Source organism: Arachis hypogaea, chromosome 1 (genome assembly GCF_003086295.3).
Source record: "Arachis hypogaea cultivar Tifrunner chromosome 1, arahy.Tifrunner.gnm2.J5K5, whole genome shotgun sequence".
Lineage (NCBI taxonomy): Eukaryota > Viridiplantae > Streptophyta > Magnoliopsida > Fabales > Fabaceae > Arachis > Arachis hypogaea.
Window position 1 is genome coordinate 98,302,945 of NC_092036.1, and position 69,183 is coordinate 98,372,127.

General features: G+C 35.5%; 10 protein-coding genes and 1 long non-coding RNA gene across 13 annotated transcripts; 6 read left to right on the forward strand and 5 right to left on the reverse strand.

Annotated features, from left to right (window-relative positions):
- The first annotated feature begins 3,538 nt into the window (after positions 1-3,538).
- On the forward strand, positions 3,539-5,619 carry LOC112701281 (uncharacterized). The gene is made up of 2 exons (XM_025752062.3): positions 3,539-4,490; positions 4,998-5,619. The coding sequence occupies exon 1, from the start codon at positions 3,673-3,675 to the stop codon at positions 4,291-4,293; it is 621 nt and encodes a 206-aa protein (XP_025607847.1). The 5' UTR covers positions 3,539-3,672; the 3' UTR covers positions 4,294-4,490; positions 4,998-5,619.
- Positions 5,620-8,719: 3,100 nt separating this feature from the next.
- Positions 8,720-11,103, reverse strand: LOC140174493 (uncharacterized). Its single transcript, XR_011864039.1, has 3 exons — positions 9,736-11,103; positions 9,229-9,647; positions 8,720-9,157 (listed from the first exon to the last, which is right to left on the reverse strand). It is a non-coding gene; the product is annotated as an uncharacterized lncRNA (long non-coding RNA).
- A 5,201-nt stretch (positions 11,104-16,304) lies between these two features.
- On the forward strand, positions 16,305-18,886 carry LOC112701293 (protein NUCLEAR FUSION DEFECTIVE 4). The gene is made up of 3 exons (XM_025752072.3): positions 16,305-16,937; positions 17,123-18,024; positions 18,112-18,886. The coding sequence occupies exons 1-3, from the start codon at positions 16,614-16,616 to the stop codon at positions 18,602-18,604; spliced, it is 1,719 nt and encodes a 572-aa protein (XP_025607857.1). The 5' UTR covers positions 16,305-16,613; the 3' UTR covers positions 18,605-18,886.
- Positions 18,887-18,990: 104 nt separating this feature from the next.
- Positions 18,991-20,911, reverse strand: LOC112701300 (uncharacterized). Its single transcript, XM_025752078.3, has one exon. It carries the CDS (start codon positions 20,077-20,079, stop codon positions 19,195-19,197), a length of 885 nt encoding a protein of 294 aa, XP_025607863.1. The 5' UTR covers positions 20,080-20,911; the 3' UTR covers positions 18,991-19,194.
- Positions 20,766-23,681, forward strand: LOC112701310 (calcium uptake protein, mitochondrial). Its single transcript, XM_025752088.3, has 7 exons — positions 20,766-21,699; positions 21,792-21,859; positions 21,944-22,167; positions 22,284-22,367; positions 22,510-22,717; positions 22,844-23,140; positions 23,231-23,681. The coding sequence occupies exons 1-7, from the start codon at positions 21,414-21,416 to the stop codon at positions 23,435-23,437; spliced, it is 1,374 nt and encodes a 457-aa protein (XP_025607873.1). The 5' UTR covers positions 20,766-21,413; the 3' UTR covers positions 23,438-23,681.
- A 110-nt stretch (positions 23,682-23,791) lies between these two features.
- On the reverse strand, positions 23,792-25,462 carry LOC112701319 (protein ALP1-like). Its single transcript, XM_025752096.3, has one exon. The coding sequence runs from the start codon at positions 25,345-25,347 to the stop codon at positions 24,058-24,060; it is 1,290 nt and encodes a 429-aa protein (XP_025607881.1). The 5' UTR covers positions 25,348-25,462; the 3' UTR covers positions 23,792-24,057.
- Positions 25,463-27,099: 1,637 nt separating this feature from the next.
- LOC112701326 (uncharacterized) lies at positions 27,100-30,360 on the forward strand. The gene is made up of 11 exons (XM_025752102.3): positions 27,100-27,523; positions 27,827-27,949; positions 28,021-28,117; positions 28,204-28,239; positions 28,409-28,596; positions 28,681-28,783; positions 28,879-29,060; positions 29,178-29,255; positions 29,327-29,429; positions 29,508-29,601; positions 29,689-30,360. Exons 1-11 carry the CDS (start codon positions 27,219-27,221, stop codon positions 30,066-30,068), a joined length of 1,689 nt encoding a protein of 562 aa, XP_025607887.1. The 5' UTR covers positions 27,100-27,218; the 3' UTR covers positions 30,069-30,360.
- Positions 30,361-32,310: 1,950 nt separating this feature from the next.
- On the forward strand, positions 32,311-36,278 carry LOC112701333 (protein PHOX1). Of its 2 annotated transcripts, XM_029287654.2 has the most exons (4): positions 32,392-32,670; positions 32,968-35,106; positions 35,208-35,448; positions 35,916-36,278. In XM_029287654.2, exons 2-3 carry the CDS (start codon positions 33,057-33,059, stop codon positions 35,354-35,356), a joined length of 2,199 nt encoding a protein of 732 aa, XP_029143487.1. In that variant the 5' UTR covers positions 32,392-32,670; positions 32,968-33,056; the 3' UTR covers positions 35,357-35,448; positions 35,916-36,278. The 2 variants fall into 2 exon arrangements, with proteins under 2 accessions (XP_072055745.1, XP_029143487.1); XM_072199644.1 differs by having other exon boundaries at positions 32,311-35,106.
- A 304-nt stretch (positions 36,279-36,582) lies between these two features.
- Positions 36,583-43,485, reverse strand: LOC112701344 (uncharacterized). Of its 2 annotated transcripts, XM_025752116.3 has the most exons (16): positions 43,092-43,485; positions 42,220-42,511; positions 41,994-42,122; positions 41,686-41,893; positions 41,461-41,607; positions 40,764-40,838; positions 40,334-40,405; positions 39,977-40,048; positions 39,649-39,720; positions 39,454-39,525; positions 39,144-39,215; positions 38,995-39,066; positions 38,324-38,467; positions 37,881-37,952; positions 37,171-37,317; positions 36,583-37,089 (listed from the first exon to the last, which is right to left on the reverse strand). In XM_025752116.3, the coding sequence occupies exons 2-16, from the start codon at positions 42,415-42,417 to the stop codon at positions 36,905-36,907; spliced, it is 1,737 nt and encodes a 578-aa protein (XP_025607901.1). In that variant the 5' UTR covers positions 42,418-42,511; positions 43,092-43,485; the 3' UTR covers positions 36,583-36,904. The 2 variants fall into 2 exon arrangements, with proteins under 2 accessions (XP_025607901.1, XP_025607906.1); XM_025752121.3 differs by lacking the exon at positions 40,334-40,405.
- Positions 43,486-47,624: 4,139 nt separating this feature from the next.
- LOC140183754 (uncharacterized) lies at positions 47,625-48,170 on the forward strand. Its single transcript, XM_072232681.1, has 2 exons — positions 47,625-47,764; positions 47,846-48,170. Exons 1-2 carry the CDS (start codon positions 47,625-47,627, stop codon positions 48,168-48,170), a joined length of 465 nt encoding a protein of 154 aa, XP_072088782.1.
- Positions 48,171-57,209: 9,039 nt separating this feature from the next.
- Positions 57,210-63,149, reverse strand: LOC112701363 (protein S-acyltransferase 24). The gene is made up of 13 exons (XM_025752133.3): positions 62,492-63,149; positions 62,018-62,158; positions 61,098-61,210; positions 60,418-60,497; positions 60,157-60,320; positions 59,750-59,888; positions 59,550-59,649; positions 59,234-59,291; positions 58,944-59,021; positions 58,724-58,822; positions 58,144-58,222; positions 57,900-58,048; positions 57,210-57,778 (listed from the first exon to the last, which is right to left on the reverse strand). The coding sequence occupies exons 1-13, from the start codon at positions 62,750-62,752 to the stop codon at positions 57,323-57,325; spliced, it is 1,917 nt and encodes a 638-aa protein (XP_025607918.1). The 5' UTR covers positions 62,753-63,149; the 3' UTR covers positions 57,210-57,322.
- Positions 63,150-69,183: the final 6,034 nt, after the last annotated feature.

Here is a 69,183-nt window from a genome sequence, read left to right on the forward strand (position 1 = left end):
ATAAGGAGATTATTTCGAGATATTAATAACCAAAAATAAAGCACCTTAAATTTTAACAGAACACATGGCTCTTCATCAAATCTTATTTTCTGTTCCTATGATTGAAACATAAGATATGCTACGAAAAATATTTACGATCATGGAAAAAGGAAAGTGGCTTCAATCATATCTGATATCAGATTTCATTTTTCTATTATTCAATGGACTAATGTATTCAATTATTGAATGATAGCAGAATAATTTTAGACGTTGTAGTATATATCCTTTGTAGCACAACAAATTAAATATCAACTTCGCTTTCACATAGCTTAGACTCACAAATTAAAGCACCAAGAATAATGGCAATCTTTCATACACATTCTTATACGATCTATGATAGAGATCTAAATTACTATTACTAGGGTGGTTTTACATTATTCAAAATGGGGAGACATTTCACATGATGCTCCTATGTTACATTACATGATGGTTGGAAGCTTACACGTGATGGGAATTGAATTCTGAAAAAATTCGTCTGTGCCTCATCATCATGTGGGTTTAATTAACTTTAAATTAATTAATTAATTAATTCGTGATTAGCAACAAGACTAGCTAGGGTGAAGCAAACTAATAAGATCTCCAATTTTGTCCCCCTTATACAAAAAGCCAAAACATATCGAATATATGTGGTTTTGGTTTTGGTGGGCACGATGCGCCAATAGTTTTTCAATAGATTCAGAGAACCTTGGAATAACTATATAGCATCAATTGGCCTGACACCTCATCACTTACTTTGGCAGGCAATAATTGCAATACGTAATTAATTTGTGTAATTTACATGATACTTAGACGTAATTTAGAATTTAATTAGAGAAAGTCTAAGTAGCCACCATTATGAACTGAAACTTAGGCCTGAGAAGTGGTGAGTCATCCAGTGATCACATACATTCACAATACAGTCACACTGCCGTGGGCACTGCGTGTCATTCTTGTTTTCTAGTCCATTTAACTTTTTAATTATTTTTCCTCTCTCAGAAATGAGAATCTTCCAAATGGAATGGTGGGCACAACATTATAAACATGGAAGGAAACTTTCGGTCGTACGATCATATTATCATGCAACTTGATGTTAATCCATCCAATGTGTGCAATTCAACGTTTTGCAAACTGCTTTTCATCTTGACTTATTATTTTATTTAAATAAGAGCCATCCATGACCCCATGTGTTCACTTTATCAAATCCATCTCCTTTTTAAGTGGAGGAGGTTGGTTGGTCTTTGCCTAAGAACTGTCCTAATAACTCCTAATCCCTAATCACTTTTACTTTATTTATTATAATATAAAAGCGACGATTTAAATTTATTTCTTTCAATATCATAATTCATTTTTTCGGAAAAAAAGGTCATAATTTGTACATATTGCCACAATTGAGCAAAATGGAAGGTAGTTTGAGTTAGCTTATGTTGTATGTAGTTGATTTTTTAACTGTGAAAAGGAACTGCTGAACAATTATAAAAAGTTCGGGTCCATTTAAGAAAAGTTAAAACGAAAGCAAATCAGTTTTGAGCAGATGATTATTCTGAGATAGAACGAAAAAATTTGAATTCAATTAAGTCAATTTATATCACTTTAAAATAATTAAAAATTATAAAAATAAAACTTTTGTGTTGAACAACAAAAAATATTAATCAAGTCTGACAACGAATTTTTCAATAAGCCTTATAAAAAGATCTGAGAACGCTGAATATTGATTTAAACAACGAATTACACTACATACCATTGGTATTAATATTGACATGTTTAGAAAATAAAAGATATAAAATAATGTATTTGTACTTTTTCTTTAATAAATTTAAAATAATATACACAAAAAGACATAAATATATACAAAGATATAATTGTTTTAAACTTATTTAGTAACTAAATACAGAATATAGTACATATATATGAATTCAAAAGAACAATATTATCCGCATACAAATTACCACCACTTCATATCATCATCATCTCTCAATTCCAGTTATTACCATTGGCAATTCTTAATTTAATCACAAATTCAATCAAACAAATTAATAAACAACACAAATCATTAATAAACATAATAAAAATCATTCATACTTTTGCCAATAATTATCGTGAAATGACATGTTAAGGTTAGGGGTGGCAACAGGGTGGATAGGGCAGGTTTTTGTTCTACCGATCCCGTCCCGCCAAATAAAAATCCGCATCGAATTCGTTCCGCCTTTACCGCAAATAGTAAAATATTAAACCCTAACTTATCCCTGCGGATACCCGTTCCGCCTCTATCCACCCCTATAATTATTAAATCTAATGAATAAAATAAAATTTTAAAAATTATATAACCATTATTTACATACATAATATTAATTAAAATAAAAATTTAAATATAATATAATATTATTAATCACTTTACAAATTATTTTATATATATTATATATATCGGAGCGGATAAAGGCAAATTTAACCTAAACTCGACTCCTCCCCACTCTGCTCAAAAATTCGTTCCGTTAAAATTCGTTTCGGTATGGGAGTGGATAATTATTCGCGCCGAACGAATAGGAGCGGGATAGATACCCGCAAGTTCGGATAGTGTTGTCACCTAGTTAAGGTGAGTAAGAGTAAGTAGTAACTATTTTTTGACAATAGACATGGGTAATGGGTTTGTTCTGGAAAAAGTGGGAGCGGATTAAGTGACGGGTATACGTGGCGGATAGAGGATATTGTGGTAGGGCACTGAAATATGAAATTGCAAAAGGTGTCAGTGGATTTGAAATAGTCCTAATATTATTATGGGCAGCCCACAGCTTTGTGGAAGTGAAAGCCGTTGGATCAGAAATTCAGACGGCTCATTCTCCTCAGGTTAACTAACTCAACGCCCTCTCCTCTTTGGTTAAGGTTAACCCTCCCCCAATTTAACTTTTTTTCTTTTCCCTTTTGCATCCCGCTCCTTCCATTTCTTCCTCTATTAATTTATTAATATCTAAAAACTACTTATTAAAAATTGATTAAATATTGCGTGGAAGAAAACCCATCGTCTCATCATTTTCATTTTGGAAACCGAACAAAACTTCCAAAATAAGCCGTGTTTAACGATTAACAAAAGAAGCAGCCACACGGAAATCCCCACAAAACAAGAAATAATCTAGCCTCTAGGGACCCGCATGTAATAACTATGAGTAAATATCCAAACCAGAAAAAAATAATCTCGGAAAATCTTACTCTCATGCTTAATTTGTTAAAATTTGTCCGTAAATAATTTTTAAAATTTAAAATATTATAATAATATTAATATAAAAATTAAATTTAAATATCAATTAATATATAAAGTTAAATTTAGTTTTTTTTTTATTTTCATAAATAAAAGTTATTTTTAAAAATACAAAATTACGAATACAAACACATTTTTTTTATCTACCAAATATAAAATAACCAGCTTTTATTTTTTTATTTTTTTATTTTAACAAACTAAATCGTATTCATTATCATTTCCAGCGCTCTCCAATCCAAATTTCCTATAAATACATAGCTCGAGTAAAGCTAGGTTTGCCCAACTAGCGAGTCGAACCCGCTTTTTAGAGAAAGGGAAAAAAAAAAAAAAAAAACCTCTTCTCACTTCTCTCTTTCTTCTTGTTTCTCTCTCGTTCTAGCTGCTTCTTCTGCAAAACAGAAAAAATGGCGGTAACTTCTAGAAAACCAAGAGCACCAGTGCTCCGATCTCTCTCACCATCTCCTAGATTTTGCAACAATAATTCCCACTCTCCATCACCTTCTTATTCTTCCTCTGGTTTCGCTTCTTCCAGTTCCAGTTTCACCTCTCGCTCCACCACCTTCTTTCACCGTGCCACTTCTCCGACACGTGTCAACTTATGCGGTCCCTCCTCCGCGTCGGCCTCGTCCGTTCGGTTCTCCCTTGACCGGTCGATTTCTCCGAACCGTTCCATCTCGGTGGCGCCTCGAACCGGTGCTCCGACGACCGTGAAGAGGCAGGGCCAGCAGAAGCGGACCTGCATGTGTTCTCCCACTACGCACCCTGGCTCCTTCCGGTGCAGCCTCCACAAAGGATTCTCCGCCTCATCGCATGCCGCGGCGGCGCCGTACTCGCCGAACCGTCTCAACGCGCGTAGATCCGCCATGACGAACTCGCTCGTTAGGATTCGAGGCGTGGAAGGAGATCTCGTGAAGCGAGCTCTCTCGGCGCTTATTAGACCTTCATCGCATCAGCAGCGGAGGAGAGGCGACTTCCACCCGAGGCCTAGCAGGCTCTCCGTCATGTCCAAGGCCGATGAGGAGTGAGAGGTGCTTTGATCCTCCGAAAATTTTGGCTGTGGAGCCTTCTGGTTTCTGAAAGGTGAAGTCATCGATTTATCGATAACTGCCATGGACGTCGGATGGACGGTCGCAGGAGGTAGCGGATTCCGGTGAAATGGCTCGGTCACGTTTCCGAATTCCAATCAAGCAGTAGTGATGTGTATATACATAATGTAGAACATGTATGAATCAGTGGTAGCCATTGATGGCGATTATTTGAGCTGCTTTGACCTGATTTCGTGAAAAATCAAAACAATTTTTCATTAAAATAAAACTAACAACTATGTCCTAACTGAACTTTCTAATTGAATCCAGTCAAAACCTTGACTGATGTGAAATTATTGTTAGGCGTCGTTTTATTCTCCGTTCAATTGCTCATCTTAGCCGTACTCATTAATTATCCTCCATTTTCCCCTGCTATTTTCAATTTTCTACGTTGCGTAATGTCTGTCAAACTTTTCTTCATGTGTTCTTTCCGTTATACTCCGTCGTTCGTTTTTCGTGTGTATTATTTCCCTTTATCTGCATTTGGTTTGCCTGTGAGTCTCTGAGGATCGATGCGTTTTCTGTTTATATCTTCTTTCTTATGTCATGTATATGTTGGTTGGGTTTTCGTATTTATAAATTTGATTTATTATTTTGTTTCCTGCTGATGTATTTATTTATATTGATTTGTGTTCGTTTTGCAGTGAATATAACTGATTTGATGAGATGGATATGCATAAGGATGAGGATGTAGAAGTTGACGGTGACGCATTTTCTATAGGAGCAGCCGATCAGGATGAGATGATGATTAATGAATGGCGGTTTTGAATACGAGTATATGATATACTCTATTAGTCATGGGACAAAAAAGGAAAAGGAAAAAAAAATTAAATCAACAAAACGAAAGATAACATTTAAATACCCTAAATTGATCACTGATTCCATGGATAGATCGCTCCATGAAAATCTATGGATGCTTAAACTATCGGTTACACCTTAATTTCAGAGACGGAGAAGACGATGTTTTAAAATGAAATTTCTCATGAGTGGAAGAAAAAAAAAAGGTTTTTAATTGGAATTTGAGAAAGAAAAAAAAAAAAGTCTCCCATCCTCCACCACAATCTCTCCGGCAAATCCAGGACCAGCCACTGCCTCCTTCTGCAAAGCCATCAGATGGAAGGACAGGAGTGAAAATATTATTGATTGTTATGGATTTGTTCTGAAATTGGAGGGATTAAACGGATATAATATAATAATATATTTATGTATAAAATATATGATTTTTTTAATATTTATTATTACAAATGAGTGAAGCTTTGAAAATCATATAAATTTGATTAATAGTTATTTTTTTTTATATTTCATCGGTTTATTGTCAAATTATTTTAGACTAAGGGCTTGTTTAGGTGAGCTTTTAAGAAAAGATCTTTTTTCGAGTTATTTTTTTAAAAGATCTTATAGAGAAGTAAAAGTAATTTTATGTTTAGATATTTTATGTAAAAAGGTCTTTTATCTATTAATTATGTTTGGGTATAACAATATAAAAATATTTTTTTATTTATTTATTACATGAGAAATATTTTTTTTAAGAAAAAATATCTTTTAAAAAAAAGATGTAAATTACAACTTCTCAAAAAAGATCTTTTTTTATTTTACTAGTGTTTTTACTTTTACTATTAGAAATTTGTTAAACACATTAAAAAATTAAAAAAAAAAAATTTTAATAAAATAATGATACCCAAACATGCCTTAATCAGATCAAACTGACCTATTCAATTTTGAAATCTATGATTACAACACAATTAACCACATTATTAGTTGTGGACTTGTGGTCTTGTTTCAAATTTCAAATGTGTCTCTCCTAATCGATCTAAGCTAGGTAGAATAACGATTCAAATTCTCTAAACATCGAGTATTTTGGGATTTTAATTATATGTCTAATTATGAAAATAGTGGTAAAATTTGAAAAGATCGATACTAACACGTATTTTAAATATTAATTATTGTTTTATACGCAATCAATTTCAAAATGTATATGCAATTGGATATCCAGTAGCATTCCAATTAATTAAGCAGTTAGTATAGTGTATGGAAATAAAATAGAAAAATATATATGAGCAAGTAAAAGTCATCGGGCTTAGTCTATGGGGATAAATTGGAACAAACTATGAATGAGATATGTATAAAGAGAGGAGTTAGGGGAAATTATTATTGGCCCTTATGGCATCCAAGGGTCATGATAACTGATAAGTCAATCAGTTAATTAGGAATTGACAAAGAGTCAATGATGCCACTTTCCTACGCCATACCATCATATTGCAGTTGCAATGCAAGCCTCTGGGTGATGGCCCCCCAAATTTTCATATACATTCAGTTTATTAGTCTTCTAATTTTTTATGAAATTTTATTTTGTATTTAGTTTATTTTTTCTTTTGTCCCTTACGAAATTAAACGACCTAGTTCCGCCCTCATAAAGGGTGTTATACAAAAATATACACAATTGCTCTTTAAATAATCTCGATTCTCCATAAAGTTAAAAAGAAAAGGGGAAATGAAAAGAAGAAAAGCAATTAAACATACAGTAGCTAGGAAAATAGAGCAACGAAATGGGTCCTCCAAGTCATTATATATCCATAGTGCTAGCTTGGTCGCACTATAATCTTAGCCTTTGAAAAAAAAACTATATGTACGTAAGCTGATCAAATTAAAGGAGTGATATATAGAGGATAAGCAGATAAGGTTGGTGAGCTTGCGAATGTGACGTTTCACACTTGCATTACAAGGATATCATAATACCACTAAATTTAAACTTAAGGCACTTTAATCCCTAATATCTATATTATGTGCAATGTATATGTGTCCTCATTATATATGCTATGCTTCCTCTATAAGCATCATTGACTTATTTGAACCTAATCTCTTAATTATTAAGAGTTAGGAGTATAATATATATAACGTTAACTAAGATGCCATGTTTTAAAAACTAATATTAAGAAATAATCGTAGACAATAAAAAATATCAAGAAGACATATTTATTGTAGTACTAATAATGCTAGGTAGTAACAGACTAGTAGTAGACTTATTTTAGATGAACTTAATCATATATATGGGCGCCGCCTTTTTAGATTAAGAAAACGTAGAAAATAGAAACTGGGATCTAAACATTAATTTTGTTATAGCAAATTAAATGTATGCGAGTTCAGTTTGGGATGGAGCCATTTCAATTAAAGTTTCAATTTCATTTTCAATTATACAATACTCCAAGAAGGCAAGAACGAAGAATCAGATGACTTTTATAGGAACCTGACTAGGTGACCTTCTTATTTGGCCATTTTCATCACAGAACAAACAAATTTGATAGGTCCCCCTCACCCATCTCAGCTAAAAATACAATTATAACCTCAAAAGCTATGCTAATTACGTTATGGTATATAGGTATCAAATTAAACATTGTATATATACTAAGATGTGTATAACAATATTAATAATGTTATATATACAATTACATATGGGAGATGTTCATTGTGTATGTAATGATATTATTGGTGTTAAAATAAAATTAAAGAAGGCTTAATTAATTAGTACCGGGAATCTTAATTCTTGAATAATATATGTAGAGGTAGCATGTGTTTGATATGAAATTGAATCCAAAAGGATTAAAAATTTTGGGATGATCAGTGATCAGGGGGTAAAGGTGGTTGGGGTGGTCCTATATATATATGGTGCTTGTGGATAGGTGGGGTCCTTGTGGAGTTTCGTGTGACAAGACCATGTGACTAGGTACATAACTCATGGGGTGCTTCTTGTTTGGATATGACGATGTTTGTGTCTTTCTGCTGTTTGCACACGATTAAATTAAATAATGGATAAGGGTAAATAGGATCCGTTTTGTTCTTTATGCTAGTATGTTGCATGTTGCATGAAGTGGTGTCAGCAATTAAAGGAACTCGCCCCTTTAATTTTGTCCATTAGAGGAGGATCTGTTTTTTGTGAATTATTGGGACCAAGAAGGTTTTGGAGATTTAACTTGGATTATGATTAACAAGAAGCTTATGTGTATGTGTAAGAATGTTTTCATGCACAATAGGCATGTTCAGTTTAGAACAACTTTTTCTGTACCTTGATATAGTGTTGGTTCCTAACGTTACTCATTATATATTATGTTCGCTTTTAACAAAATACATATTGAGTTAGGTGACTATTTGTATGAAAATGTTTGATTATAAAGATAATAGTAAAAAATAATTAGATAGTTCGACACTTAATTAAACAGACTATTGTTAGTAGTTATTGAATCAGTTAACGATTTTTTTATCAAACAAACTAAAATGCCGTTGGGATGTGTGATTTGTGAACTTTTCTTTTTTTTTTTTTCTGGGACACGTTGTGAACTTGCATGGGAATGAAGAACTCAAGAACAACCAATGGGAATGAAAATAGATTGTAACTTCTCTTATTTTTGGGTTAACAGTGGATTAAAACTTTGGGGATCAGAATATGAGCAAAGGCCCAAAGAGAAGATGGACTTGAACCAGGTGTTTAAACCCAACATATATTCAAACCATTACTTTGAAGGCCCAATATATGGTCATTGTTGGAGTTATATGACTTAAAGTCCTAAAACAAATGGGCCGGTGGCCCCAATATTTACGGAAAAAAAAGTCTTAAAACAATTCCATGATCAATGCTACGTGTATTGTTTTCTCGCCAGGAGTGATTTCTCAGAATAGTAAGTTCTTCTACAGAAGGGAGTTATTAACACTGACACTCACATTTACACCATTAAATATCACCAACAGCAATCGTCAAATTTCTGCCACAACACAATCGTACATCAAACATTGCACGCCAGAAGCAAGGAACCTACAAACAAGAGAAAACATCAGGAAATGGTAAAATTTGGCATGGACTCTATAGAAGGGAAAGTAATCAACCTCAGCAAACCAGGAGTGTAAGGATTTAGAGCTGGTTGTGTCAATATTGTGGAAAAAGTTATTTCGGACAAAGAAATCAGCTTCAGAGCTTGCAAGAATGCACTGATGGGGATATGGGGCAACCCTCAAGGAGTAGCAGTTACTGAGATAGGGTTAAAGAAGATGTTGTTCAACTTCAAAGATAGAAAGAAAGGGTTACAGATACTCCAAAACAGTCCATAGAATGTGAGAGGTAATTTGATAAACTTTAGACTGTGGACTGAGGGTGAATCAATTTTCGAAGTTGATCATGATATATGGAGTTTTGGATACAAGTTCACGGCTTGCCACTGGATTACATCCATAAAGAAGCAGCAATTCAAATTGGGAACATGCTAGGAGTTCTTGCTGAAGCTGAAGATCCAAAGGTGGAAGAAGTTCTGCAGTGATATTTTCTAAGGATCAGAGTGGGGATCAATATAACAAAGCAACTTCCAACGGAATTTTGGTTAGCCAGAGAATCGTTACCAGATTTGTGGGTTCATTTCAGATACGAGAGACTGTCGGACTGTTATTGCTTTAATTGTGGTATCATTGGAAATGAAAAAAAAGTTGCACAAATTCAACAGCAATGGCTTCTTGGGATCCGACAAAATCGCGTTATTCAGCAAGACTGGGAGTTCATCAGGGCCGAACTAATGCATCCATGGCTGTTGGTAGCTCAAAACAAGAAGGATGGAAGGAGAAAGAGGTTGAGGAAGAAGCGCGTGGATGGCAGAGCAAGGAAAAAGAGAGTGAGGGAAAATAAAATACTAAGGAGAGTATGATCAGAGCTGAACAGGTTTTGCAGCAGGAATTTAGGAAAGTAGATTTCTTGAAAAACCAAACTGGGAGAATGCTTGGGGAGGAGCAGGTACAAGTACTGCAAAATATCCCAGATTTTCAAGGAAGAAACGATAACACAAGAATATTAGGAATAATCCATCTAAATAATGCTGTAGAGAGGAAGATGAGAGAGATTGTAAACAAGGGCCAAGTGGAGAGGCAAGCCCAAGTTGAAGAGATGAGAGAAAAATGTCAGGAGAATAGAAGATTTGGGCTTAATATGGTGGAGAAGCCCATTAAAAAAACAAATGAAGTTCAAAAAGGAAAAGAGTGTGAAAAAAGCCCTCTTAACCTTTTAAGGGTTAAACCAACAGAAAACAACATTAGAAGGGCTGGGCTGATGGTACAAGCATCTTTAGAGGAGGTAAACAGCTATACGGTGCAAGAAAAAGAGAATGGCGGAATAGAGAACAGAATGGAGGTCACCATAAGAGAAGAGTTGAAGAGGTTCTCAGCAGCATACATGAAAAAACACATTAGGAAGGAGTATATTATTCAAAGGGAAGGAGCATCATGACAACGCTGGAGACTATCAGAATCGAGGAGGAGGAAAATGGGAATATAGAGAGAAAAATAAAAATCTAGCTTTTGGTAGAAAGGAAAAGGAGGTGGGAAAATCAAATAACGAGGAAGGGGTAGAGTACTTTGTGGAGCTAGCTGCTGATGAGGATGAAGAGAATGAAGTTATAAAAGAGGGTTTTGGAGAAACAACAGGATGAGAACTCCAACTTGCACACAAAATAGAAACTGATTTGAGGCTGAAAAGAAAGAGGAAAGATAAATAAATTCTTATGATATCTAATATTGAGTGGAAAGAAGACAGGCTGAAAGAGGAAGTTCAGGACTTTAAGAGATCAAGAATGGCAGATGGTGAAGACTCTGTGAAGGCTAATGCATTAGCTTAATTGCAATGGAAGGGATTCAGAAAGTGAATAAAGAGGACTAGGAAATGAAGACCAACAAGGTGGGAGGCAATGGAGCTAGCAAAGAGAAGGAAGAGAACTTGGTTATGATGACAGCAGAATGGGAACGAGATAAATGTATCATGGCTGAGGAGGCGGGCCTATACATGCCCCAACCTCAGCCATGATCATACTTAGTTGGAATTGTCGTGGAGTGGCGGCATCCACGACAATTTCTGAACTTTTAAATTTATGTAAACAGAAAAAATCGTCTATTGTTTTTTTTTATGGAAACTAGAGCTAAGGATATTAAGATAAAAAGGATTAGAAGAAGGTTACATTTTGATAAATACTTTTGTGTAGAACTTCGAGGTTTGTCCGGTGGTCTATGTATTTTGTGGAAAGTTAATGTGAATATTAATGTTTATTCTTGGTGTGACAATTATATTAAAACTAAAATTAGTGATAGCAAAGGCAATGGCTGGAGGTGTAACTTTTTGTATGGTAATCCTATTTTTAGGAATAGAAAGAGGCCGTGGAAAATGCTAACTGAGAGTAATATTATTCCAGAGGAACCACAAGCCTATTTAGGTGATTTCAATGATATTCTTACACAAGAAAAAAGATTGGACTGCACCTTAAACCTAAGGCTCAGGTGGAAGAGTTTAAAAATTTTGTTAACACTAACCGTTTAATGGACCTTGATCTAAAGGGGAATAAATTCACATGGTTTAGTAATCCTAGAGGTGGTTTTATAACTAGAAAAATATTGGATAGAGCGCTGGTCAATTAGAGATGGAGGAAAATGTTTCAACATGCCACTTTAGAAGCCCTCCCAGCTATTAGCTCTGACCACTGCCCTTTAGTTCTTAATCTTAATCCGGTTTAAAAAGTTAACAAGTGTTTTAGATATGAAGCATTTTGGGACGACTACGAGGAATGTAAAGAAGTTATTCAAAAAGGATGGAATAGGATAAGTGCACAAAGATATAACTGGACTAGTTTTACTCAAAAAATTAAGCATTATAAAGAGAATTTAAAAAGATGGAGTAGAAAGACATTTGCGAGGGCATATTTGAAAATAGGCAAGTTAAAGGAGAGGCTAAAGGAGCTTCAAAACTCCGAGTTCACAGAAGATCAGCAACATAGCATAGCATAGATTAGGGATAAGATTAGTAAACTGTGGATGCAAGAAGAAAAATATTGGGGCGCAAGATCTAGACTTAAATGGCTTAAGTGGGACGACAAAAACACATCTTTCTTTCACGCCACAACTATTCAAAGAAGAGATAGGAATAAAATTGATAGAATTAAGAATGATGAAGGGCACAATGGATTCAAGGAGAAACTGAGATTTTGAGTTTAGTAGAAGAATACTTTTCAAGATTATTCAAAGCCTCTGATAAGGTGAACATGGAAGAGTGCATCAAGAAAATTCTTAAAAGAGTAACAGATGAGATTAATAAATGCCTTATGGAAGATATAAGTTATGAGGAGATTAAAAAAGTTGTTTTCAGTATGGGTGATACGAAAGCACCAGGTTCGGATGGCCTCAATGGTAGGTTTTATCAAAAGCATTGGGATATTATTAAGAGGGATGTTTGTGAAGTGGCGAGGAATTTTTTTGTTGGTAGAGTCATGTCGGATGATATTAGTGAAACCACCCTTATTTTAATCCCTATAATTAAGAATCCTGAAAACCTAAACCATCTTAGACATATTAGTTGTTGTAACTTTATTTATAATTATATCCCGGATTTTAGTGTCAAGATTGAGAGGTTTTTTTAGGGAATATTGTATCTCCAATACAAAGTGCTTTTGTAGGGAGAAGACTTATTCAGGATAATATTATTATAGTACAAGAAGCTTTTCATAAAATAGATAGGAAAGAAAAAAATGCTGTTGATATGCTAGCCATTAAATTAGATATGAATAAAGCTTACAATAGACTTGAATGGAGCTTTTTGGAAGAGGTTCTCAAAGCTTTTGGTTTTGAAGTGAAATGGATTAAGTTGGTAATGAGTTGTGTGAGGAGTGCAAACTATAGGATTAAAATTAATAAAAATTTACCAAAAAAGATAGTTCCACAAAGAGGTTTAAGACAGGGAGATCCTTTATCTCCCTATCTGTTTATTATCGCTGTAGAAGTGTTTACTATTTTGATGAATGAGGCCCAGAACAAGAATATTATCTCAGGAATAAAATTAGCTTCTAATGCTCCTTCATTAACGCATTTACTTTTTGCAGATGACTGTATTATTTTTGCAGAGGCTAATGAAGAGGAGGTATATGGTGCGAAATTTACAACCATAAACTAACTGGCAAGTGCACCGGATCGTACTAAGTAATACCTCAGGTGAGTGAGGATCGATCCCACGAGAATTGATGGACTAAGCAACAATGGTTGATTAATTTACTTAGTTAGACAAGCAGAAAAGAGTGTTTTGGTATTCAAAAGCATTAACAGTAAATTCAGAATATCAGAAAGCAAGCAGTAAATAAGTTGAGAAAACAATATGAAGAAGGCAATTAAGGCTTCAGAGTTATCTATTTTTCGGATTGACTTTTTTTATTAATTTATTTTAATCATGCAAGATTTAATTCATGGCAAACTATATGTGACTAGACCCTAATTTCTTAGATCTTTCTAGTCTCCTCTAAAATTCATCAATCGCCAATTCCTTGGTCAATTAATTCCAATTAGAGGGTGAAGTTTAATTCTAGTTATTATGCCACAAAAATCCTAATTACCCAAATATAAGAGGATTATATGTCACGTATCCCGTTAAGTCCAGATAATTAGAATTTAGGAGAAATTATTTTCTAGCTGTTGTTCAAGTAAAGAGCTTTTCCAAGTTATACAAGAACTCAATTAGAAAGAGGGTCATACTTCCATTCTACCCAAATTCATAAGATAAAGAATGAAAACAATTCTTGAAATATAAATCAAAACATGAATTAAAATAGAAAAATAATAGTATCAATTCATACAATAGACAGAGCTCCTAACCTTAACAGTTGAGGTCTAGTTGCTCATGATTCAGAGAGAAAATAAGGATTCAGGTAAACTGTGAATTGTGAATAATGCAGAATTTTCTTTTGAAATAGAATAATATTATTTTTATATCTAATCCTAATTAATTTAAAATATAATTTCTAAAACTAAATAATATCTTTTCCTATTTTAAAATTTAAATTTAAATCAGAATTAATTGAATAATTCGTGCCTTGTAATGTGGGGACCACTTGACTTCATTGGATCCGCGCCTAACTTGGCAGAGAGCTGCGTCTTACTTGATTGCCAAAATGGGGCCTAGAAATCGCCCCCAGCATTTTCTGTGTTTTCTGCACGTGGCGCATGTCACGCGTACGCGTCGATGGTCTTCTTTGCGTGTCACGCGTACGCGTCAGGTACGCGCATGCGTCGCTGCACAAATCTCCAAATCACGCGCACGCGTCAGGTACGCGCACGCGTTGCTCCTCGCTGATCATCTCCTTTAATTCTTGTGCTCGTTCCATTTGTGCAAGCTTCCTCTCCATCAAATCCAGCCAAATGCAACCTAAAAAAAAAAAAACAATTCCATGATCAATCCATTTGGTCGAGTGATTGGTTTACTATCCGTTTAAGTAAGTATTAAGGATTCGAATTTTATTTTATACATATAATAATTTATTAGCAATCGACAAATTCTTCGATTTGTGACGGATTAGTCTTTAACCTATTAAGATAGACGATACCGTGAAAAAAAAATTTCATGACCAAAAAAATACAACTTAAACAATTTGTTAAAAGTTGACTATTTTCATAAAGTTAGTAGCAAATTCCATATAATATTGATGACTGAATTCCAAACTAAAGTATTTAGCGTATTATTGCAAGTTGCTTGGAACCGTGACATGTCACATTAGAGATTAGTGTTTGTCGGAGCGGTGGAGTGTTATTTTCTGTCATTTAATTTAAGGTGGACACACACACTTGACACTTGGTATACGGATCTTGCTTTTATGGATTTCATGTTTATGAAGATTTCTCCTTTTTTCGTTCTTCAATCAATTCCTTCCCAAACTACTGAAACAACCCTATCTCCCATTCATTCATTTATTTACTTTTACACTCCTAAATTCAATAACACTGCTACTCCAATTAACTAAAATGATTTTTTCTCAATTTATTTCTTATCCACATACCATTTCAAAAATATATGAATAAAAGCACTAATATAATGAGTAAAAAATATAAAAAACTATTACTACAACAAATATTATTATATTATAATAGAAAAATCTAAAATCTTATAAGAAAAAATTTCGAGTAATAATTCTTTGATGTAAGACTATTTTTGAAGTATCGGTCTATGAAACTCAATTTATATGTAATAATTTGTAGTCCGATAGTAAAAAATTGAATAGTTGAAGAACAAGTTAATTAGTTAGAAAAAGTTCAATTGTTCCTTGTACATAGAATAACAATGGCATGGTGATACTACTGGAAGAGTCGTCTCTTTCTTAAATTGTTGAACAAAAATTAAAAGTGGAGCCGTGGAGGTTTTTCATTTTTCATATTCAATGATACGCAAAGCATCCATGTCTCATGTTTTCAGCAAATAAGAACACATTGAAAAGTATCTACCGAAACCGCAATCGTTTTCACCATTATTTTCAACACATGACATTTAACATAGAATGTGTTGCCTCAATCCCAGTTTTTTTTCCCAACAAATCAACTTTGAAATATAATTAAAAAACGACGTTTAGAGGTAACAATGTTCTCCGAAAGCGAGATATTTTTTGGTACCCAAACGTGTTTGTGATACTTATTATTTGCTGAAAATGTGGCTCTCATATCTATTCTATGGTTTTCAAGTAATGAGGCTAATTTTTTTTGTTATGGAAGTAGAAGTGATGATATTTTTTAATATTATAATTTTTGGTATTTTTTTAAAATTGTGAAAAGTATACAAATTGGAGGGTCTGATTTTTTTACCTAAAATCTTTTAATTTTTTTAACACAAATCAGATAGTCCGATTTGTGTATCTCTCACAAATCGGACGATCTGATTTATGTACTTCTAGAAATTGGACACGGTTTGATTTCTGTACCTCTAATAAATCGAACGGTCCGATTTCTACTTTTCTAATTAAACAATTCCATATTTAAATATAAGTGTATAACACCCCAACAATCCACATTTTAAAAAAAATACTACTACCACTCCAATATTAAAAGTAAAAAGTTCAAGTAATGAATTGGCCGAATGTTAAATTGAGGGAAGCATTTATATGAAAGAAAAAATGTACTAGTATTATAATGGTAAAACATATTTAATACGTATTTTAAGAGCATGCAAAAATTGAAAGCAATTTAATTAGCTAACTCTTGTCTTTTTTATTGATTGCAAGAAAAGTTGGATTTTGTGGCGGAGTCTGGAATGGAATAATAATAAAGAGAAGAACTAAGACTAAGTTGCACGTTGTGGCGGAGTGAGAGTCACATAAAGTAATAAAATTACTATTACATAACCCTCCCTCGGTCCCTTACTCCACACAACCAAACCAAACTAAAAACTCTTTTCTGTTGTGTTGTGTTGTGTGTGTTTCCTCGTTTGTCTGTGTCGCACAATGGTGAGCTTGAAAGGGGGAACAAGGCCACCATGGGTGGGGCTGGGAGCTTCCGTGTGGGTTCAGGTGGCATCGGGAAATGGTTACACTTTCCCGCTCTATTCCCATTCTTTGAAGTCAGTCATGGGCTTCAACCAGCAGCAACTCACACTCCTCGGTGTTGCCAACGACATCGGCGAGAATGTTGGTATTCTTCCTGGCCTTGCTTCCAACAACTTCCCTCCATGGCTTCTCCTCTTCATCGGTGCTCTCTTCTCCTTCATTGGCTACGGCCTTCTCTGGCTCCCCCTCAGCCACACCCTCCCTTCTCTTCCCTACGCCTTGGTAACTCTCTCTCTCTCTCTTTCTCACATTTTTTTTGTTAGGTAGCAAGGCACCGGTCACACCGAATATTCCTTAGTATCTTAAATGGAGATTCTTGATTTCATTATTAACATGTAATCTTAGATTAATTCAATCTGTTGATCTAGGTCTTTATTATTATTATTGTTCTATTGCATGTGTTGCAGCTATGGTTTTCCCTGGTTGTTGCAACCAACAGTTGTGCGTGGTTAACCACCGGGATTCTTGTAACCAACATGAGGAATTTCCCTATCAGCAGAGGCACGGTGGCCGGAATCCTCAAAGGTTACGGCGGCCTCAGCGCCGCCGTCTTTACTCAAATCTACGGCATAGTTCTTCACAATTCATCCTCCAATTTCCTCTTGTTCCTTGCAATTGGTATTCCTGCTGTGTGCTTCAGCATGATGTTTCTTGTTAGGCCTTGCACTCCACTTTCCACTGAAGATTCCAAAGAGAAAGGGCATTTTCTGTTCATCCAAGCTTCAAGTGTGGTCTTGGGTTTATACATTCTTGCCACAAACATATTTGGTGACATTCTCACCTTGAGTGGTGCACTTTCCTACCTCTTGGTGGCTCTCATGATTCTACTCCTCATGGCTCCACTTGCTATCCCTATCAAGATGACACTCTGTCCCAAAACAGGATCCACCCGATCACAAACACCTAATGCCTCCTCGGAACGTTTGCCCCAAGAAGGAGCCAAAGAAGACAACACCGAGCCGCTGCTGGCGTCTTCCTCGGCCAGTGGGCTCGGAAGCTTCTACGACACGGATCCCTCGGCCGAGGTAGCAATGCTTCTGGCCGTGGGCGAGGGAGCCGTGAAGAAGAAGAGAAGGCCTAAAAGAGGGGAAGATTTTAAGTTCACAGAGGCAATAGTAAAGGCTGATTTCTGGCTACTATTTTTCATTTACTTTGTTGGTGTTGGAACTGGGGTCACTGTAATCAACAATCTAGCACAAATTGGCATTGCACAAGGTGAGGATGATACCACTATCTTGTTGTCCCTTTTCAGCTTTTTCAACTTTGTTGGTCGCCTTGGTGGAGGAGTCCTTTCAGAACATTTTGTCAAGTGAGTGCAAATGTGGAATTGACTATTTTTTTCTTTTCTTATTAATGATGTGACGATACATAATTGAATATATCTGTGGTGGTGCAGAACGAAAACAATTCCGCGCACGGTTTGGATGACATGCACTCAGGTAATGATGATGATCCTATACATCCTGTTTGCATATGCTATCAATGGGGCCCTATACCCTGCCATTGCACTTCTTGGAATCTGCTATGGAGTGCAATTCACAGTGGTGATTCCAACTGTGTCTGAGCTTTTTGGTTTGGAGCACTTTGGGATGTTGAGCAACTTCATATTCATGGGGAATCCACTTGGTGCATTCCTCTTCTCAGCACTTCTAGCAGGTACTGTGTATGACAATGAGGCTACAAGGCAACAAAGCATGGGAATCATTCCTTCAAGTGCTTCTTGCTTGGGCCCTGATTGCTTTAAGATCACATTCCTCACACTTTCTGCTGTTTGTGCTGTTGGTGCCTTTGCTGGTACCATCTTGGCTGTAAGAATTAAGCCTGTTTACCAAATGCTTTATGCTGGTGGTTCTTTCAAGTTGCCACAAACTTCTTCTTCACTTCACTAATTCAAAAAGCAGAGAAACAAAGATAGACCTGTTTCCTGCTTCCGGGACATCATCATTGATTTACTTAGTACACAAACTACTTTTTGCTTCAACAAGTGTGGCCCTACTTCATCACTACTGTATTTTGTTATTATAAAGTTTAGATGAATTTCGGTGTATCACCTATAAAATGCTTGTTTTAGCATGCATGTTAGGTGGAATTTGACAAAGTTAAAATTGATGATCTTTATATGTACTCTTAGGTGTGAATGGAATTAATCTATTATTAGATGCGTTGAACGATGGACTATTGAGAATCGAGATCTGAAACTTTTACTTTTACTTTGTAATATGGCATCATAATGGAATCGTACTAGGTTGTCAGACCTTGAGAGAAAGTGAACAAGTTTTTGAAGCATTCTCATTAATAATTAATTAAAGGAATTAAATGGATGTATATAAACAAGTGGTTTGAGAACCACCAAGAGAATAGATACAAGAAAATCACGACACTTAATATGATATAATTACTATATGATATAATTAGAATAATAATAAAATCAAAAGGTGTTGCGGTCACTCACCAAAGTAAAAAACAACAAAAAAATAAATCAAGTTGGTTTCAGATCTTGAAACAGTGTAGGCCAGAGAGTATGATCATCAACATCATCATCAACGTCAAAGTCAAAATCAAGCTTGTCACCGGGACTGAAGCCCAATGGGCTCTCATCGGGCTCAACGAGCCTACTTGCATCGGAGTTTCTAAGTATTGGCATTCTTGGGCTTCTATTCTCAGCCATGAGCCTTGCATCAAGAGGTCCAGACAATCTTGGGCCTCTTGTGAGCCTGCTATCCAGCACAGGCCTAATCGCAGACGAAGATCTCAAAGGGCTTCTATTAGTGTACACCATCATCCGGTCGTGCATCCTTCCATCCAATGGTCCAGATAGCTTGATGGCCTTGTTAGCAGGCGCCACTTTCTCATGCATTCTTCCATCCAACGGCCCTGATAGCGCTATGGTTTTGCTTCGGTAAATCGGAGGCACCGGCAGTGCTGCCTTTTCCTTCTCTTCCTTCTCCTCAATGGCTTGTTTCCTCATCACCATACCTTTCCATTTCCCTTGGTGCTGCCAATTCGGCTCTATTTGCGGCGGTGGTTGAGGCATGTTCTTGAGGTTGACATCGTGGCCGTGAATCACAAGCTTGTTCATGCACTTCCTGAGGCATCTCTTGAGGACGGCGGAGAGCTTCTTGTTGGGACGGAGCGGCGGCGGCGGCGGCGGCGGTGGTGGTGGGAGGTCTTGTTGTTGTTTGTTAACTAGCTTGAGAATCTCGAGCCTGTGCTTGGCAATGGAGATTCCCATGCTCTGGAGGAGCTCGTGGTTGAAGTGAGTGGCGTCTTCCAATTGGAGCTCGTTGCGGGCGAAAGTGAGGCCATAGTCGTAGATGAGAGAAGGATGAAGGGTTGTTCTTGAAAGCCAGGAGAACCAGTCCATGGATATGATGTATGTGATGGATATTTTGATGAGTATTTATTTATGTTGGTTTATGAGACCACTATACACTTAATTGGTTTGCTTCATAATTTTAATGCAATTTGGATGGTAGTTGAGAGTGAGAGCGACAAGAGTGTACAATTTATTAGGCCATTATCATAACGTAAGGAGATATAGGCTTACGGTCACGGGCATAGATACTGCTATGACTATCAGTAATGTAATGAGAATATTACTGCACATTTTTATAACCAACATGGTAGTTATGACGCACACAGCTCAAGAGGGGAATAATTAAAAACAAACTAACGCAGACCTAGCTAGGGGGTGTGGCAATTTGCCTAAATTTGTAGTGCAAAAGCGAAGAGGACGAGAATGAGGAAAGTGGTTAGTGGGCACGGAATGCGATAAGATGCTCCTATCCTGCTCTCTCTGCTCTTCCTCCCACTTGGAAGGGATTAGAATTGGAATTGGTCAGCAATGCATTGTGGAAAATGTGGGCGGGTCTTTATGGTAATAAAGGATACAGTTAGATTAAGAAAATGGCATGGCTAAAGGGGCCCAATAAAATGGAGTAGTTAATGCAAATCAATTTGGTAACCTACTACCCATGATCTAAGCAGAACTTTAATGTACCACTTACCTACTCCCTTCATTTATACAATGGTAGCATTGTCTCAACTCATAAGATGAGAACATGAATAGAACAAAATATGCAACATATATAGCATGGAACATTTTTACATTCTCACGTAAAAATATTTTATAGCGTGTGTCAAAGAAGAGAGAGTATTGTGGGAAAGGGGCAGTGAACGAAGTAAGTGTGAACTGGTAGGGGCAGGTTACTACTTACTACTACCCTAATTCAAAACAATTGATATTATATGTTTCACATCAAAATTCGGCTGCACATGCTGTGGTCCATTCATCACCATCCATGTCATTGTCACTAATTCACATCATTTGGAGACACTACCCTGCAATTTGCAATTTACTTCAGCTTATTGTCGTTACTCGTTAGAGTAGTGACAGCTGTAGTTAGTTGTAAGTTTCTGTTGGAGATTAACTAACTTATCTCTGATTTCACCGGTGCTAAAGTTAGACCCAATAAAGAACTGACTATAATTAGCCAGAAAAATAAGTTAAGTCTAAAGGGCAAAAAAATAATCATGTTGAAGAAATGATAACCACTAACCAACTTTGGCAGTTGCAACGGAACACAACGGCCACAAGTTTTGGCGCGTAACTCGTGGGGACCACAAGTTTTGGCACAAAACACACGCCTCTCTTTCTGTTTCAGTTTCAGTTTCAGAGTCTCAACCCGCAACATTGCCATGTATTCTCGCACCAGAGCTTTGCCATTATCTCTTAGGCTCAGCACAAGGATTCTGTGCACCCAATCAGAGAGCTCCACGTCATCATCTTTGAGGCCCTTGGCTTCTCAAAGTAACCACTTTGAATCTTTTCTCAGATCAATAGCTTCTGGCGTTGTGCTTCTTGGAACCACCTTAGGCTACTGGTATTCCTCTTCTTCTCCTTCTCTCTACTCATTCGCCGACTATTCACGCGACGATCAGCTCCAGAAGAATCATGAGAACAAATCCAAGTTCTTGTTCAATGGTAATCTTTCCCTATACTCCTCTTCATGTTTCTTGAGACACAAGATTTCGATTGATATTGTTTTTTGGATTTCTCGTTTTCATCCTTTACAGACAGCTACAGAAGAAGAGTATTCTTCAACTATGAAAAACGTATCCGCTTACAGAGCCCTCCAGAGAAGGTAATCATTTCACTTTTTTAGTCTTTTCCATTATGTGTTTCTTCAATGATCAGTGATGTTGATTCTTATTCATTTAATTCGCAGGTTTTCGAGTACTTTGCATCGATCAAAACCGCGAATGGCGAGGTTTATATGACACCTGCAGATTTGATGCGTGCTGTTGTTCCGGTGTTCCCTCCTTCGGAATCGAACCGTGTTAGAGAGGGCTTTCTCAGAGGGGAGCAGGTTCCTGGTACATTGCGGTGTCAACCCTCTGAATTCTTTATGCTCTTTGACACTAACAATGATGGAGTCATTTCTTTTCCAGAGTGAGTATTCTGTTCTGTTGTTATCACATCTTCTTCTATGCATGAATCAATCTCATTTGTTCAGATTTCAAGTGCTGCTAATTTGGATAACAAATCCATTTCTTCCTCAATTACAGGTACATATTTTTTGTTACTCTCCTCAGCATACCAGAATCCAGCTTCACAGTTGCCTTCAAAATGTTTGATCTTAACAATAATGGGTAGGATCTTCTTCCTTCCTTCAAGAAAAAATGTCACAATCATAATGATTATACACATATTGTTACAATAACAATTGATTTTGTCCACTATCAAAGATATCCTGGTTTGTGCATCTCAGCTCTCTAAGGATCATGTTAATAGGGAAATAGACAAAGAAGAATTCAAGAAAGTGATGGCTTTGATGCGATCTCAAAACAGACAGGGGGCTAGCCACAGGGATGGACGGCGCCTCGGCGTTAAAAGTTCGGTGGACGAGGGTGGTATATTGGAGTATTTCTTTGGCAAAGATGGAAATACTTGTTTGGAACATGGAAAATTTGTTCAGTTCTTAAGAGACTTACATGAAGAGGTATGTATGCTGATCATAATATGATTTCACAGCACATTCTGAAGGTTTTTTATTTGGACTGCTAAGAACTTTTTGTGATTAGCAAGAAACACCTTGCATTTCACAACATACGATTTTGCTTTGCAGATCTTGAAGTTGGAGTTTGCTCACTATGACTACAACAGAAAAGGAACGATTTCAGCCAAAGATTTCGCACTTTCCTTGGTTGCAGCTGCTGATATCAATCATATAAACAAACTGTTGGATAGGGTGGAGGAAATGAATGATGATTCGCATCTCAGAAACATAAAAATCACATTTCAAGAGTTTGAAGCCTTTGCAGAATTGCGCAAGCAGTTGGAATTCTTCTCCCTAGCCATATTCAGCTATGGGCAAATTAGTGGAGAGTTGACAAAATCTGATTTTCAGAGAGCAGCATCACAGGTACTAAAAACTCCCTTTTATACTGAGTATCGAGCATTTCCAATGATGAATGAACAGAAACATCTTATGGCTAATGTTAAATTGATGCAGGTATGTGGCATCACTATTACAGATGCAGTTGCTGACATAATTTTTCATGTTTTTGATGCTAACCGGGATGGAAACTTGAGTGCTGATGAGTTTATTAAAGTTATACAAAGAAGAGAAAGCAGTACAGCACGTGAAGGCATGGGAAGTTTGTTATCTTGCTTTTGGAACTGTGCAACAAAGCGTTCATCAACTAAGCTTCAAAGTTAATGATGAATTAATCTAATTAAGCATTGCAATGAATTCAACCATGTGAAGCAACACAGGATGAAGATTTATCATTTATCACATGATTTTGCTGTGTACTGAGAGATGTAGAGTGTTGAATTTTCATTTTTTGTCCAAGATCTTTCCCTTTCTGGGAATTTGTCCTCATATGATCATTTTTGTACATACTGATAAACCAGCTACTATTAAATATTATTGCTTCTCATACTGTTTTTGACTGGAAAAATAAGTTCAGTTACTTCGGTACCTTCTCTTTTTACGAATATTATCGTTCTGCAAAGGATGTAATTGCTTGAACTTTTCGAAACAAAAACTTTGCAGACAGACACAACCATCTTGGCTACTGAAAAGAAGAGTTTCATACTTTTACATTCTTGGTAGTACAAAGCCTCAATAACAAGAAAGCGTGTTTTGTACTTGGTGTGCTGCTAAACTACCCTAACTAGAAAAGCAGTATCACAGTTGATTGTGATTGGTACATCAAAACTGCACGTGGTATACATGACAAAAATGTGACACATAAAAAGGGCATTGAAAGCCAACAAACTTAACGGAAGTGGTAGCCCCTACAAGGTTTTACAGACACGAGTCTTTTCATTGATTCATCCTCTCAAGCTCTCCCTACTAAAATGCATGGCAAGTGCATCCCTTATCCTCATTGCATTCTCATCCACCACTCCATCAGAAGCAACATCATCCGCTCTTTCCTTTTCCACAATTGTGACTTCTTTAACAGGCATTGGCTCGTTACACTTAATCAAGAAATTATGCAGCAAACAGCAAGTCACAATCACATAAGGCAAATACTCAACACACTCCCCTTTCCACTTCCTTAAATCCGAAAGGATCTGCCACCTAACCCTTAGCCTCCCAAAGGCATCACCAACCAACCCCATTGCACGTGCATGTGCACAGTTGAATGCTCTTTCAGCAGAACCAAAACTATCTTCCTCATTCACCCTATTATAAGGTGTTAAAAGCCATGGCAAAAGGGGATAACACGAATCCCCCAACACATACTGAGGAATCAAACTACCATCACTGAGCTTAAAAGATGGCCCTTGCAACAACTCTCTGGATTCCTCAACCTCAAGAAAGAGCTTACTCTGACGCAAAACAGTTTCGGGTTTCAACGTACTAGGCCACCCAGCTGAAACATCCAAGAACCTACCTTCGGAATCCACCAATGCCTGAACCATCAAGAACCCATCTTCACCCAAAATTTTGCTTTCAATCGCGAATTTATCCAACCCCAGAACGCCCACACAATTGGGGACCGAGCTCCACCCGAAACCCACCACAACCCTGTCGGAATCAGTGCGTAGCTCGAAGAGGTACCCTAGTTTATTAGTCACGACCTTGCAGACCGCGAAGAAAGCGCGGCAGGACTCGGCGAGGGAGATCCCGAAGCGGCGCGCCACGGCGGCGTAGGAGGCGCCATGGGCCAGTCGGAAAATGGCGGCGGCTAGGGCGCAATCGGGGGCGATTTGGGGAAGCGCGGAGCGGAGGAAAGGGGAGAGTTGGTCGAGGAGTTGAGAGAAGGAAGGCTGGGACATGCGGAATGCATGGAGCCAGCGCGAATCGGTGTTGGCGGCGGAGAGGAAGCGGCGAAACCAGCATTGGGGTTGCGGGGGAGGTAGTGAAGGTGGGAGAGAGAGAGGGTCGAAGGGTTTGGGAAGGAGAGAAAGGAATGTGGAGAGAGAGTGGGATGTGGATGCGATTAGGGATTCGAGTGCGAGGGTTTGGGAGGGAAGAAGGGTCAGGTCGTTTTGGGAGAGGAAGGAGTTCGCGGTGGCTGTCACTGCCGAGATTATCGCCGCCAGGTTGGGCCGGTTCGGGCGGTTCAGGTGGTGGTGGGATTTCTTCTTCGCCTTCCGCTTGGTGCCATTCATTCACATTCTACTTTCTCAAAAATGTTTCCAATTAATATTTTATTTTTCTCTCTTAATCTTTACTTATCTATTAGTTTGTTAGTGGACAAATTTGTTGTTTTAACAAAATTTAAAAATTTTACTTTTAAAATTATTGATTGAAGAAAATATATTATTCTAACAGATTAGATATTACTGCCAAACTTTGAAAATGTCAACTTCTTCCATTCAAAATTCCATCTATCTTCTTTGTAACAAATGCTATAATTTCTCTTCTAAAAATAACCATCTTAATTATTCATATAAAAATATCTTTATATAAGAATAATAATTAAAAATTATTAAATAATATACGATATTTAGTTAAATTATTTATTATGCTAATATTTTAATTATTATATTTATATTATTTTTATTAGTACCAATCAAAAATCTATATTTTTATCAAGATAAATCACACAAACAAATTAATTGTGAATTAATATTATATTAATATTCTAAAATAAAATAATTTACATACATGTCCGATTTATTTTTATATAAATTGAATCAATTAAATTGGATAAATCGAATTAATTGGATTCGATTTATTAGAAAAAAATTTGAAGTACAATATAGTAAATCAAATCAAGTTAATTCAATTTATTATACATATTTGATTTAGTACTGATATAGATTATTGATTTTAAAACATAAATATCAATAAAAAATAATATAAAAAAACTCAAAACGAATAAAAATAAAAATCTAATTTTTGTGTTTTAGTTTAAATTCTAGAAAATCTAAAATGAAACAATAAACGATTTTTAAAAATTAATTAAAAAATATTTTTTGACTCATTTAATTTGTGAAATTAAGTATAAAATTTATAGTTTGATACCGTTATGCTCTTAAAAAAATTCACGTTTGAGTTAGAAGTAACATCATTAAAGCAATAAGTTCTATATTTAATTTCACAAATTAAATGATAATTTGATTGATATGATATTTTAATTATTTCTCGAATTACATATTGTATAAATATAATTAGTTATTTTATATTGTATAATTATTTGTTACTTCTAACTCTAAAAAAATTTAAGTTTTAACTTCTATATTATTTTAGAGAATTATATTTAATATTAATTTTTTTAATATCAAAAATCTCGGTAATAATTTTTTAAATGCTAATGAGTTAAAAAATAATTTTTAATTAATTTTTAAAAATCATATATTATTCCATTTTAAATTAATAAATTTATAAAAATAAAAAATGTAGATTTTTTGAAATTTGAACTAAAACACAAAAATTAAATTCCTATTTTTATTCGTTTTGATTTTTTTATATTTTATTTACATTCAAATGGAATAATTTTTTATTAATATTTATATTTTAAAGTTAATATAGAATAAATAAATAATTAACTTAAAGGTAAAAAATATTCGATTTACATGTATATGCTGCAAAAATAATAAATCAAATCAATTCGATTTACTATTGATATTATATTCGATTTATTATTGATATAATATATACAATAAATTTGATTTACCTTAAAAATGTGTAAATGAAGTCTAATTATTTCAATTTACATAGAAGGTAATTCATTTTAAAATATTAGTACAATATTGATTTTTAAATGATTTATTTGTGTAAATTACCTTTTTTATTTTAAAGATATTCTGAAAAATATTTTTTAAGTTTGTTTTAATTAACTTATTGATGACCTTTTTAATTAACAGAATTCATTTAATTAAAATTTAAAACCCTAGTAAAATACAATGAACCAACCTTAATTGCAAAGGAAGCTTGATTGAAGAAGTTGAATTTGTGGTGATATGGGTCCACGTGTGTGCACCTATAAATAGAATAATAACCTACGAGTCTCCGAAGTAGTCCAGTGTTTGATGCCATGGAGAAACTCCGAATTGGTGGAACATGGGTTGGAGTTTTAGATGTTGAACTTGACAACTGGAACATTCCCATGCTCCGTGATGAAGTTGCAAAGCGATCAAACTGCAACCCTCACTCCATCAACCTCATCTGCGCCGGCAGAATCCTCAAGGATCATGATGACCCCACCCGCAATTTGACTCAATTGGGTATCAAGAACAACGCTAAGATTCTATCCACTCGTATCTCTGTTGAAGAAGGACAATCCATCAAGAATCAAATCATGGCCGAAGAGGAACGCTCTCGCAGGCTTTCCAGGCTCAAGTACGTGTATTGTTTAACTCATTTTTAATTTATATTTTGTATTGGGTGAAAACTCAGGTGAAGTCGACTTCACACGAAATTGATATCTGAGAGTTGTTAGATGAAAATTTAGTTAAATCAGTCAAATCATCTAACAACTCTCAGGTATCAACTTCACGTGAAGTCAACTGCATTTGAGTTTCCACCGTGTATTTTATACGAGTGACTGATTTGATGACTGATTTTTTTTTTTATGTATGGTTGGTTTTGTTATATATTGAATCTTTGTGGCTCTTTTATCTAAAATTTATTACTTGCAACAAGGGCTGCTGCTACTGCACTTGCTGGAAGGCATGCTGATGGATCATTACCTGTTGAAGACTTCAACATTGAAGTTGAAGATCAAAGTGGAAAGAAAGTGCAACTTGGTTCTGAGACTGATCAGAGGTATAATTAAGCAACCATGCATAATAAACTTGAAACAATTCTGTTGTTATCTTTCTGGGTTTGGCTGGCAGGGCTGTGATGATGGGACTAATGCTTGATGCAAATGGAAAGCGCCTTATTAGACAAGGAAACTACAAAGATGCACTTGAAGTTCTCTCTATGGGAGAGGTTAGTTAAGGAAATTTGATATCTATCATTTTCATATATGTTTTTTCAAAGCATGTTATCAATAATTATGATCACTGTTATTGCAGGAAGCATTTTCTCTCTGTGATTCAAAAGTCCTTGAGGTCAGTGATACATTCTATTCTATCACTTGTTGGAAAACTCTTTACTTTTCACACTAAATTCTAGACTTGAATTTGTTGGTCTATGTATGAGAATTATTTGAGGCACTGTGTATAATGAATTCAACTTGTTTGAATATAATTAACAACTGTGTATTTTTCTTGGTTTCAGCTTATTGATAATGTACCCATTCTGCAAATAAACATGGTGTGGTGTTACTTTATGTTGCGCGACATAAGTTCGCTTTCGGAAGCAGGAAAGCGACTCGAAATGGCTAGAGAGGGACTAGAGCGTGCTCATGGCAAGAACTTGCTCCGCCTCAGGCTCTTGCAGGGTGGTCGCTTTCCAGAACTTGCATTGTGAGCCATTAAACTCTGATCTCCTTCTTCTTAATTGCTGCTTAGAGAAGACTATTAATGCTTATGAGTTTGTTGTATATATAGGCATTTGAGATTGGAGCTTCTTGAGGGAGTGGTGGCTTATCATAGTGGACAGTTTGAGAAAGCAAGAGTAGCATTGACTTCTGCAAAAGCAAAATTTGCTCGGGTATGAAGAAGGCTTATTGGGACTTGAGATGAATTTATAATTATAATTGAGAATTTGGACATGTATTGGCTTACTTGTTTGATTATGTTTTGCAGCTACAAGTGTCTGATGAAACTTTATCAGCTGTTATGCAAATGGGCTTCAAAGAGGTTAATGCGAAGCGAGCATTGCGAATGACCAATCAAGATGTTGGGGGAGCCATTGATCTTCTTCTTGAGGAGAAGGCCAAGAAGAGGCAAAAGCAGATGGAAGATATCCAAAGAAGGAACGAGATTTGGTTGGTTAAACTTACACTTAACTTGATCTTTATTATTATTATTATTATTATTATTATTATTATTTAGTACTATAAACTTGTACCGATTCTTTCTGATTATGTTGGTGAATCTGTCAGGGAACAAAAGCAGTATGGGGTGACTCCTCTGAAGAAGCCTGTTGATCTTCCAAGATTGGATGAATTAGTCTCTATTGGGTCAGAAAATTATCATTCGTTTTCGGCTTTGTTTTCTCGAAATTTGCTGTTGCTAATTACAATTGTGGCAGGTTTGAGAGGGAGCTTGCAGCTGAAGCACTTAGAAGAAATGAGAATGACAGTGACAAAGCATTAGATGATCTCACAAAACCTGAGACCAATTCTAATTTACAGGTTAATTACCACTACTTACTAACTAACTACATCATGTCTTAGTCTTACTAATAAGTAATAACTGTTGTTATCATGAAGGATTATATTGAGTCAAAGAAACGAAAAAAACAAAAACAGGACACCAATTCTGAAATTGAGAGATATGTGCAGATGGGATTTGAGAGATCAAGAGGTACTAAAGTAGTTTACTAAATGAATAGTCATATAGTTTTGATATATATAATGTAATCACTAATTCACTATACTTTTTTATTAGCAGTGGTTGCTGCTGTTGAGGGTGGTGGGACCCCAGATGAAATCATGCAAAGACTGATGATGCCACAATCTGAGGCAGCAGCAAACTCATCAGCATCAGCATCAGCATCAGCATCAGCATCACACAATGTTGCTGGTTCTGATGTTGAGAACCAAGATGTGAATAAAAAAAATGATGGTGGTGAAGGTGAAGGTGAAGGTGAAGGTGAAGGTGCATCATCATCATCATCATCAGATTCAGAGAGAGATGTGGAGATGGAAGATGAGATATCTGCAGACATAGCAAGCTCAGATGCATTGGCTGACTATGACATTGAAGTCAACATTGAAGGAGAAGCCATCAGTCAGTACCTTGCTATGTTGGACTCTGCTCCTCCTCAGTAGCAACAAACTGATTATATACAACAATAATAAATCAAGATCAGTTTATGTCAGTAGCAGGATGATGTTAATATACATTTTTTCTTGTTATTTTTTGTTTTGGGTATTAATCATATTATTGTTCAGCATAAACAATTGATGAATATGATTCCTTTTTCATAACAATTAGGTATGTTCCAAACTCCAAAGTGTATTGAATATACAGCTTGGTATTCATTATTCATATGGCAATATCTAAGATGACTTGTTTAAATCAAAATCCACACTATTTAAATCTATAAATTTCTTAATCATATTTTGAATGGGTTGTACTATTTAATTTGTGGATTAAACAGGTTGGGTTGCGGTTTGGCAAATCTATCTGCTAGCTGTGCATATATTTTTGTATGGACTGACAATTTACAAAAATGTTGTTCTTTACTTATAGGTATATAAGGAAGCAAAGCAAGGCACATGTTCTCTTTTCTTTTCGAAATTTACTCAAAAAAACTCCACCTACAAAGAACACAATTCAGGACAATTACAAACAAAACAAACAAACCAAACAGTAGAACATAGCTTTAATCACAACTTTTATCTAATTAAAGATAATCTTGTTATCCTAATTCACTCGTTTATTCTCTTCAACATTACTATTTGGATACACCTTAGACGTCAAATTGTTGTATCAATTGATCTAATTTTTTTGGTTAAAGATTAATCCGTCACAGATCTTAGCTTTTTTAAGGATCTATTATTGACTAATAGATTGCTGCATACACAAAATAGAATTTAAATTCTTTATACTTATTTAAATAGATGAATAAATTAACTACTCTCTAATTCAAATTAGTTCAATTTATCCAAGTTGGGCGTGGCAAAACGCGTCCCTTTAACTAACTAACCAACTTGGTAGAAGTCAGAAGATGACTTGCCTTTTATTCCTTGCTCAGAGTCTTCACATGGTTTTGCACTTTTTATAAAGTTGTGGTTGGTTGGGTTCCACCAAAAGAATTTCCTTTTTCCTTTTTTTCCCCAACACAATATGGCTATAGTTAATTCAGAATCTTTCTAATAAATACATAAAAGTCTAATAATTTATATTCAAAAAATAATAAATTAAAAAAAAGTGTTTTTCGTAACTTCCTAATATGTATTTATTTATAATCATTTTAACACTAAACATAAGTTTTTAAATTTAGATTCATTCGAGATTTTATTTTAAGAGCTTGAGTTTACTAAGTTATTTAAACATCCAAGAATGGATATTTTGTTGATAATTAGTAATAAAACTTAAAAAGATAAAAATTTAATTATTTAAGTGTTAAAATGAAATCACACAAAAACATAAGAATAATAAAACAAATATAGGCTCGAAAAATACAACAGTAGTTTAGATATTTAAAAAGGAAAATGTTATTTTAATAATAAAATATAAGAGCTAATTTTAATCCACTTCCAATAATTATTAATTTCAAGTTGCTTTTAATTATTAAAATAATATTTCTATATAAAAAATAATAATTAAATACGTAATTCTATTTAGCTGAAATCAAGCCGCAATTAATCAAATGATGGTTGATACTTTAACGAAATGATATGTGGTGCATAGCCAAATATATATTATTTTGTCTGAAAATCAATCATAGCAAAACTAGATTGGAACTTAATGAATACATTATTAAAGCATTATTGCCCATTAATACAAATTTCAGGAGAAAAATACAATCATTCGCTTTATGATTGAGATTGAGTGATCCATGTCTCTTTCATCACCAAAAATAAAACAGAGAAACTAAGCATAAGAATATCTATAACATTTATTTGGCATTATTATCCATCTTTTGTTTTGGATTTTTTCTTCGTAACGTCAACTATCACATGTTTGTTTATTTTTTTTTTTTAACCAAAGATAGGAGACTCAAACCTGCAACTTCTTAATTGCAACTTCTTAATTGAGTATGGAGAGATAATGTCATTTGAACTGTTACTCATTGGCAACTATCACATGTTTAATCTATTGTTCCTTTTATATTTCATAACAAATATGGTTTAAGATAATATTATATTAATTACAGTTTTATTCAAATATTAGAATAAAAGATTACGACCATTATTATTATTATTTTAAAATAGAAGTAGTAGTAATTAATAGGGAATAAAAAAGGAAAAGAAAAAAAAAAGGAAAAAGATTGAGGAGTGAGTTTCAGAATCTGAGTGCAGATAACAAATTGCAATTATATGATTAAATATTATTATTCTCCACATCTTTTGTGTGTGGCGTTAACGTCAAGAATGTGAAAAAAACAAAACAAAAACCATTCCTTATTGCATTTACAACAAAAACATCGCAACATGTCTGGTTTCTCTTACGATTCTCCTATGTCCTTGTCTTTCTCTCTCCCTTCCAAAGTTTGAAGCTTTTCCCATTGCCAAAATCTGGGTCCTTGTTTTTTTTCCCTCTTCTTACGAGACAAGATAGCTCAATCTCCTTCATCTTCAAATCCCTGTTTTTTTTATCCTTGTTCCTCTCTAAGTTGGGATTTGTGTTTGCGGAGAAACAAATCCTGATTTGGAGAGAAGAATGCGTTTGTTTTTTTCAGATTCCAGGATTCATGCCATTACGGTAAGAGCACAACTTTGAGATTCTGAGGTTGTTTCCTCAATTCCAGCCACTGGCATTTAGGGAATATCTTTTTTTAATTAATTTTTTTTCATTCATTTTCATTGTACCTTCCATTTTGTGTATTGCTATGTATATACATATGAAGTTGATTAATTTGGTTGTTATATAAAGTTTTTTTTCTCCCTTTTTTGTATCGTTTAAAATGTTTCCTTGGCTTTTGGTTATTCTGCCAAGTTGGTAACATATGAAGTTTTAGTTATTTTTGAGAAGGGAGTTAGCTATCGTTCTTGCTTATAGGGTTGATTGGATTGAGGTTTTGGATATTGCTGTATAAGAAAGGTGATTGCTTGGATTAGTTTCTCTACTGTTGGATTGCTGGGTTGAAAATGGGGAAGAAAAAGAAGCAAGTAGGAGAAACAAGTGAAGATGGTGGAAATCAAGGTGAGGATCAAGGGCAAGTGGGAGAGAGCAGCAGCACCAACGAATATGAGAGTGATCCGGCCTCATCTATATCCATGTCTCAGGAGTTGAAGGATGAGGGGAACAAACTGTTCCAAAGGAGGGACCTTAGAGGGGCATTGGTGAAATATGAGAAAGCTCTCAAATTGTTACCAAGGAATCATGCAGATGTGTCATATCTGAGGAGTAACATGGCTGCATGCTACATGCAGATGGGACGGAGCCAGTACCCGAGGGCGATTCGCGAATGCGATTTGGCTCTTGAGGTAACACCAAGATATAGCAAAGCTCTGTTGAAGAGGGCAAGGTGTTATGAGGCTTTAAATAGGCTGGATTTAGCTCTGAAGGATGTTAATGCTGTTGTGGAGACGGATCCAAATAATGCCACGGCGTTGGAGATCTCGGAAAAGGTGAAAATTGCACTTGAGAAGAAAGGGTTAAGAGTAAATGGTTCAGTAATTGAATTGCCTCCAGACTATGTTGAACCGATTAATGTTGTGCCGCAAGAAAACGTGGTGAAAGAGAAGGGGCGCAAGAAAAAGAGCAATAAACAGGAGGAGAAGGCTCCTGATAACAAAATTGTAGAAAAGCAAGACAAGAAGGAATCTGCAGAGGATAAGGCTGATGACATTGTTATTGAGAAGAAGACAAACAAATCCAAAAAGAAGAAGGCTAAGGACAAAGTTGAGGAGAAGAAGGATGACATTAAGGAGGTTATAGAGGTGAAGAGTAATGATAGAACAGATGATCTACCCAAGAAAGCAGTAAAATTTGTTTTTGGCGAGGATATAAGATGCGCTCAACTACCTGCTCATTGCAGCTTCTTGCAGCTAAGAGAAACTATTTATGATCGGTTCCCAGGCCTAGGACCCATTCTTGTCAAATACAGGGACCATGAAGGTGATTTGGTTACAATCACTTGTGATGATGAGTTAAGATGGGCTGAAACAGGATCCGAGAGTTCTATCCGGTTGTATATAATAGCAGCTGCTCCTGAGCAGGATCAATTCTTTGAAAGGCTCAAAGTAAAGGTGGGGAAAAAGGCTGTTGTGGTTGATGTACCTGATGAAAGTTGTGAGGTAAAACCAAAGAAAATTGTTGGCTCATCTTGCATTGAGGATTGGATAGTTCAATTTGCCAAGCTATTCAAGAACCATCTTGGATTTGAATCTGACAGATATCCGGATTTTCATGACCTTGGGATGAAATTCTATTCCGAGGCTTTGGAGGAGACTGTTACATGTAATGAAGCACAAGACTTATTTAACATGGCAAGAGATAAGTTCCAAGAGATGAGTGCTCTAGCATTGTTCCACTGGGGAAATGTGCTTGCATCAAGGGCAAGGAAGAAAGTATATTTAACAGATGATTTTTCTAAACAGAACATATGCGAACGAATCATGAGCTGTTATGAATGGGCAAAGGGTGAATTTTCTGATGCGGGAGAAAAATATGTAGCTTCCATTCAAATCAAGCCGGATTTTTATGAAGCATTCCTAGCACTAGGGCAGCAGCAGTTTGAGCAAGCAAAACTTTCTTGGTATCATGCTCTCAGTAGTAATGTCGATCTACAAACATGGTCATCCACCGAGGTTCTTCAGCTTTACAACGATGCTGAGGATAATATAGAGAAAGGAATGCAGATATTTGAAGCATCAGGGGGGAAGAAATACTTGAGTAAAGCCTTTAGTTCAAAGAATGCAAGAAGACATCTACAATACATGGGGTTGCATGTACTTGCCAAAAATATATCCTCAGAGGAAGTTGCTACACAGCAGGCAAATATGAAAGCTCTAATTAATCTTCTATGGGGTACCATGCTATATGAACGCTCCATTGTAGAATTCAAAATAGGTTCACCATCATGGAATGAAACACTGGGAGTAGCAGCTGAGAAGTTTGAACTTGCTGGAGCTTCTTCATCGGATATATCTTTGACGTTGAAGGATCACTGTTCAAATAATGCTGCAGCAGATGGTTTGTTTTCATGATAACTACATACTTTCTACTTTGTAGCTAGCTTTTTAATGGTATATGTTCATATATATACATTTGTTCACTCTTTTTCTAACTTACAGGTCCAGGATTCAACATTGAAATAATAGTACAGGCATGGAGTGATATAAATGAAACTAAAAGGTGGAAGCGTGTAATTCCTTCATTTCGTTTGGAGCCCTTGCTTAGAAGGCGAGCTTCAAACCTTGATCAGGCATCTGAGCTTCCATGAGTTGCATATTTTTCTTCAAGTATCAAACAACAACAATGCCGACAGTAACTTATAGGCTGCTTCTGCGCCTAAAGCCCCATCGTCATCCAAAGGTAGCAGAGTGTAAAACCCTGCTGATTAAAATCCATTCTATTAATTTTGTCTAGTTGCTTGTTTTGGTTGTCTGTAATATTTGATGATGTTCATGATTTGTTTTCTGATATATTCAAGTGTGCAGAAAAGTTTATGGCCGCAACGTGCAAAAGTATCTTGCATATTTGATCTCTCACAAATAGCTTTAGAATATTGGCATTTGCCTTATGTGCTTTGCTGTAAATGTTTCCAAATTTCAATAAACTTAAGAGCAATTTTTTTCCTCTCTTCTTTGGGGAAAACTAGTACATTTTACACCTCTAATTAATCCAAGTTTTTTTTTGTTATATCATAGCTGAATGCTGAGCAACATTGAGCTATGTGCAAGAGTGACACTGCTTACTTATTGTTATTAATCCTCTCTATCCCTACCTTTGTTTTTCTTAATAATAGCTTTATGGTAATCCTTGGTTCACCCATTCTGCAGGTTATTTCTTGCTATTTATAAGTCTGGGTTCAGCAGTGTATTCATAGAAAAAAAAAGTATTGGTTTCATTCATATTACACTTACCAAGAACGCAAGGTTGGCAAGTTGGGAAGATGGAGTTGCAGGAATTTACCGTGTGCTTGGTTTCTGCTCATGTTACCTTCCCTTTAGTTTTTCATATTTGATTTATTGTTAGGATTTAATTTTTGTATCAAAAGCAGCCAGAGAGAATTGTTGTCCCCCCCCCCCCCCCCCGGTTCTTTTCCCACCCCACCATTTTTCCTTTATTTGTAATTTTTATACATTTGTAAGTGCTATGTTCTTGGTTGAGTTAGTCTTTATAAATGAGACTTTTAAACTTTTTATTTTTCTCCTTTGATTACTGTGCTAAGTAACTATTTAGGATTTAAAACACTGAATTTATATATTTTCTAGAATTTGCGGCCCTAACTTTGTAGAAGTAATGAGCTTTTTTTTCTTTATAATCTCGTCAATCTAGAAGCATCAAATATACCCATCCAAAGGGGAAAAAAGGGATAAATCTACACATTTCACTAACCAATGTATACACACACATTGTTATATGGTTGCTTATTATGCTAAGCAAATATAAAATCAGAAAAGGGTAAAATAAAAAGGACACGAGATAAAGCTCAGATCAGTATACTTAATCAGAAACTCAGCAACAATTTTTATCACATGCATTAGAACGTAGATAGCAGCCCAAATAGGCATGTACAAAGTGTACAACCGAACTGCGAAAGGAGAAAAGGAAAAGGATGATTTATGTACAATTATTCTCGGGTAACCACAACATGCAAAATAAAAGCTTAATTACATTGTTGCATGCATAATAGCTTATGTACACATTTTCTAGAATTACCCGCCCCCTGTAATGATCATTTATAATATCCAGAACAGGGAGATCTGAATATATACAGAGAATTGTTGACAAGCCTGAGAACAGAATTCTCCGATCATCTGTTGGTCTATTCTGGCCGAAAGCTTATCAAATTTGGGAGGTCGGAGGACTGAAGCTTCTTGATTTCAGCTGCAGTAACCTTGCAAGATTCCAAAGAAAGAGTGCGTAAATTCTTTAGAGGCTTCAGATACTGCAATCCCTGGTTGGTTATGCGTGAATTTGAAACATTAAGTGACCTCAACGCAGTCATCCCTGTATTTAGATGAAAATATACCAAATGTGTCAACAAAATAGATTGAAAGATATTAAATCCTAAAGATATGCAGAAAATACCAGATAGCAATTCCAAAGTTTTATCCGTCAAGTTGCAATTCTGGGACAGGTTAAGCTGTGTAAGGGAGGTCATCTCTTTTATGTGTTTTACGCCTCCATCAGTTAATCCTCCACCACATATTTCAAGGAATTGCAGGTTCTTGAAAGCTGCAGGAAAGAACATAGAGGAAATAACATTTCAGCTTGCAATCCATGTTGAAGAACACACTTATGCAGTTCTATGATTTTTATATATGAAGTTGTAAAGTGGGGTTGAATGGGATCTCTCAATAGTATTAACTCTTGGATTATGTTACTGTTTTGGGCTATTATAGTGTTCTCAAGTACAGGAACAAAAGAGACATGAATTTATTCTATCAAGAAGTACAAAAGAATCTCATTACATTTTCAAACACAATAAATATTTAATAACTGCAGAAACACAGACATCTACTTAGATTCATTTATTATCTTGAACAATTTACAAGACTTTCATCACAAAGCTACATTTTTAACTCAATACTCCTATGACAAACACCCAACAAAGAATCTCCATTGTCATTCATTCCCATTTCAGATATAGATTACTCAGTTTTATCTTACAACATCAAGTTTGCAGGTCACAACCAGGTATGTTAAAAAGAAATATTATGTTGCATAATAACTGCATTAAGAAAAGAAAAAAGCAAATCAACCATGGTCTAAAATCTGAAACAGTTCAACATACATACATTTTAAAAATACAGTTCCAGCGTCTGAAATACGAGCTCCAAAGAGATCCAATTTTATCAATCCACTCAAACCTATACAAGACAGGGCATTGAGACGGTAAGAATAGAGTATCGGACAAAAAATAAAATTGATTACCACGCTGTACCAGTGGTTCTATGACTAGCCTGTCACCTTCTCTAAAGGTTTTGGAGGTCAAAACATGATCATGGATAGTAGGGTAATAGAGAATAGAGATAAAAGTGATTTAAAGAGAATACAAAAAGGGAAAAAGGTTAAATAGAAAATTCAATCCAAGGAGTTATTGATTCTTGCTCAACATCATATTGTAGCACCCTCTATATGGTAAGAGTCCATAGTTCTTCTAATAAAAGCTCCAACTTAAAAATGATACAATAAGAAAAAGCATAGCAGACACAATGAATATACACAAGGAAAAGTTTACTTGTGAGATTTGCAAGTCCAACATCAGTAATCTGTCGGGCGTCCAGATTAAGTGATTTAAGATTTGTCAGTCCTGATAGTCTTTTCAGGCTAGCATCATTTACTGAGGTAAATGACAGGTTCAAATCTTCCAGTTTGTGTAAACCTGTATAAAAGCCAGAACCATATATAATCAACAAATGCATCAAATGAAAATGTACAAGGATAAAAGAAGAGTAAACAAATAACACTCAAATGACAACATGTTTTTTCAAATTAAAAAAAAAAGAAAAAAGAAAAAAGAAAAACAAATTAATGACTGTATGATAAAGTACATATTGTCAAATATTTTTTACTAACAGCTGGCAACTGAAAAATAGCAAACTTAGTTACAGAACTTCTTGCAGTCAAATCAATAGCACCCTGAAATTAATCAGCAAGAAACCAAAACTAAAAACCTGAACAATAGAACACCTTGATCGAGGATTTTTTTTTTTTAAAAAAGCATAAAGAAAAAGAAAGGAAAAGAAAAGAAAAGAAAAGAAAAGAAAAAAGGTGACAATGCAATAACGATTTATGTAACACCTTGTGGTCATAGAGCATTTGCTCGTGAAGAATACAACCAAGAAGTTTATAAATAACAATAATTTGAACGGGTTTGAATTTTTATTTAATAAGATTTTTTCCATGTACCTGATATATGACGCAGCCCGCTGGAACCAACTTCAGTGTCTGACAACACTAGACTTCTCAAGAGAGTGAGGCCTGAATGAACAAATAACTGTTAATATAAAGTTAATCCAAAGCTACATTTGGTAAACACCAGAAATTTAATAGTAAACCTGTCAAATTGGCAAGCCCTTCATCGCCTATTTTGCAGGAATCCAAATTTAAATACTCCAAATTTACTAAACCTGGACCCAGAAAATAAATAAATGAGGATATGAAGGATAATTGGAAAATTCAAAATAAACTAGCAGCACGCATGGTGTAAATTAAGGACATGGTCTTTTCTTCACATTCTGAACTTTTAAGACAGTAATTCTGAAATAGCATAAATTCAATTGACATATATTGGTGAGAAAAATATACTCAAAAGCAGCATGTGGAAAAGACAGTCACCATAACAAAAGGCAGAGAAATTAGAAGCACCTTTCAGATGTACTAAACAGGCATCTGTGATCCTGTTAAATGCCAGACTTAGCCTCTTCAAGGTTTTAAGACCTACAGGAAATTGTAAGCAGATTGTTAAACGATGGATTCATATTTTCATCATTAGAGCTACAAGTACAAACTTGGCAGAGGAAGTCCTCAAGTTTGGTCATTAGAAAACAGAATCAGTCTTACTAGAGATGTTCTCAAATTCATCATCCGAAAGACAGCACCTGTTGAGATTTAAAGCTTCCAGAGCTGTTAAGGCTGTAGCAGAAACAAAAATATAATTGAACGTCAGTAAAATTCAGAATTGTCTTTGCAGCTTTAGTTCCACTTGTGTGTGCATGCTAGACCTGTCGAACCCTTAAATTTCTCAAATAAACTTGACACAAGTTCATTCATAAGCCATAACAAGATGACTTCAAAGAGAATCAAAATTACTATATAATATTAAGAAAAATAAATAAGCGAGACGTTGAAGAACAAAATGAGAGAAGGAAAAAAGAAAAGAAAAAACTACCAGCAATAGACTCTAAACATTCAGAAGTAATTTTGCATCCTTCAGCATTCAATGTGGTAAGCTTCTGCAAACCTGATACCAGAGCAATGAAGGCAATGTAAAACAGAAAACCATAATACACAAAATATACTTGGTCAATAAGTAAAACTGAAGAGTAGTGACAGCAAGTGAGAGTATCAGTAGTTCCTCATACAAAATTATTTCACCGTAAAAAATGATGATATCTTTCAGTAAAGGTGATGATCATTAACTGACACAAGAGATGTGCTTAAGTGAAGAAAAACAACAGCCACACAGCAGCAACTATATTCTTGCATTGGCATCAGTGATATATGACAAACACTATGGAAAATATACCTCTTAAATAAGCAACTCCATGATCAGTAATACTGCTATTGGAAATTTGCAACTCCTTCAAATTTATAAGACCTAAACAATTACAAATTGGCAGTCAACTAAAACGGAGACCATATCTAACATTTTCATCTAAAAGCATGAAGAAAAAGAACTCTGCTAATCAAGCATTATAACAATTACTGCCTACAGGCTATGGAAGTTAATGCATTGTTGCATACAGGATGAAAAATTTAAGCAGGATGTCCCCTGGATATCCCTGTACCTTATCTATATGACCTAGGCCATAAGGTAGTGTGTGGTTAGGATGTGTTTGATTAGGGACAGGTACAAAAAAAAGTTTGTACTTTCAAAATTTGAAAACATGACAGGGGGATATAACTTTCAAATAATATCCTAACCATGATACAAATTGCTGCCTTATGATCAATACCTGAGATTGCTTGCATGTCTGAATCCATAATACATTTACAGCATGCAATGTTGAGAGACTCAAGCTTTTTCAGACCTGTATTAATTTTTAAAACAAACAAATGAAAGGAAACTATCTGTGAGAATATAGAATATGCTCTCTATCAAAAAGAGTCCTCAAATAAAGAGACAATGAGGATTGGCTCAACAGGTATGATCGCACAGCATTCACTCATTGATCTTGATTTCTTGTAGGTTGGCAGTTAATCTGTAAGCCATTGCTACTCCTTGGTGCATGGTGATACCATTGCCATGACTCAGTGGCCTGCCAGCCTCCACACAGCCATAACACTAATCTTTTTTGTACCGAAAAAGGGGCTCCTGATAGGAGAGTAGCACCTATTCTAACCATTAACTGTAGGCTAGAAAACTAACCAGAAGCCTTCAAACAACATAACCAATAATAAAATAGATGCCTCGACTAAAGCTATGTATTCAAAGAATACAATGAGACTAGATAATTCACGATAATTATCATATGGATCTTCCCACATGATGAAGTTCATGTCAAGCCACCCCATTAATCATTACTGTCTCACACTTACCTAAATTTGTATGTAGAACTGAGCTTAAACAAGAGGTTATCATCATTACAAATTTACAATAATAACAAGCTAAGTTCAAGATCTAAAAGATAGAGCAGAATATCAGGAAAAAACCTTTAAGATGAACAAATCCACCATGAATCTCTGAACACCTCTCTAAGTCCAATTTCTCCAAGTTAACTAAGCTTGAGAAAGCACGCATTCCATCAGGTGTAACAGTGCTACTCTTCCTGATGCTCAAGGAAGTCAAGTTCAAAAGACCTATGCAGAAAAGTCGCATTACTTGACATGTTAATTCTAATCAATTAGATATCATCAAGAAAAAAATAGTATATCTACCACTAACGTATTTGAGACCATGTTCAGAAAACTGGTCACAGTAATCGAGAGTTAATGATTGGAGATTTGAGCTGTCCTTCAGTAGACGCAATCCTTTATCAGTCACAGTTGAACCAGAAAGATCAACTGAAAGTAAAGATGACCTCTGCGAAGAGATGACATCTATCCAACCATCATTCACTCCAGGGTATTCACCCAACAAAACATCCTGCCATGCAAAACTCATCTCATAAGTTGGCTAATGCTTGTAACTGAAAACTCTTAAATCAAAACAAAACTTGGGATTCCACCAAGCCTCCTGCACACACCCGAAGAGCACAATCTCGAAAAGCTTCAATATATGCTTCTGTTAGGCACTGGGCATCCACCAGTTCATTGAAGATTTGCTGGCTTAGGTCTGGTGGAAGCATTGAGAAAGAATCATATTTACGGAAGTCCTATAATAATGCAACAAAACATGTAATCAGGTACATAATAGAAACAAAAGCAATCAAAGTAACACAAAAGCAATCAAAGCTAAAGATAGCATCAAACCTCGCGTATCTTATGAATGCATAACTCCATGAGTGAGGGGCATGTACCCCCTCCGGGGAAATTATTTGGCTTGGAACGAAAACTTTTTGCCCCTGGCCATTTAGTACTGGTACTTCTGCAGTATCTTCCTAAGACCCCTCTATGCAGATCATCTTCCATGACTTGTTGTTCCCTCTTCCTAGAACATATACCCCCCATGGCTAAATTGCCAATACCCTTTTAATCACAATTGTACGGCATGTACCATAGAAAGTCAACTTCCCATTCCAGAACAAAAAGATTTTGATGAGAACTGCACACAGAAAACAGATAAACAAGCAAACAAACCTGTCATCTAAACTGTACCTCAAGTTTGTGAATTTATTTCACACACACATTACTTTCAAGATTAATCATGTTGATCAAACAAGCAAACAAACAAATAAACTAGGCCACAGTGTGATCATCAAACAAAAAAATGCAGACAAGATCATTTTGATTGATCAACTCTGTAGTTATAGCAGTTTCAGTTAATTACAAATTACTAAGGAGAAACAAAGAAAGCACCATCCACATGTGTATGATTCTCTTAATTGAACCGAGAAAATTAACTATATGATCCTTTTTTCAGTAACCTTCGTGGAGATTATTTTATATTCACTTTTCTATCTGTTCTTCTTCAATTTTTTTTTATAATTAAGAGCAAACAGAGTATGAGAGCCTCTCTTCAAAAAGCAGCTCAAGATATTTTTGAGCTTTCACTTAAAAGTAATCAAAGATATTTCTTCTTCTTCTTTTAGGTTCATTAAAAATAGCAAGATTATATAAAAAAAAATTAAGAAAACATAAAAGATATTTCTTCTTCTTCTTTTGCTTAAGGTTACGTCACAGACCTCTTTGGTTCTCCGACGGCGAAGAGAGAGAGAGAGAGAGAGGAGGTGAGGGGGAATATTCCGGTAACCGAATGAGGTATGGTCGAAACGGAAAATCAGGAGTTAGTGGAGAAAGAAACGTGATTACGTGAAGGATCAAAAGGGAAAGGAGTTTTTTAGAGAGAGAAAGAGAAGAGTGAGATAGTAGTGGAGTGAAAGGAAGAAGAAAGAAGGAGGAAGAAGAAGAGTGAAGAGAACACAGTGCCATCTGATGCATGACACGTGTCCTGTTTGATAAAGGAAATGAAGAACAAGATAAGAGAGAACAGTGGGTCCCCTTCCGAATGAAACGCTCCTCTTTCTCCGATATTCGTGTCGTTTACCCTTGTCTTTCTCATCTTACTCTCCTTCTCCTAATAATAAGCTAAGGGTTATTTCTTTCTTATAATTAGTCTTCCTTCCTTGTTTTTGAAATATCGAAATGAAATTCGAATTCTAACACTTTTAGATAAGTATGAAAATATTATGATATGATTTGATAAAATTTTTTGAAAAAGTGTTTGTATTTTTTAAAGTTTAAATATTTTATTTTGTGTTCGGTAAATAAAAAAAATTATGTGTCTGTATAATTATATTTATAGATTTTAAAAGATTAGAATATTTTTGAAAATACGTAAGATAGAATTTTTTAAAGTTAGTTTGTACTTTTCAAAATTTGAAAGTCTAATATAATCTCATATGTTAATTAATTTTTAAGTTTAATGCTTGTATTTATATTTATTATAGTATTTTTAAATTTTAAAAGCTATTTTATTAAACACAATTATTGTTATTTGTCTTTATTAAAAATAATTTTTAATTTGATTTACCAAATAGAAATGTTACAACTTTTAAAAAATCATCTTTTAAAAGTTAAATTTTATAAACTACTTTTCAAAAGTAAAAAATTTATCAAGCTAAACCTATATTATTTGAGTTATAATTTATTGGTACAACTGAATTAAATGTTTATGTAAAATTTTTATTTTAATTTCATTTAACACGTGACCTATTTATTAATTTATTTAAAATAAAATAATATATAAATTTAATTTTGATATATTAAGTTTAAAGACTTTTATATATAATATGTTTTAAAGAGTTTTATATATAATATGGTATTTTTTTAATTGTAATTTTTTTATGATAAGCAATTCAGAATAGAAGTTTGATATAAATATCATTAACTTTGATTAGTAATTTGCTTCTTAGTATTTTTTTTTTGTGACATTGATACACTATAGATTATTTACTTTTAAAATTGAAGATGAAATAATGTATATGAAGATAATAAAGATCGAAGTGCGTTATTGCTGAAAAATTTTAAACTCATGCTAATTAAATGATTTAAACCAAGTCCTAATCAAATGAAATCCACGCCCGACTTTGAATTTAGCTGACTGCGTAATCTACACTGCTAAGTGCAACAATGACTTCAACACTTGAAATTTCAAACCCCTCATTATGCTTTATTGCTTTTCTTTCTTTGGATGGTGAATGAGTTATGTTTACTCTTAAAAAATTATTTTTTATATTCGTAAATGGTTAGATCCCTTGTTTTTCTTTAAATGTAATCATGTCGTTTTTTATATTCTCTTGAGCAAATCAATGGGTGGAAGACATTTTTTAAGTTGAAAAATAGTCAAATATCATTTAGGTCGCTTATTGCACCACCAAATCTTTTATAACTTGTGGATCATTTTCTCTGAGTTGTATATCATTTGTTACTCACATAATTTCCTCTTTTCTGCCCTTTCTCTTTATCACAATTGTAGGAGAAATAAATAAAATAATTAAGACTTATAGAATTTTGACTAAAAAAAATATATAGAATAACTACAATTATGAAATGCCTTTCAGAAAAAATATATATTTAATCTCACATTTCAAAACGAGGTCCCATAAGAATAAAGAGAAGTTTTTGGGGAGAAATAGTATATCATACTAACAAATATGACTAAACTCCTTAATATGAAATGTTTAACCTTTTATAATATCTATATTTAATAAATTAGAGATTAGTTTTTCTTATTAGATATTGAAATATATATTATTTCGATGGTTATCTGAAATGGGATCGTGCATGAGGTAGTTTTTGATTTAGTCATTTTGATGTTTAAATCAACAAGAATCTTAGCAGTCTTAGCAGGTGTATGAGGTGGTTTTTGACTTAGTCATTCTAATGTCTAAATCAACAAGAGTTTTAACAGGTTTATAGAGTATTGAGACTTAAGTATATATAAAAATGTCAATATATTTATAAGTAATGAGTCAATAATCACTGTTGGAGTCATCCCACTTTTTATGGTGGATAACCGTTCCTTTATTTAGGAGTTATTAAGATCTCTTTTTAAAAGTAAACGAAAAATATTTAAGATTAGTTATAACTCTTTCAAAAAAAAAAATTATAATCCTGTAATATTTTATCCAACCTCTTAAAATTTTTATCATCTTCCAAAAATATTTATATGGTAGATATCCTTTTACCTTTTATCTCTGCTTTTAGACTTGGCTTATCTTTTTGGATCAAATATAAACATATATAAATAAACATTTTGTCTTCCTGATATATAATTACTCGTTTTTTAGTAAATACTTCATACAAATTTATTAAATAAATTTTTTTTATTCTATCCATCTATTAATAAATATTGCTATCAAAATAAAGGTATAGCTACTATAAATAAAACACATGTCAATGCATCATTTAGCTTGAAACAATTTATTGGACCATAGTATGCAAATAACCCATCACAAACCTACACAAGCCCAAATTGTTTTACATTCTGTTATTTTAGAATCTGTTAGAATTTAGAAATCTTCACAAAGATTTGATGAGCTGTCCATAATATTACTTGTATATAATATAAGTGTCAATTATTTTAAACACCAAATAACACACAGTTATTTTATTCTCTGTTCCATACCTTTTTATAATTTGCATCCAAACGCAAAAAAAGAAAGACATTACTAAAATATAAAAGGATACATATTTCACAAATTAATTCTCCCCTAATATTTATTTATTTTTTGTCGTCTATAAATTGATAACAAAGAATAAACATGACTAAATAATTACATACAAATACTTAGATGTAAATATTAATTCATATAATATATCAAATATAAATCCTAAAGCGACGTGCCAACTGCTAATAGCATCCAGCAAAAGCAAAACAGCGGCAATAATTTGAGGGAAAAAGACACAATCACACAACAAAACAAACACACTCTTTATCGAACACTCAAACGTTTGAATTTATGTAGGTGTAGGTCCCGAATATTAAAAATATCTGTATTAGTTATAATATAATTATAAAAATATCCTTGGTACATGTAATTGATTTTTTCTGCTACTTTGTCACATTTTCTCTTGAATAATTAATAATAGAAATATAATTAGAAAAGAATGTATTAGTGTATTAATTTTCCAATGGAAAGAAAAAACAATTTTCTTTTTAAATTAGACAATTATTTTTAATCGAAAATGGTCCATACCCCTATAAATAAGTAACTACTCATTATATCTCGAAAGAATCAGTCAAACGTTAAAATAATAGATTCGACTCTAACAAATGGAACTGTTCCCAGGTAAAGGTGTTCAACATAGCTTCAAATCATCTCCAAGATAGTCGGTGAAAATACCAAAAAAACACTCCAATATTTAGCAAAAATAGTTAATAAGAATTTAAACATGTTTTTAGTATAATAAAATTGAAAATTTCCTAAGATAAGATATTTATAAAAGAGGATGATGATTTAGTCATCACTTTTCTTATAGATAGAAGGTGATTTCTTCCCTTATATAGTTATATCACAAGAAACTATTGTTGAAGTAGTTAAGGAGTTGTGGATAATAATATCCTTAATAGTAGGGTGACAAGTTACCCCTATAAGTTATAACTCTAGGACTGATTTCTTTGGATCTGGACAGTTTTCACTGGATCCATGGAGAATGGATTGGCTCTTTTGAACCATGACTTTAATTATTTGGGCCTAGTATGAATAGATACCTTTCCCACGTCCACTAGTAAATTGGTAACCACACAAATAAAAAACAATCTGCAGCTGAGGTTTAACTCAGATGGTAAATCATGTGCTTCTTAATACGCTACATCCGGGTTCGATATTTAGAATTGGGGGTTGTCCAATCCATCCGACTAAAAAAATAAAATAAAATAAAATAATAAGGTCTAATGATTAGCTCACTAGTCTGCTTAAACAAGTATTGGAAGTTGGGAGTTTGAATCCCATCTTATGCATACAGCAAACCCTCAAATTGAGTTCAGTATCGCGACCAATTTGTCTTTGACCTGTCGGACTGGAGAATACCGTGGAAAACAAGAAAAATGCGAGAGAACGGAAAAGACATCATCTTTTACTCGTTTAGTAAGATTGGAATAAAAAACATTAATAATTTAAAGAGAATACTGACATAAAAATTATAATTGAAATTGTTAGATAATAATTTTATTAAATAAATTAAATTATTTGATAATTCTTAAGTATAAGAGGATGAGGGCTGTGATGCTGGGGTTAGTAGGAGATACTCAAAATGCGTTTGTCAAAAGAAAGAAAATATATGATGGGGCACTTATTGCGTGTGAAACAGTGAATTGGCTTAAACTGACGAAAAAGGAGGCAGCAATAATCAAGTTAGATTTTCAGAAAGCATATGATAGAATCAAGTGGAGTTTTGTGGACATTATCTTATAAAAGATGAGTTTTCGACATAGATGGAGAGCGTGGGTTACGGAGTGTGTGACAACTGTATCTATGTCGGTTCTGATAAATGGTTCGCCATCTAAGCCATTCAAAATGGAAAGAGGCTTGAGACAAGGTGACCCACTTTTCTCCTTCTTATTTGTACTAGTTGTGGATATGCTGCATCGAATGGTTGGAGAGGCAATCAGGAACGGATGTATATCACCGTTGTTGGTTAGGAGAGATAGTATCAAATTGTCGCACCTACAGTTTGCTGATAATACTATTCTGTTTTGTCCACCAGAAGAGGAGTCTATTCAGAACTACAAGAGGTTACTGCGATGTTTTTTCAGTTGATGCCAAGGCTCAGGATCAATTTTGATAAGTCCAGTTTGATTTCAATTAATTGTGATGAGCAGTGAGTCCAGCGTATGTGCAACTTATTGGGTTGTAAGGGGGACACTCTTCCAGTTAAATACCTTGGGATCTCTTTAGGAGAAAATCCGAGGTTGGTGAAGACATGGAAGCCTATAATAGACAAATTGGAGAAGAAACTCAGCCTGTGAAAAGCTAAGGTGCTAAACAAAGTTGGAAAGTTGGTGCTTATTAAGTCGGTCTTGAATAGTTTTCCAGTTTATTATTTGAGCTGGTTCAAGATGTCAAAGGCTGTTGTTGAGAAATTGATTCATTACAAAGAAGATTCTTGTGGAATAAGAAAGATGGGAGAAACGGTATGGCACTAGTAAGATGGGAAGTAGTGCAAGCCCCCGAGAAACTAGGAGGGCTGGGAATTGGTGATGCTATAATTTGTAATGCAGCCCTTCTATTTAAGTGGTGGTGGCGGTTTGTAAAAGAAGAGTGTCCATTGTGGAAGAAGATCGTATGTTCGTATAATAATCTAAATCCCAATGAGCTACTGCCAACTCAAGTACTACCTACTAAAGGAGACTCGTGGAAGGATATATGCCAGCTACAGAACACGAATCAACGTATAAGGGATAAGCTGGTTACAGGGTTGTCAATGGAGATCGGAGATGGGCGACGGACTAGGTTTTGGGAGGATGTATGGCTATTCTGTGGATCTCTAAAAGATCGGTTTCCGAGACTTTTCTCTGTTTCAAACCATTGTGGATTTGTCATTGGGGACTGTGAATTTTGGGATGGGCTAGACTGGGTATGGAACTTCCAATGGATGCGAGAACTCTTCCAATGGGAGTTAGAACTCCTGCGTCAATTACATGAGGCTCTAAGACCTGTGAGATTAGTACGTAACTGGGAGGATAGAATGGTGTGAAAATACGATAGGCAAGGTATTTTTTCAACTAACTCATTTGTGCAGGTGATGCAAGAAGAATTGATTCCAGAGGAGGTAACCAGTTACAGCTTTACTAGAACCATTTGAAAAGGTCTGGTTCCACCAAAAGTGGGGCTGTTTACTTGGTTTGTTTTGATAGGCATGGTGAATACAAAGGAAAGGCTAAGCCGATTTGGAATTGTCAGACCAGAAGATAATGTCTGTGTTTGGTGTAATAATGATATGGAATTTGTACATCACTTGTTTTTAGGCTGTGCATTTGGTTGGCAGGTTTGGAGTGCTTGGATGTCGGGTTTTGGCCATCAATGGTCGTATCCGAGTTCAAAGAAAGAGCACTTTTTAAGTTGGACAGAAGAATCGATGAGGAAGGAGGATCACAAGCATAGGATAAGATGCTTTTGTGCTATCGTGTGGAACATTTGGATGGAAAGGAACATGAGGATTTTTCAGAATAAAAATAAAAGTGTTGAAGAGATCATCAACATGACTGTGACTAGCGTTAATGAGTGGATAGGTGTTGATCTCTTTTGTTGTTGATGGCTATGCCAAAAATGACACGGGGACTATTTGTTGTCCGGGTGCGTGCTTAGTTTTAGTTAGAGTTGCTGTCTAGCTCTGTATGCTCTACTTTATTATATTGAGCTCTTATTTAAAAAAAAAACATATTATCTTTGTATAAAAACATCTTTGTATAAACAAACATCAGTATACCATTCATAAAACAATAACCGCGTTAACGGATGAGTAACATTAGCTAGGTTATCACTTATCAGTCATACGTAGTAGTAGCATCTTTTTATTTATTTATTTTTTTTGGGGTGAGCTACTAGCATCTTTTAAGAGTAAAGTACCAACCCGGTCCTTGTCCATTTCCCAAAATGTCAAGACGATCCTTAACCAAAAATACGTTCCAATACGGTCCCTAACCCTGTACTCCGTCTGCCAACCCGGTCCCTCCGTCACTTTCACGGCCAAAAGTCGACGGAAAATGCTGAGGTGTGAAGGCAAGGGAGTGACACGAATGGCTCGGATGGTTATGTGGAAGATGGAATCCTACGTGGCTAAATGAAATGGACAGGGGCCTTTTTGTCATAGCCCACAACACAAAAATGATGGCGTTTTGAGGGTTCCAGGCGTCGTTTGTTTTCGCGCCTTATACATTATCCCCTAAAGACCCCTTGAATATGTAATACAATTACATTCCAAACCCTAGCAGACAACTCTCTTCTCCATCAAGGCAGTGGTGACTGGTGAAATTCTTGGTGACAAGGTTGCTGACGAAGCTCTTGACGGAGACGTAGACGGTTGTTGAATGGCGCTCTTGACGGAAGTTAGACGGTTTGGCACACAGCATTGATTGGTGAGGTAGGTGTCGTTACTGTCCCTTTCACTGCTTTGCTTGTGTGTGGTCTTCATTCTACCATTGTTGTTTTCTTTCAGCGTGGGTGGGGTAGAGAGAGATTAAAAAAGGAATTTTTGCTGCCATATCCTAGTAGTTTTATGTATTTAAATAAAATGAAAGTGTAGAGATGAGTTAAAAAACTAGTGATATTTGGAACAAATTATTAGGATTGATTGTTTAAATTTATGTAAGATTGAAGAAACTGTATTGCATGTTTAAATTTTTTATTTAGGAGTTAAAAAAATTTATTGGCCTTTTCCAGATGTCTGAATGTCTAGTTACCCCTGTGTTTCACCATGGGGAGAATTTCACGAAGGACAGTGAAGGAAATCTTACCTACATGCATGGAAAAGTTCATAGGTGGCCACCAATAGATGTTGACCTGATTAATTACTTTGATTTGGTTGTTTTGTTTAAAGAGTTAGGCTATGTTGAGTTTAAGGGAATGTACTGGTGTGATATGACTGCCTCTGATATGGAATCTGGCCTTCATGCCATTCATGGGGATAAAGAAATTAACGAACTGAGGGAGGGTATTGATAAGAACAGACATACAGATGAATTTTACATCTACTTTGATCATCCTGTGGACTTGTCAGAGGTAGTTGATGAGGGGTTTGTAGAGGAGGATGTGATTGCCAGTGATGGCAATTCCCTTAAGTCATCATCATCTTCCTCGGATGATGGATACGAAAGCGCTGAAGATGAGGCTTACAAACCGCCTCCTCCTGGTTATGAGTCTGATAATAGTGGGAGTGATGACAGTTTGAATAAGAAGAAGAACAAGCAGAAGAAGAGAGTTAAAGAGAGGATGTCACCTAAAGGAAGAAAAAAAACTGGTGTGGGTAAGAAAAAGAGGACTAAGTCAGCAGAAGATGGGCCAAAGATGTCCCCTAAAACAGCTAAAAGAAGGGCTAGTAGGAAATACTCTGGTGCTAGGAGAAAACATGTGTTAAAGGAGGGGCTTGGTAGGCAAGGTATACAGGGGGAGAACAGTGGGCCTGGGCCAGAACTGGGAGGCCCAAGAAGCTCCAGACAACATGGGCCTGCTGGGCAGGATACAACAAATGCTGCTAATGGAGCTGAAGCCCATGTACCGGAGGCAACTGCAGCAAAGCTGGATAGTGAGTATGAGAAACCTTATGAGTATGAAAGTGAGGTGTTCAACAGTCCAGTTTCATCTGGGGATGAGGGTAAAACAGCCTATGATACCTTTGATGAGGACACTAAATATGGTGAGGTCGAATTTAAGGTTGGACAGTTGTTTCCCACCATAGAGTCATTCAAGAGGGTCCTGAAAGATTATTTTGTGTACGAGGGTAAAGATGTTTTATACATTAAGAATGAGAAGCTGAGGGTGAGAGCAGTTTGTGCAGGTGAAAAATGTCCTTGGCTAATTTTTACAAGTTGGAACAATTCAAAGGGTTGCTTCCAGGTTAAAACTCTGTACAATGAACACAATTGTGGAAGGGATTTTGGTAGCAATTTGGCTGATAGAGCATGGGTTACTGATAAGTTAGTTAAGAAGCTCTTCACAGAGCCTGATCTGAAGCTAGGTGCAGCCAGAGAGCATATCATAGATGAATACAATGTGAAAGTGAATCTTAGAATGGTAGCTAGAGCATTGAAGGTTGCGAGAGAGGTTGTCGTTGGGAGTGAAAAGGCACGATATGGAAAGACACGGGATTACCTGATGGAATTGCACAGAAGTAACCCAGGATCAACTGCCTTGATGGAAGTAATTCCCCAACCTGAATCCCTGCCACTATTCGATAGGTTATACATTAGTTTAGATGCCTGTAAGAAGGGGTTTAAGGAGGGATGTAGGCCACTGATAGGATTGGATGGCTGCTTCTTGAAGGGTCGTTATGGTGGCCAGCTTCTGAGTGCGGTGGGCCAAGACACAAATAACCACTTCTATGTCATAGCATATGCAGTGGTCCCGAATGAATGCAAGGAGACATGTCAAGCCCAAGAGTACCAAGTGGAGAGCAACCTGGGCTGGTGATTCTGATAGAGTACTGTTTGAGGTTCATATGCAAAGGCACAAAGTTGGAGTAAATTTACAAAGCAAGACATGTACTTGCAATGTGTGGCAGCTAACCGGTATACAATTCATTATCCTATATGACTAGTCTAGTTAACAAATGTAAAGTCTTTAACTAGTTAGTGTTTTTTTAACAAAATCTGTGTGCAGGCATGCCTTGTAGACATGCGGTTGTAGTCATGGCTAAGATGGGGTTGAAGCCAGAGGACTTTGTGCATAAATGGCTCACTTTGGATGCTATTAGATCAGCCTATTCTGTCTGCATTAATCCAATTAACAGCGAAGAATACTGAAACCCAACTGATTCACCATAGCCACTACCTCCCCCGATCAAGAAAGCTGCACATCGTCCAAAGATGAAAAGAAAAGTTGATTCTTTGGAGACGGAGATGAATTCCCACAAGGCCAAAAAGTCATTCGAAGTGACTTGTAACAAGTGTGGCTAAAAGGGTCATTACTATAAAACATGCTCCAACCCACCCAAAGACCCAAATTGAAAGCCTATGACGAAGAAGGAAAGGAGAGGTTTGAAGCAGTCTGCTCTAGCAGTGGACTCTGCTAGCACCACACAGGTATGCCTCCTACAGGGTTCGATTTGTCATAATTTTATAATGGTTAAGGATTTAAGTGTCACATGATAGATTGGTTAGGTATTTAATTGTTATAGCAAAGATTGATCCAGTATTTAAATGCTTATTTTGTATGATGATCCACATAGAACTAGGTTGGTGAGGAAAACAACATGACTACTAGTGTTGAAGGAACAATACTGGACCCTGTGGTAAGTAGTTTGTAGGGTTAATTTGTGTACATGTTTTCATCATCTTTATTGTTGACTCTAGATTGAGATAGAGTACTATTCATTGTTGAGTTAAGAAATTAACTAAATTAATTAGTGATGACAAACATTATTTTTGGGCAAATAAATAATTAGTGTTGATTAATTATAATTTCATATTACTAATTATTTATAAAACTGCTGCAGGCCAAAATCTGATTTATAGCCCAAATGGAATGGAAAATAAAACAAGGCTAATGCGTTAATGAAATAAACAAAGCCCAAAAAGGAATCAAAGCTGAGAAATCAAAACGGGCCAAGCTAATGGATACCCGATCCAAGCCTGTATCCATCAATTCAAGTTAATCCCACCAAGCTTCTCATACAAGATTGAAGCCTTCATTCCCTCTCACTTGCTTTTACCAAAGCAACGTTCCTCTTTATGTGGTCTAAGTCAAATCAGTTTCAGAAAAGTAAGAAAGAGAAAGAGAGAAAGAGCTTCTTCACCAAGATAGTCACCAAAGAAGCAAGAAAGAGAAACTAAGCTTGAAAGGTAGAAGTCATCTCAACAAATCCAAATCAAATCAAGCTTAGGTTATAGGTAAATCTTTTCCTCATACATGCAACTCGGTCTCATCTCTTCTTCCTAACTCTCTGCTCTATCCGAAAATGGCATTTAAAAAAAAAGTTGATCTCTGTTCTTCACTGCTACAAATCCACGGTCACAAGAGATTCTTGGGGACCAAGTTGCATCTCTATGGTTCAGATTTGGTTGACCATTGGAAGACAATTTCGGTTACTCCTTCATGGCTTTCGGTCAAGTTGGAAAAGTCAGAAGTAAAGGTCCTACTTTGATGTTTGAGAAGAAAAAGTGAGCTTGTGGGTTGGTAAAGCTCAGTGCTCAAGGAGTTGACCTAGGAAGATGAACCCATCAACATGCAAGGAGATTAAAGAGGTTTGTTGTTCATTCAGAAACCAAGGAGAGAAAACCAGAGTCTGTGAGTTGAGTTCTGTAAAGTTTCTCTACTTGGATAATGCTCTCTTTCAAAGAAGCGTTCGGCCAACACTGAAGAACTGGATCTGAGGTTTGCAAATCTGGTTTTGCACATAGCAAAGAGGCTGCTGATGAAGTCAATCTCCTTCATGTTTTACTGATTGTAATGTACTTTTCTAAGTTTATCTTTCTGTAATTTCTTGAGAGAAAAGGCATTGTGAGAAAGCTTAAGAAAAAGCCATGAGTGGAAAAAGGCTGAGAGAAACACTTGAGAGAAAAGCCTAGAGTTATTTTCTGATTTCTTTAGGTATGTTTATGTCTTGTATCTTGTACCTGTGAGGTGCCCCTTTCTTAGTTGGGTTAGCACTAAGAGTGAATAGTTAGGTATTAGCATAGCCAATGTCAAGTTAGGTTAGAACTTGAGTGTGAAAGGATTGTGTCAATCCTGTGAAATTGGTGTATGTAATACTGTTAACTATAGTGAAATTCTTCCATAGTTGTGGAGGAGACTGGATGTAGGTTGCATAGCACAAGGCAACCGAACCAGGATACATGCTGGTGTTCGCTTTTCTCTTCTCTGCTAAGTTCTGTTTTCTGATATTCATGAGACAAAAATAAATTGTCTCATAAATTTCCGCTGCTGAGTTCAAACAGAATCAGAATTGTAATTTTGTTTAAAAGGGTCATAACAGCAACTTAAAAGGAAGGCATAGATTCAACTCCCCTTCTCTAAGCCTACCACAACCTTCATTCATGAATGTAGACAAAGGCAAAAAAAAACAAAAAAAGAAGGTACCTAAATCGACATCAAAGGAAGGTACAACACTGGGACAAGGAGATGAAATTCCTCTTTCACAGTCTGCTCCCCAACCAGAAGTTGTAAGTGCCTAGTGTAGTTCACAATTGCATTGTAAATAGTAATGTCTTAGCTTAATTTTTGTTTCATATAATGAAATCCTGTTGGTTTACAGGGAGCATCTGACATCCCCACCTTCAATAACCCACCTTCACAAAGGATGAAGCAACCAATTGTTAGGCCACCAATCTCCTCCACCTTTGTTCAAGGGTCTGTGGTAAATCAAATTCCTCCAACCATAGGACCTCACTTCAGGCCTCCCACTCCTACCAATATGGAAATTCCACCCAACAATGATACTAATGTTCCTACGGGATCAAGGATGCCTAAACCAAGTCAACCACATGGTCTTAGTGCCGAGACAATGGCCGCAGCAGCTTCCAGAACTGCATCAAGACTATTCAAGTTTATCCCCACTCCTGGGTTTAGGCCTCCTAGGAAGAACTAGAAGTGTGGTCCTAGGTTTATATCTAGTTAAAAGAAGACGCTGACTTTTTGATAAACTAGCTTACATATAGCAATCATAAACAGTTTTTTGCTTTCTGTTTTCATAGCATATGTGAATTAAAGGTCAACAATACTGTTTTTATTTTGGTGTTGCTGATGTTGGTATAGGGCTATATATTGCCCACTTTTGGGGTTATTTTGTGAACAACATGTTGACATTTGGTGGCTGTTTGCAGTTGTTAATGTTACATATTACTGTTAGTTATTACTGAATTGCTTTTCATGGTATGAAAGGATTCGATTATAACACATTCTACTTTTTTTACACAATGTCCCTTTTCCAAAAAACCAACACAATTGTTTCATTTAATAAACTCGGATTTACATTATTAACTGATACAATACAACTAATTCACCAACAGAAACTTCCAACACAAAACAAACAAGATACACTAACTATCCACTATCCACTCTAAAGGAGATAATTTACACATACAACTCCAAAGACAAATATAACAACTATCAATGGATGACTAAACCACCAATTACACTTATTGTGGCTAGAATTTTTCATCTGCAACTCTAACCCAAAAACTCTATCCTCTAGCTTTGTCAGTTTCTCCTCCATCCAAACATCTGCATCCAAAAAATTGTTTTGCTTTCGATTCTGAGCATAAGGGTTGCCAGCATTTATTTGCTTCTCTTCAATCAGTGAAACATATTCATCAAACCATTGAAAATATTTGCAACCACCTTGTGCAATCTGCACAGTAACAAGAAAGCAAACTCAAATTATTAATGCAGAGATGCCTGCTACAGATCTTGGGATGAATAGCAAAATAACTAACTGTTTCATACCTTAAAATTTGGGCATCCAAAGAATAGCCTCTTAGGGTTCGACTTTGTTGATGATATGAATAGAATTGCATGAATCCCACAATTGCATTTCGGGGCAACAAATCTTTTCTTCATCCTGGCTCCAGCACTACCAACGGAGCTCACAGAAATACTCCTACCCTCATCGTCCGACGCATCTCTTCCAATCTCACGATCTCTGCTGTTGCTCATGGTGGTATTAGTTCCATACAGGAAACAGGGAACATAGAGGACCAGTCTAGAAAGGAGGCCTAGAACCCTCAAAACACCATCGTTTTTGTGTTGTGGGCTATGACAAAAAGGCCCATATCCATTTCATCTAGCCACGTAGGATTCCATCTTCCACATAACCATCCGAGCCATCCGTGTCACTCCCTTGCCTTCACACCTCAGCATTTTCCATCGATTTTTGGCCGTGAAAGTGACGGAGGGATCGGGTTGACAGACGAAGTACAGGGTTAGGGACCGTATTGGAACATGTTTTTGGTTAAAGATCGTCTTGACATTTTGGGAAATGGACAGGGATCGGATTAGTACTTTACTCCATCTTTTAACTTCGGTTTCAACGCGAAACAAGTTCGTTATCGGCTATAATCGCAAATTGAATTACTTACAAAATGGAATATAAGAAAAATTAAAATGATGGGCAAGAGAAGAGAAGAGGGAAACAGAGAATCGCACTTTGGTGAAGGTAGAAAAGAGCCATAAAAAATTGAATATTAACGTAAAAACTAACATGGATGTGTGCCTATGATATACATCATTACAATTGGGTACAAGCGGACGTGTTAATATCATGAAGAGGATGCAACTATGCTGTTCCGTCCAAGGCCAAGACCTAAGCCCAATGGGATGCTTTCATTTCTGGCTTTGCCATGGTTATTGTGACTACAATGTGCAGAATGAACATGGCCATTAACATGTCCATGACGGTGACCGTGATTGAAACTACTGGAATTCACATTAATAACATGATGCCCATTTGTGCGTTCAGAATGAGAATGAGAACGAGAATGGGAGTCCCCGTTTGCGAAGTTCGAGCCCCTTCCGATGTTCGTCATTCCAATACCCTCCTCTGAATTGCCTAATTCATCAATATTTATATCTTCGTTGTACCCATTGATCAAGAAATCAGAACAGTTCTTCTTGCAACCATGATCATATGGGTTTCTGAATCTACCATTTGGACCTCTGAGGTAGCTATACCGCATTGCGTTTGCCATTTCATTTGTTGTAGTATTGCGCGAAATCTGGGTTACAGAAAAAAGGAAAGGCATACTTTAGGTCAGATGAGAGAAAACTTCTGCATCAGATCCAAATACATAGATGAAAGGAATTGAAAACAAAATGATGCTTCCAAGGCAATCATACCTGACTAGCCTGAACAAAAGTCAAAGCAAACACGCTAAAAAAGAGGAAAAAATCAGCAATTATAAATGATATTGCACCAACGTGTTCCTTGCCAACATACTGAAGCCATGCTCCAAATGAGGAAGGAGCCATTGGATCGGTTAACACCCCTGTATGTAGAAAATTAGTTTCCATCATCAGTCTATATTTCAGAAAAAAGAGCATTGGTAACATTTAACTCGTTATGTCTCAACAACAAACATACTTGAAAGAGTAACTCCACCGGTTATTATCATTGCTGAAACTTCAAGAACAAGAAAGACAAAGAAATCCCATTTGTTCTTCTGTAAACATAAATGAAACAAAATGAAGTCAATACATCTAAAAGAGACAAGAGGGGAAAAAAGAGAGAGGGGTGGGGTTTCAATTCAATGAGTTGGACAAAGCAAGTTGCATACTTAATCAAGGAAAGAATAATTATGTTAAAAGAATAAAAATGGCAGTTCACTCTATTAACAAAGTGGGAAAGTAATGAAGGTCTATCCTAACTTATTCTACAAATGTATATGGCATATCTTAACAACAAAATAGAACAATCCATCATAAGAATGGTATAACACAAATTTAAAACTCGATAGTCACTAACATACCACAAAATCAACATAGACCTATTTAAATTGTCTGCACCATATAAATACCCAGAAGGAAACAGGAAAAAAATATCTGAGGCTTATTTTTCTACCTACACCCTTCTGTTCAATTGAATTCACTGACAAAATGAAAAATCTTACTTTACTCGACTAGCATTTAAATGACAGTCATGTACATTGATCAAACAGAAGTACCTTCCCAATGCAGTTGGAAACCCAAGGACAATGGTGATCAAATTGTTCCACACAACGGTCGCAAGTAGAACAGTGTTTTGCACGAGGAGGCCTGACAATCTAAGGAAAAAAGTACTATGAAATTGTGTACAAAATCATTTAAAGCAAGGGTACACAAATTGAGCTAGTAAAGAATGCATCCCAAGAATAAGTCAGGCAAACAAAAGAAAGCATTGTTCACCTTGCATGTTGCACAGAGCTGGGACCAATTTCCAGCTAGCAAAGCAGGATTATTTATCTCAATCTTCAATAGAGGCTCCTGCAATACATCATTAAACCTTTCGATGTTAATGCCATATACACTTATTATATGTATTGAACATATCAAGAGGAGAATTGATGGGCTCACGAGATATTACAAAAAAGAAATCATCCAAGGTAGAAATGGAGTTTATACAATCTTGGGGATGAGAGGGTGTGGGCGAGAATCAAAGTATAGACAAGGATCACAAAGAACAGAACAAAACTCACATCATCTTTCATATTCTGAGTGTCACTCTTATTTAATCTGATGAAACCTGGATCCTTGCTGTAAAAAGGTTAAAATAGAAAGATTAACAAAATAAGATAACAAAACAAATGACAGCTATCTCAAGTAATATCTCAGGTATTTGAAAACAAGAACCATCCAAATATGGATAGAACAGCAACTCATAATATGCATCTATTTATGTGTCAGTTCACATGCCACATTGAAGCTATGTTTCTTTTACATATAGTAGCCTATAGCGTATTCATGAATCATGAGAAGTTATAAAGTCTAAACTCTAAAGTCCATATCACTTACCTGCTACACCTGTAAAACATAGCCAATCCAACAGTTGCAAGTAAAACTCCAAGCCATGCAAGAAGGCCAGTTGCAGCTGTCAGCTTTGGCAGATTTGTTGCTGCAGACAGGACAGAAACATAGTAAGGAAACCATCAAATAGACATATAACTGTTCACATGCACACAGCTTATTTCATGTGTAGAAGTCAAGATTGATACCCAATATGACGGAATGAATATATGTGACCAAGAGCAGAAAAATTATACACCAAAGTATGGGAGCCAGTCCTAATTTGGAAATCTTCCCAAGACGACTGTTCCCATCACAGCGTTTGTCAAGCAGCCTCCGGGCATTTCCCTACATAACAGATTCATCAAATTTAAAATAAAACAAAAAAGGCTTTGTATTTGCAACTGGTCAATACATGAACCAAATATAACAAAAATGCTAAGCAGATTTGGAATTATTCATCAAGATAAGTTGGTAAAATTTGCAAGGCATATATTTGGAATTAACAACCCATAGAAATGTGATTCTAGTTTGGATGCAAATATATTTTGAAAGGAGGGAGAGCAGATGACATTGTTCTAAACAACTGACAATATTTTGGTTATAAAACACGTACAAGGAAAAAAGCAACTTGTCTGTGATTCTTATCAGAAGCTAGTTGTGCTGGTGTAAGGCCTGTATTATCAGTCACAATCAGGTCTTCCTTCTTGCCAGCCTGTACCAAGACAGTACAAGCCTCCAAGTTACCCCTAATAGCAGCCCAATGAAGAGGAGTGCAACCTGAATAAACAAACAGAAATAGGAAAGGCTATAATGCTTTGAAAACTTGAGATCAAATCATCTCTAACATAGTTAAGGTTAGAGCTATCTAGCATACCCTCTTTGTCTTGTCGTCCTCTATGTGCATCAAGAAATAATAGAAGACGTATACAATCAGCAAAACCTTTGTAAGCAGCCCTGAAATTCCAACCAGTAGAGAAGAATCAATTCCAGCATTTCATAGTGAAGAATTACACCTTTTATCCAATGAAGTATGACCTTTTCAAACATCTTTCTAAATAGAAAATGGACACATGAAACCAAAAAGAATGGGCACACAAAGTAAATGAAGACTGTAGTGTACCAAGAGAACTTACACGGCATATATTCCAAGCATCTCCATATTAGAATAATCGAATGTAATTGGAAAATGGAAACTTAATTGTCAAAGGAAGATTAGGACTGGAACATATGATTTTAAAACCATTTCAAAATTTTCATTCTCAGCTTGGACAAATTTTGGATCTACTTCCCACATTATGATTCCACTTATATTCTTCCAATGAACTTCTAGGGTCAATTTCTGTTTTCGATAACCAAACCAACTACAGCAAAAGTTTGATTGGGGAGGATAACATGATGTCAAAACCAAGCAAATACATATCAGAGAGACTCATACTAAAAATGAACTTGTCACTTGTCGGTGTATCAAGCTATCAGCTCCAATGAAGGGCCATGCTTGACTGCAGAGCAGTGAATCAAATAGAAAAAGAAGTCTGAATGCAAATTCTTGATTACCAATGCAAGGGGCTTCTTCCATCATTATCAAGAACATCGGGGTCAGCATTCCATTTTGAAACAATGTGGTAAATGAAAGCTGTCTGACCGTATTGAGAAGCAACATGGGTTGTCTGCATCATAATAAATAAAATCAACAATTATACCTACAGTCCTACACAGAGCAGAGCCTTCAAGCAAAAGAAGAATTCATAACTACCAACTTAGTCCAAGTACCCGCAGATACAGACGAACAATTGCAAGGGACAGATAACAAACATTGACAGCTAGAACAAATAATCTGTTTCTTTTAGATTTTTCTTGATTCAATTTCTTTAGACATTCATCAAGATTCAATTCATAATTATAGACAAATATAGAAGGGCTTCATTTTTTACTTTTATTCCATATTGAAATTGACAATAGCAGGACAAATTTGGATAGCTATATATATGGTTGGTTTCTAGGGAAAGAGGATATAATAGCTCACTAATCAAGCGCACTTATGCCAAAGATGAACGAGGCTAAGCAATTTGCCAAAGCTATGGCATGTTAAAATGAATTGGTTGGGGAGCGCTACCTATGGATATGATAGCGGAGATAGACCGATTTTATATCACCCTTCAATTCGAATTAGCAAAAGCAATATCTCCTTGCATAATATGGATTCCAAACATTCATGATCTGGACTGGAGTGAATGTTAACTTTCATTAACAAATTTAATCAAGATATGCAATGATGACAACATTTTCATGGGTGTGAACATCCAATATTTATGAACCTCCAATAGAGTTGGCCAAAAGGACTAGCAGGCGACAACAGGAGACTGGAGGCACATGGCATGTCACTCTAAAAGCTCACATTTCTAAATTCATGATTTTGATCCTTACCCCAGTGATATCCAGATTCCCGAAAAAAGAAACAACCAAATCAATCTAACCTGATATCCATTCAAATCAGCAGCGTTCAGTCGGGCACCCTCTTGGAGTAAAAGCTCCGCAGCCTGAATAGCACCTCGAACTGCACTCCAATGTAATGCTGTCTGGCCAGTATGATCCGTGGCATTCACATCTCCCCCATGCTGCCAATCAAAACAACAACAAATGATTAGTCATACTCAATTTCCATTTCCATCAACCACGCATGATCAACTACCTGTCTAGCTGAGCCAAGCTACCATACAAATTCTAAAACTAGAACCATCATCATCATTGATTTCTCTTATACAGCTCCAACAACAAAAAAGCATAAGCTCCTACAATGCAAGAGTAAACACCGACACAATCAACGCTTTCAGGGAATGCAGGACACAGCAGCGAATCGGGGAAAAAAGAGCTTCAAGAGCTCGAGCTAGAGCTTAGAAAAAAGCAAAAATAAAAAATAAAAAATCAACAACAAACCAATGAAAAAGAACCTCAATGATGTACTGAGCTGCCGCAGTGCGGTTGTTGAGAGCCGCCCACTGGAGTGCGTAGTAGCCAAGCCCATCAGGCTCCGACACGCTGCATCCCTCACGCTCCACCAGCCTCTGCAGCTTCTCTAGATCCCCGTACGCCGCGGCGGCGTACACGTCGTTGCGGAGAATCTCTTCCGGGACGTCGCTGGAAGCTGAGGGCGGCGATTGATTATGATTGGCGGATTGGACCTCCTCGACGACCTCGATCTCGGACGACATAGCTCCGCGGCTCGAAGAGTTGAGTGAAAGAGAAGAGGGGCGTGGAGATCGATAATTTGAAACTGGATTGGGATGGTTGACTTTGGAATTGCAGAATTTAGGGAAGAAAATGAGGAAATTTCTTATTATTAAATTTTAGGGTTTTTCTGGGAATATTAGAGAGAAATGAAGAGAGAGAAAGTGAGAGAGAGGGTTCGGGTCTTGGCCGACGGTGTTGACCGGAGCCCTCTGATGAGCAATGGAATCAAAGAGGCCAACACACGCGAAGACACTCAGAAAGGGATAGAATACCGAAGATATAATTTCGACAACTCGGTGGTGCCACTTCCTATTTTTATATTCTTTTCATTTTTCTTTGCATTGTTGGGGAAAATTTTATATTCCGTATTTTGCTTTCAAAATATCGTCATAACAAAACATAAATTTATATTTTAAGTTTAACTATTTATTGAATATATAGTTTATCATTTTATTTTTTAAATATTAAATTTACACTTATATACAAGCATGAATTGATTTACGATTATACACTTTATTACGTAGCCCATCCTCATCATGAACGAGTACCTTATAAAGTGTTCTTGCTGAGTTTGGCCGGTGTATAGCTCGTCCGTCGATGAATGTCTTCAAGCTTCTCGTCGGGATGAGTTATACGTCGGCAAGAAGAGAACAAGTGGGTGAGTACCTGCAAAAGACACTCCGACGCTCAAGTCAGTAAGTGTTTAAGAGGTATATAATAATTCTATGAATATAGAATGTAAGACATGAAATGAAAGTTATCATGTGTTATATTGTGTTTATAATAATTCTATGAATATAGAATGTATTCTGTATTCTTGAGATTAGATATAGAAGGTTCTTTTTATAGGCATAAAATTGATGAATAGAATTGATGTTATGACCGTTTGGTCATTAAGATAGAAATGATGATCATTAAGTCGGTAATAAAGGTGTCAGTTACAAGCAAAAGAATGAATGATAGTTAACGCCGAGTTATAACTCATAATGCATAATAAAGACTGAATTATAAGGTGACTGATCACAGCCCCCAAGCTTTGTCCGCCGATCATATGATCCAGGCTAAGCTTAGAAAATAAAATGAGTTATAACTCGGTTAAAAGATGAGTGAATAATGATATGGTGAGCCCCCAAGCTTAGTCGGGTTATTATGTCGGCACTTATTCAAAAAATAATTGAGTGATAAGAGTCGTTCAATCAAGATAGTTGTGTGGGGATACTTTTCCGCTTAAGAACAATTTTAGCATTTGATTGTATATGAACTGAAAAGTTCAGAGATAGATATCCATTGACGGAATCGATTGTATGATCCGAGGATATAATGGTTAATTGTCTTGGGAATTTTTTCAGCCCACAACAACTTATTGATAAATTTCTCGCTCAAAGCAATTAGTTATTGAATATTTATAATTTATAGTGAATGTTTGACATGAATAAGATAAATTGAGAAAATGAATAGGTATAAAGTCGCAACATATATTGAATAATATGTACTGTAAAAGTAAAATAGTTCAAAGTAAAATATATATATATATATATATATATATATATATATATATATATATATATATATATATATATATATATATATATATATATATATATATACACACCTTGAAAGTTGATAATTGTAGAGAAGAAGACGACATATATGAATGTCATGCATGCCAATGTGAATATCTGAATTTTATTTTGTAGGACATGCTTTAATTTGATAATAAAGTAATAAGATAACAGTTATTGAATTACACATTTAGTATAATGTTTCTAGTAGTTACAGTATGACGAGGGATATTCTTCGTGCAATAATAATAAATTGCCTGTTTAATTTTCTACATTAAACAAATAGTAACATAAAATTTAATAGCATAAAGTGAATAGTGTAACAGTTATATACAATTGATATATAATTAATTTTTTGATAGAATCCAATTTTAAGATTTAAACTCATCATTATTGTCATTTAATTGTATAAATGAAATCATTAAGCAATAAGAATATAATACATAATGAAATAAAAATACAATTGATATGGTTGTTATATGTTATTATTGTATAGAACATATGTTGAGATTTGAATATAACTAATAAATCAGTAAATATTAGTTATACAAAATATAAATACAAAAATATGTATGAATAAAATATATAATTTTACTTGTATAAGTAGAGAACTTTAAAAAAGTTAGCAAAACTGATAGGTGCGTTTGTATTGAAAACCAAGTTTTTTTTTTCGGATTGGTTGAAAGTCGAGTTTGTTCTCGGATTGATTCATTGATCGATTATGACATGTGAAATATTATGATACGTAAAAATGAAGCAATTTGAATGTATAAAGTATATACTTTATAAAAAAGTTACGATAGATTAAAATTTGATAAGAGGTATTAAAATCTTAAACAAGATTGTTGAGATTGGTTCAAAAATTTGAATGTAAATCAAGTTTTATGAACCTAAGGGGAGTGGGAATGATTTTACTCGTCCCCACAGACGGCGCCAATTGTTCTTGCTGAGTTTGGCCGGTGTATAGCTCGTCCGTCGATGAATGTCTTCAAGCTTCTCGTCGGGATGAGTTATACGTCGGCAAGAAGAGAACAAGGGGGTGAGTACCTGCAAAAGACACTCCGACGCTCAAGTCAGTAAGTGTTTAAGAGGTATATAATAATTCTATGAATATAGAATGTAAGACATGAAATGAAAGTTATCATGTGTTATATTGTGTTTATAATAATTCTATGAATATAGAATGTATTCTGTATTCTTGAGATTAGATATAGAAGGTTCTTTTTATAGGCATAAAATTGATGAATAGAATTGATGTTATGACCGTTTGGTCATTAAGATAGAAATGATGATCATTAAGTCGGTAATGAAGGTGTCAGTTACAAGCAAAAGAATGAATGATAGTTAACGCCGAGTTATAACTCATAATGCATAATAAAGAATGAATTATAAGGTGACGGATCATAAAGGTATCTTGTCCCTAACATAGATGAAATAAATAAAAAAGGATTAGACGATTAGTAGTGTATCTAGACTACAAACTCATCCATATGAACGTCAGGGGTGTACATCGTCCAGTCCGGTCCGAAGACCCGGCCCGATTCCGAACACTTTTAGAATTAATTTGGTGTGATTTTATCGGATCTATAATTGAATATGGGTCTTAAAAATAGATCCGGTCATTATTTCGGGTCGGGTCCGTGCCATATCTCAGATCACCCGAAATCGGTCCGGTGGCCCGGTCATCATACACAATTAATATTTTGTGTTATTAGTGATGGATGATGGCTATTATTATGTGAAATTTAAGTATTGTAAACCTTAATATTTTATATTATTAGTCATTATATATAAGAGTATAAGACTATAAGTTAATGTTTTATATTTAAAATGCATAAGACTTTAGACTAATGCATAATCTTATGTTATTTGTATTGATTTAAATATTTGGTGTTATTAGGCAATATTAATATTAATTATGGTTATGCTTTAATTTTAGAGAAAAGTTGGTACTTATTATATTTTTCTAAGTGAATTTTACCATGTCAAATAATAGTTGAAGTTTTGAAAATTTGGATATTTTTACATGTTAACTTACAAAAAGGTATCAAGGTAATATGATACTAACGGTCCAGTTTTCACCCGATTTTTACCCGGTATAATCGTGACCCGAAAGTGTATAAGTTTCATGGGGTCTAGAGTCGGATTTGGGTCTAACAAATAGGCCCGATATATATTTCAGACCGAATTTGAATCACATCAAACCCAGTTTCACCCGACTCATTTACACCCCTAATGAACGTATTTCTCGTATATGTTTAGGGACGAATACATTCATAAAAAAACTCGTCCACATTAAAGATAAGTTCGTTTTTCATATTTTACAAAATCTATCCACTTCATTTTCTTTGGAGAATTTTTGTTTAGTATGCCTTTCTTGTTGGGTATTAATTCGTTGGTGATGATGCAAACACATGCCGTGGATATCAACAGTTAAATGCGACTACATATATTGCTGCAATGCTCGACTGTGTGGCTGGTAACCGAATTAGTCGATTATTTCAATATTACTGTTATTAGACTGATTTTATTAATTTATGTTAGATAATACTAATTGTTGTTTAGTTTATATATTCATGTTATAAGGTGATTTTGTTAGTTTAGGTTAGATAAGAATGATTTTAAAAAATATGACTATGATAATATCTTTTTTAATAATTTTATTTTAATTACTTTAAATTAGTTAGACTTTTTGTTGCATAATAAAATACCGTTAAAAAATTTATTTAATTTATGTTGAATATTTTGAAAATATCGAAATGGTTAGTAGGACTTTTTTTAGTTTTTTTTTGTATTTTTTTAATTTTTAAAGGAACTAAAATTGTTAGTTAAGATGTTTTTATAATATTTTATTTCATATTTATATTATTTATTCCAAAAAATCATAATTAGTTCATTAGTGGTGTTAGTATTGGTTTTTATTAGTTATTAATTATTTCATATGTTTGCAGTCGATGGTGCTTCATTCTAGACATATGTTCCCATATCATACCTTCTCTATATATTATGTTGTCAAACATCAGGGAGGCAGGATTTGAGTATGCAGTAAGGCTAAAAGATTTTTGTTTCGACAAGTTTCACCTACTGTAGGGCGAGTATACCATCACTTATAGAATGTGACATATCATCTTGAGTTACATACAGTCTTGTTGGTGGTTCTCAACGAGATTTTTAGACGCACCATCAAAGATCGACATGGAATTGGATGGCAGAGCTACTGGGAGCCATGCCACTGCAGCAGTGGAGGGCAAGAAGGAGAGTTTTTCAATTAAGATGATGTGGTTGAGACAAAGGATGCAGCAGATTCCTGCTGATGCTAATCGTGACACGTTGTCACAGTACACCCGATGCTATATTATGATGATGATGATTAGCGGGTACTTGATGATAGACAAGACCAACAATCAAGTCTATATATAATGACTTTCTCTCTTTATATACTTTCAAACATGCAGAAGATTATCCTGGGGTCAAGTATCAACGATCCTTGTTTGGACGTATAAATCCTTTAGCATTGTAGCTTATCGGATTACTCCAAACATAGCTGGATGCCTCCTTCTGATTGTGAGCTGTATATACCATAGACAGAATGAAGAGGGGTTAGGTTCCTATCACGTGCTTTAATTTTGTGCACGTCCACTAGATAGACAATGAAAAGAAAGATGGACTCGGTCCAGTTAGTGTTAGATGCTCCTGTTAATGTTGATAAGTTCTTGAAGAACACTGACAAGGAAGATAATGTGTAGTGGCCAACTAAGTGCAAACTTGGTATGACTGGTAGAGCGGTTGAGTCAGGGAGGAAGTGATGGTCAGAGCAAACACGAGACCCAGCCATGAGTAGTTGGATTGGTGAATGTGTGAGTGTAGGTTTCGATTCTTATCACATGATAGTGTGCTTGCTGACCCTACAATTATGCCGCTCCCTAATGATCTTCAATTAACAGCGACACAACCTCATGATCACATATAACTCCCACCAGATGCACCCGCCCAAGGCGAAGAGGTCAGGCCAGGTAAAAGGAGGCGAGGCGGGGAGCAGGTGGGAGATAGCCGAGGGGTGCAGGTCGCAGAGAGGCTAGCAGATCAGGTGCTAAAGTGCGAAGGGTAGTCAGACAGAGACGTATGATCGGAGAGTAGAGGTAGTGGGTGGACGTGGAGTCGAGAGAAGAGGCGGAGTTCAACAAGTATGAAGAGTTTAGGGATGACTTGTTCTATGACATATTTGGCGACTCACTACCACCAGATTAACAGTTTGTCAAGTATCTCATTCCTGGCATACCATATGTCGTTGAGGAGGAGGAGAGGGAGGTGGAGAGCTATATCACATTTGAGACATTACTCGCGTAGATAGTGCTATAGTCCAGAGGTTGGCAGACCGATATCTCCAGCATCGTGATGCTGTAACCGACACCTCATCATTGGCACGATCACCACCACCTCCTTCACTTCCCCTACCACTTGGGGTCACTTAGCTGTAGGTACTAACGTATGTGTCTCCTCCTTCAGTGGCAACCATTATTGGAGATCATCACAGCCTGGGTAGTATGCTACGCCACCTTCAGTGGACTATGGTTGAATGATGGATCCATAGTACTCACAGCATGCGCAGCCGCCTAGGTATCCATAGTACTATCAATATCCACTACAACCATAGTTGTATTCACTACTTCTACTGCATCCACAGGATCTTCCACCACATTCTTATGTGGCATATTTACCACTACAACTTCAAGGCAGCGTTTGGTTTATGTATCTTTTGAGACACAGACATAGAGACATAGACATTAAAGATATGGACACAAATTATTAGTGTATATGTCCTGTGTTTGGTAAACATTGAACAAGACACA

What these genes read in the sequence shown, in the direction of transcription:
- LOC112701310 (XM_025752088.3), top strand. Translation starts at nt 21,414, where the DNA reads ATGTATTCTCGCACCAGAGCTTTGCCATTATCTCTTAGGCTCAGCACA. An exon ending in GGAGTCATTTCTTTTCCAGA is followed by an intron (nt 22,168 to 22,283) that starts GTGAGTATTCTG and finishes CCTCAATTACAG; the next exon opens with GTACATATTTTTTGTTACTC. An exon ending in TAAGAGACTTACATGAAGAG is followed by an intron (nt 22,718 to 22,843) that starts GTATGTATGCTG and finishes TTTGCTTTGCAG; the next exon opens with ATCTTGAAGTTGGAGTTTGC.
- LOC112701326 (XM_025752102.3), top strand. Translation starts at nt 27,219, where the DNA reads ATGGAGAAACTCCGAATTGGTGGAACATGGGTTGGAGTTTTAGATGTT. An exon ending in CGCAGGCTTTCCAGGCTCAA is followed by an intron (nt 27,524 to 27,826) that starts GTACGTGTATTG and finishes ACTTGCAACAAG; the next exon opens with GGCTGCTGCTACTGCACTTG. An exon ending in CAAAAGCAAAATTTGCTCGG is followed by an intron (nt 28,784 to 28,878) that starts GTATGAAGAAGG and finishes TATGTTTTGCAG; the next exon opens with CTACAAGTGTCTGATGAAAC.
- LOC112701333 (XM_072199644.1), top strand. Translation starts at nt 33,057, where the DNA reads ATGGGGAAGAAAAAGAAGCAAGTAGGAGAAACAAGTGAAGATGGTGGA. An exon ending in AAATAATGCTGCAGCAGATG is followed by an intron (nt 35,107 to 35,207) that starts GTTTGTTTTCAT and finishes TCTAACTTACAG; the next exon opens with GTCCAGGATTCAACATTGAA.
- LOC112701344 (XM_025752116.3), bottom strand. Translation starts at nt 42,417, where the DNA reads ATGGGGGGTATATGTTCTAGGAAGAGGGAACAACAAGTCATGGAAGAT. An exon ending in AGGGCTTGCCAATTTGACAG is followed by an intron (nt 39,067 to 39,143) that starts GTTTACTATTAA and finishes TTGTTCATTCAG; the next exon opens with GCCTCACTCTCTTGAGAAGT. An exon ending in CGGGCTGCGTCATATATCAG is followed by an intron (nt 38,468 to 38,994) that starts GTACATGGAAAA and finishes GCTTTTATACAG; the next exon opens with GTTTACACAAACTGGAAGAT.
- LOC112701300 (XM_025752078.3), bottom strand. Translation starts at nt 20,079, where the DNA reads ATGGACTGGTTCTCCTGGCTTTCAAGAACAACCCTTCATCCTTCTCTC.
- LOC112701281 (XM_025752062.3), top strand. Translation starts at nt 3,673, where the DNA reads ATGGCGGTAACTTCTAGAAAACCAAGAGCACCAGTGCTCCGATCTCTC.
- LOC112701293 (XM_025752072.3), top strand. Translation starts at nt 16,614, where the DNA reads ATGGTGAGCTTGAAAGGGGGAACAAGGCCACCATGGGTGGGGCTGGGA. An exon ending in CTTCTCTTCCCTACGCCTTG is followed by an intron (nt 16,938 to 17,122) that starts GTAACTCTCTCT and finishes CATGTGTTGCAG; the next exon opens with CTATGGTTTTCCCTGGTTGT. An exon ending in CTTTCAGAACATTTTGTCAA is followed by an intron (nt 18,025 to 18,111) that starts GTGAGTGCAAAT and finishes GTGGTGGTGCAG; the next exon opens with AACGAAAACAATTCCGCGCA.
- LOC140183754 (XM_072232681.1), top strand. Translation starts at nt 47,625, where the DNA reads ATGAGGGCTGTGATGCTGGGGTTAGTAGGAGATACTCAAAATGCGTTT. An exon ending in AAGGAGGCAGCAATAATCAA is followed by an intron (nt 47,765 to 47,845) that starts GTTAGATTTTCA and finishes TTTTCGACATAG; the next exon opens with ATGGAGAGCGTGGGTTACGG.
- LOC112701363 (XM_025752133.3), bottom strand. Translation starts at nt 62,752, where the DNA reads ATGTCGTCCGAGATCGAGGTCGTCGAGGAGGTCCAATCCGCCAATCAT. An exon ending in GACAAGTTGCTTTTTTCCTT is followed by an intron (nt 59,889 to 60,156) that starts GTACGTGTTTTA and finishes TCTGTTATGTAG; the next exon opens with GGAAATGCCCGGAGGCTGCT. An exon ending in TTTCCAACTGCATTGGGAAG is followed by an intron (nt 58,223 to 58,723) that starts GTACTTCTGTTT and finishes TTATGTTTACAG; the next exon opens with AAGAACAAATGGGATTTCTT.
- LOC112701319 (XM_025752096.3), bottom strand. Translation starts at nt 25,347, where the DNA reads ATGAATGGCACCAAGCGGAAGGCGAAGAAGAAATCCCACCACCACCTG.